The sequence below is a fragment of the Triticum dicoccoides genome, chromosome 2A (genome assembly GCF_002162155.2).
Source record: "Triticum dicoccoides isolate Atlit2015 ecotype Zavitan chromosome 2A, WEW_v2.0, whole genome shotgun sequence".
NCBI lineage: Eukaryota > Viridiplantae > Streptophyta > Magnoliopsida > Poales > Poaceae > Triticum > Triticum dicoccoides.
The window spans coordinates 688,308,206-688,380,294 of NC_041382.1; the positions used below are offsets into that span (position 1 = coordinate 688,308,206).

Here is a 72,089-nt window from a genome sequence, read left to right on the forward strand (position 1 = left end):
TGATGATGATCATGAAACTTCAGAACAAGATACTACTGAACCTTGTAGATCAACCAGAGTAAGATCCGCACCAGAGTGGTACGGTAATCCCGTTCTGGAAGTCATGCTACTAGATCATGATGAACCTACGAACTATGAAGAAGCGATGGTGAGCCCAGATTTCGCAAAGTGCCTTGAAGCCATGAAATCTGAGATGGGATCCATGTATGAGAACAAGGTATGGACTTTGGTTGACTTGCCCGATGATCGGCAAGCAATTGAGAATAAATGGATCTTCAAGAAGAAGACTGACGCTGACGGTAATATTACTGTCTACAAAGCTCGACTTGTCGCAAAAGGTTTTCGGCAAGTTCAAGGGATTGACTACGATGAGACCTTCTCACCCGTAGCGATGCTTAAGTCTGTCCGAATCATGTTAGCAATTGCCGCATTTTATGATTATGAAATTTGGCAGATGGATGTCAAAACTGCATTCCTGAATGGATTTCTGGAAGAAGAGTTGTATATGATGCAACCAGAAGGTTTTGTCGATCCAAAGGGAGCTAACAAAGTGTGCACCAGCGATCCATTTATGGACTGGTGCAAGCCTCTCGGAGTTGGAATAAACGCTTTGATAGTGTGATCAAAGCATTTGGTTTTATACAGACTTTTGGAGAATCCTGTATTTACAAGAAAGTGAGTGGGAGCTATGTAGCATTTCTAATATTATATGTAGATGACATATTACTAATTGGAAATGATATAGAATTTCTGGATAGCATAAAGGGATACTTGAATAAGAGTTTTTCAATGAAAGACCTCGGTGAAGCGGCTTACATATTAGGCATTAGATCTATAGAGATAGATCAAAACGCTTAATTGGACTTTCACAAACCACATACCTTGACAAAGTTTTGAAGAAGTTCAAAATGGATTAAGCAAAGAAAGGGTTCTTGCCTGTGTTACAAGGTGTGAAGTTGAGTAAGACTCAATGCCCGACCACTGCCGAAGATAGAGAGAATATGAAAGATGTTCCCTATGCATCAGCCATAGGATCTATCATGTATGCAATGCTGTGTACCAGACCTGATGTGTGCCTTGCTATAAGTCTAGCAGGGAGGTACAAAAGTAATCCAGGAGTGGATCACTGGACAGCGGTCAAGAACATCCTGAAATACCTGAAAAGGACTAAGGATATGTTTCTCATATATGGAGGTGACAAAGAGCTCATCGTAAAAGGTTACGTTGATGCAAGCTTTGACACTGATCCGGACGATTCTAAATCGCAAACCGGATATGTGTTTACATTAAACGGTGGAGCTGTCAGTTGGTGCAGTTCTAAACAAAGCGTTGTAGCGGGATCTACATGTGAAGCGGAGTACATAGCTGCTTCGGAAGCAACAAATGAAGGAGTCTGGATGAAGGAGTTCATATCCGATCTAGGTGTCATACCTAGTGCATCGGGTCCAATGAAAATCTTTTGTGACAATACTGGTGCAATTGCCTTGCCAAAGGAATCCAGATTTCACAAGAGAACCAAGCACATCAAGAGACGCTTCAATTCCATCCAGGATCTAGTCCAGCTGGGAGACATAGAGATTTGCAAGATACATACGGATCTGAATGTTGCAGACCCGTTGACTAAGCCTCTTCCACGAGCAAAACATGATCAGCACCAAGGCTCCATGGGTGTTAGAATCATTACTGTGTAATCTAGATTATTGACTCTAGTGCAAGTGGGAGACTGAAGGAAATATGCCCTAGAGGCAATAATAAAGTTATTATTTATTTCCTTATATCATGATAAATGTTTATTATTCATGCTAGAATTGTATTAACCGGAAACATAATACATGTGTGAATACATAGACAAACAAAGTGTCACTAGTATGCCTCTACTTGACTAGCTCATTAATCAAAGATGGTTATGTTTCCTAACCATGAACAAAGAGTTGTTATTTGATTAATGGGATCACATCATTAGGTGAATGATCTGATTGACATGACCCATTTCCATTAGCTTAGCACCCGATCGTTTAGTATGTTGCTATTGCGTTCTTCATGACTTATACATGTTCCTATGACTATAAGATTATGCAACTCCCGTTTGCCGGAGGAACACTTTGTGTGCAACCAAACGTCACAATGTAAATGGGTGATTATAAAGGTGCTCTACAGGTGTCTCCAAAGGTAGATGTTGGGTTGGCGTATTTCGAGATTAGGATTTGTCACTCCGATTGTCGGAGAGGTATCTTTGGGCCCTCTCGGTAATGCACATCACATAAGCCTTGCAAGCATTACAACTAATAAGTTAGTTGTGAGATGATGCATTACGGAACGAGTAAAGAGACTTGCCGGTAACGAGATTGAACTAGGTATTGGATACCGACGATCGAATCTCGGGCAAGTAACATACCGATGACAAAGGGAACAACGTATGTTGTTATGCGGTCTGACCGATAAAGATCTTCGTCGAATATGTAGGAGCCAATATGGGCATCCAAGTCCCGCTATTGGTTATTGACCGGAGATTTGTCTCAGTCATGTCTACATTGTTCTCGAACCGTAGGGTCCGCACGCTTAACGTTACGATGACAGTTATTATGAGTTTATGCATTTTGATGTACCGAAGTTAGTTTGGAGTCCCGGATGTGATCACGGACATGACGAGGAGTCTCTAAATGGTCGAGACATAAAGATTGATATATTGGACGACTATATTCAGACACCGGAAGGGTTCCGAGGAAGTTTCGGATAAAACCGGAGCACCGGGGGGTTACCGGAACCCCCCGGGGGATTAATGGGCCTTATGGGCCTAATGTGGAGAAGAGGAAGGGGCTGCCAGGGCAGGCCGTGCGCCCCCTCTCCCCCTAGTCCGAATTGGACAAGGAGGGAGGGGCGGCGCCCCCCCTTTCCTTCTCTCCCTCCACCTCTCCTAGTTGGACAAGGAACCGGAGGGGAGTCCTACTCTCGGTAGGAGTAGGACTCCTCCTGCGCGCCTCCTCTAGGCCGGCCGCACCCCCCCTTGGATCCTTTATATACGGAGGCAGGGGGCACCCTAGGACACACAAGTTGATCTTCGTGATCGTTCCTTAGCCGTGTGCGGTGCCCGCTTCCACCATATTCCACCTCGGTCATATCGTAGTAGTGCTTAGACGAAGCCCTGCGTCGGTAGAACATCATCATCGTCACCACGCCGTTGTGCTGACGAAACTCATCCCCGAAGCTTTGCTGGATCAGAGCCCGGGGAGCATCATCGAGCTGTATGTGTGCCAAGAACTCGGAGGTGCTGGAGTGACGGTGCTTGGATCGGTCGGATCGGAAGACGTACGACTACTTCCTCTACGTTGCGTCAACGCTTCCGTTGCGGTCTACAAGGGTACGTAGACAACACTCTCCCCTCTCGTTGCTATGCATCATCATGATCTTGCGTGTGCGTAGGAATTTTTTTGAAATTACTACGAAACCCAACAAGATAATCATGAAGACAAGTTGAGATTGAAGCCAAACCAAATGTGAAGACATACCAAACGTAACGCCATGAGTGAAACACTTCAAACAGAAAAATTTGGTGGTGGTGTTACCCACCGTATAGGAGGTATTAGACCCAGACACGGCGCACAATTATCGTGGCGCTCCGAAGTCAAATTCCACATTAATGTATTCACACTTAGAATGTAAGTCTTCATTGATTGAAGATATACTTTACTTCGTGTGTTGCACATCTAAGTCATCATTATGCATAAGTGTTAGGATGTGTGCCTGATCATAGGACATTTGAGGATTCCAAGATATTTAGCTCACATCGTAACTTGCAAAACCTTTTCTCATCCAAGGGATTGGTGAAGATATCTGCCAATTGCTCTTCAGTGTTGACGTGTATGATATCAATATCTTCCTTCACAACATGATCTCTAAGAAAGTGATGACGAATTTCAATGTGCTTTGTCTTCGAGTGCTGAACTGGATTGTTGGCAATCTTGATGGCGCTTTCGTTGTCGCAGTAGAGTGGCACTTGCTTCAGATGAATGCCATAGTCTTTGAGTGTTTGCTTCATCCATAGAAGCTGAGCGCAGCAAGATCTAGCAGCAATGTATTCAGATTCAGCAGTGGAGAGAGATACATAGTTCTGCTTCTTTGAAGACCAATATACAAGTGATCGTCCCAGAAAATGACATGTGCCTGATGTAGACTTGCGATCCACCTTGTCACCAGCATAATCAGCATCCGAGAATCCAACCAGATCAAACTCTGAGCCCTTTGGATACCATAATCCTAATGTTGGGGTGTAAGCCAAATATCGAAGAATTCGCTTCACAGCTAAGTGATATGATTCCTTTGGTGCCACTTGGAATCGAGCACACATGCAAACACTAAGCATAATATTGAAGGAAATATGCCCTAGAGGCAATAATGAAGTTATTATTTATTTCCTTATTTCATGATAAATGTTTATTATTCATGCTAGAATTGTATTAACCGGAAACATAATACATGTGTGAATACATAGACAAACAAACCGTCACTAGTATGCCTCTACTTGACTAGCTCGTTAATCAAAGATGGTTATGTTTCCTAACCATAGACATGCGTTGTCATTTGATTAACGAGATCACATTATTAGGAGAATAATGCGATTGACATGACCCATTCCATTAGCTTAGCACCCGATCGTTTAGTATGTTGCTATTGCTTTCTTCATGACTTATACATGTTCCTATGACTATGAGATTATGCAACTCCCGTTTGCCGGAGGAACACTTTGTGTGCTACCAAACGTCACAACGTAACTGGGTGATTATAAAGGAGCTCTACAGGTGTCTCCAAAGGTAAATGTTGGGTTGGCGTATTTCGAGATTAGGATTTGTCACTCTGATTGTCGGAGAGGTATCTCTGGGCCCTCTCGATAATGCACATCACATAAGCCTTGCAAGCATTGCAACTAATGAGTTAGTTGCGAGATGATGTATTACGAAACGAGTAAAGAGACTTGCCAGTAACGAGATTGAACTAGGTATTGAGATACCGACGATCGAATCTCAGGCAAGTAACATACCGATGACAAAGGGAACAACGTATGTTGTTATGCGGTCTGACCGATAAAGATCTTCGTAGAATATGTGGGAGCCAATATGAGCATCCAGGTTCCGCTATTGGTTATTGACCGGAGACATGTCTCGGTCATGTCTACATTGTTCTCGAACCCGTAGGGTCCGCACGCTTAAGGTTTCGATGAAAGTTATATTATGAGTTTATGAGTTTTGATGTACCGAAGTTAGTTCGGAGTCCCGGATGTGATCACGGACATAACGAGGAGTCTCGAAATGGTCGAGACATAAAGATTGATATATTAGACGGCTATATTCGGACACCGGAAGTGTTCCGGGTGATTTTGGAGAAAACCGAAGAGCCGGAGGGTTACCGGAACCCTACCGGGAGAAGTAATGGGCCATATGGGCCTTAGTGGAGAGAGAGAGAGGGGCAACCAGGGTGGGCCGCGCGCCTCCTCCCCCTGGCCCGAATTGGACTAGGAGAGGGGGGGCGGCGCCCCCCTTTCCTTCTCCCTCCCCACTTCCTTCCCCCTCCTAGTAGGAGTCCTACTCCTACTAGGAGGAGGACTCCTCCTTGGTGCGCCATAGGGCCGGCCGGCCTCCTCCCCTTGCTCCTTTATATACGGGGGTAGGGGGCACCCCTAGACACACAAGTTGATCCACGTGATCATATTCTTAGCCGTGTGCGGTGCCCCTTCCACCGTAATCCTCGATAATATTGTAGCGGTGCTTAGGCGAAGCCCTGCGACGGTAGTACATCAAGATCGTCACCACGCCGTCGTGCTGACGGAACTCTACCCCGACACTTTGTTGGATCGGAGTCCGGGGATCGTCATCGAGCTGAACGTGTGCTAAAACTCGGAGGTGCCGTAGTTTCGGTGCTTGATCGGTTGGGGCGTGAAGACGTATGACTACATCAACCGCGTTGTGCTAACGCTTCCGCTGTTGGTCTACAAGGGTACATAGATCACACTCTCCCCTCTCTTTGCTATGCATCACCATGATCTTGCGTGTGCGTAGGAAAATTTTGAAATTACTACGTTCCCCAACAGTGGTATCAGAGCCTAGGTTTTATGTGTTGATGTTATATGCACGAGTAGAACACAAGTGAGTTGTGGGCGATATAAGTCATACTGCTTACCAGCATGTCATACTTTGGTTCGGCGGTATTGTTGGACGAAGCGGCTTGGACCGACATTACATGTATGCTTACGCGAGACAGGTTCTCCCGACGTGCTTTGCACAAAGGTGGCTAGCGGGTGACAGTTTCTCCAACTTTAGTTAAACCGAGTGTGGCTACGCCCGGTCCTTGCGAAGGTTAAAACAGCACCAACTTGACAAACTATCATTGTGGTTTTGATGCGTAGGTAAGATTGGTTCTTGCTTAAGCCCGTAGCAGCCATGTAAAACTTGCAACAACAAAGTAGAGGACGTCTAACTTGTTTTTGCAGGGCATGTTGTGATGTGATATGGTCAAGACATGATGCTAAATTTTATTGTATGAGATGATCATGTTTTGTAACCAAGTTATCGGCAACTGGCAGGAGCCATATGATTGTCGCTTTATTGTATGCAATGCAATTGCGCTGTAATGCTTTACTTTATCACTAAGCGGTAGCGATAGTCGTGGAAGCATAAGATTGGCGAGACGACAACGATGCTACGATGGTGATCAAGGTGTCGCGCCGGTGACGATGGTGATCACGACGGTGCTTCGAAGATGGAGATCACAAGCACAAGATGATGATGGCCATATCATATCACTTATATTGATTGCATGTGATGTTTATCTTTTATGCATCTTATCTTGCTTTGATTGACGGTGGCATTTTAAGATGATCTCTCACTAATTATCAAGAAGTGTTCTCCCTGAGTATGCACCGTTGCGAAAGTTCTTCGTGCTGAGACACCACGTGATGATCGGGTGTGATAGGCTCTATGCTCAAATACAATGGGTGCAAAACAGTTGCACACGCGGAATACTCAGGTTATACTTGACGAGCCAAGCATATACAGATATGGCCTTGGAACACGGAGACCGAAAGGTCGAGCGTGAATCATATAGTAGATATGATCAACATACTGATGTTCACCAATGAAACTACTCCATCTCACGTGATGATCGGACATGGTTTAGTTGATTTGGATCACGTGATCACTTAGAGGATTAGAGGGATGTCTATCTAAGTGGGAGTTCTTAAGTAATATGATCAATTGAACTTTAATTTATCATGAACTTAGTCCTGGTAGTATTAGCATATCTATGTTGTAGATCAATAGCTCGCGTTGTTGCTTCCCTTTATTTTTGATATATTCCTAGAGAAAATTGTGTTGAAAGATGTTAGTAGCAATGATGCGAATTGGATCCGTGATCTGAGGTTTATCCTCATTGCTACACAGAAGAATTATGTCCTTGATGCACCGCTAGGTGACAGACCTATTGCAGGAGCAGATGCAGACATTATGAACGTTTGGCTAGCTCAATATGATGACTACTTGATAGTTTAGTGCACCATGCTTAACGGCTTAGAATCGGGACTTCAAAGACGTTTTTAACGTCATGGAACATATGAGATGTTCCAGGAGTTGAAGTTAATATTTCAAGCAAATACCCGAGTTGAGAGATATGAAGTTTCCAACAAGTTCTATAGCTAAAAGATGGAGGAGAATCGCTCAACTAGTGAGCATGTGCTCAGATTGTCTGGGTACTACAATCGCTTGAATCAAGTGGGAGTTAATCTTCCAGATAAAATAGTGATTAACAGAATTCTCTAGTCACCATCAGCAAGTTAGTAGAACTTCCTGATGAACTATAATATGCAAGGGATAACGAAAACAATTCCCAAGCTCTTCGTGATGCTGAAATCGATGAAGGCAGAAATCAAGAAAGAGCATCAAGTGTTGATGGTTGACAAGACCACTAGTTTCAAGAAAAGGGCAAATGGAAGAAGGGGAACTTCAAGAAGAACGGCAAGCAAGTTGCTACTCAAGTAAAGAAGCCCAAATCTGATCCTAAGCCTGAGACTAAGTGCTTCTACTGCAAAGGGACTGGTCACTGGAAGCATAACTGCCCCAAGTATTTGGCGGATAAGAAGGATGGCAAAATAAACAAAGGTATATTTGATATACAGATTACTGATGTGTACTTTACTAGTGTTCGTAGCAACCCCTCGGTATTTGATATTGGTTCAGTTGCTAAGAGTAGTAACTCGAAACGGGTGTTGCAGAATAAACAGAGACTAGTTAAGGGTGAAGTGACGATGTGTGTTGGAAGTGGTTCCAAGATTGATATGATCATCATCGCACACTCCCTATAATTTCAGGATAAGTGTTGAACCTAAATAAGTGTTATTTGGTGTTTGCGTTGAGCATGAATATGATTTGATCATGTTTATTGTAATACGGTTATTCATTTAAGTAAGAGAATAAATTGTTGTTCTGTTTACATGAATAAAACCTTATATGGTTACACACCCAATGAAAATAGTTTGTTAGATCTCAATCGTAGTGATACACATAATCATAATATTGAAACCAAAAGATGCAAAGTTAATAATGATAGTGCAACTTATTTGTGGCACTGCCGTTTAGGTCATATTGGTGTAAAGCGCATGAAGAAACTCCATGCTGATGGGCTTTTGAAATCACTTGATTACGAATCAGTTGATGCTTGCGAACCATGCCTCATGGGCAAGATGACTAAGACTCCGTTCTTCGGAACAATGGAGCGAGCAACAGATTTGTTGGAAATCATACATACTGATGTATGTGGTCCGATGAATATTGAGGCTCGCGATAGGTATCATTATTTTCTGATCTTCACAGATGATTTGAGCAGATATGGGAATATCTACTTGATGAAACATAAGTCTGAAACATTTGAAAAGTTCAAAGAATTTCAGAGTGAAGTGGAAAATCATCGTCACAAGAAAATAAAGTTTCTACGATCTAATCGCAGAGACGAATATTTGAGTTACGAGTTTGGTCTTCAATTAAAACAATGTGGAATAGTTTCACAAACTCATGCCACCTGGAACACCACAGCATAATGGTGTGTCCGAACGTCATAACCGTACTTTATTGGATATAGTGCAATATATGATGTTTCTTACCGATGTACCACTATCGTTTTGGGGTTATGCATTAGAGACAGCTGCATTCACGTTAAATAGGGCACCATCTAAATCCGTTGAGACGACACTATATGAACTATGGTTTAACAAGAAACCAAAGTTGTCGTTTCTTAAAATTTGGGGTTGTGATGCTTATGTGAAAAAGTTTCATCCTGATAAGCTCAAACCCAAATCGGAGAAAATGTGTCTTCATGGGATAGGAGACAGTTGGGTACACCTTCTATCACAGATCCGAAGACAAGTTATTCGTTTCTTAGAATGGATTCTTTCTAGAGAAGGAGTTTCTCTCGAAAGAAGTGAGTGGGAGGAAAGTAGAACTTGATGAGGTAACTGTACCTGCTCCCTTATTAGAAAGTAGTTCATCACAGAAAACGGTTTCTGTGACACCTACACCAATTAGTGAGGAAGTTAATGATGATGATCATGAAACTTTAGATCAAGTTATTACTGAACCTCGTAGATCAACCAGAGTAAGATCCGCACCAGAGTGGTACGGTAATCCTGTTCTGGAAATCATGCTACTAGATCATGATGAACCTACGAACCATGAAGAAGCGATGGTGAGCCCAGATTCCGCAAAATGGCTTGAAGCCATGAAATCTGAGATGGGATCCATGTATGAAAACAAAGTATGGACTTTGGTTGACTTGCCCGTAGATCGGCAAGCAATTGAAAATAAATGGATCTTCAAGAGGAAGACGAATGCTGATAGTAGTGTTACTATCTACAAAGCTAGAATTGTCGCAAAAAGGTTTTCGACAAGTTCAAGATATTGACTACGATGAGAGTTTCTCACTCGTATCTGTGCTTAAGTCTGTCCAAATCATGTTAGCAATTGCCGCATTTTATGAAATCTGGCAAATGGATAAACAAAGCTGCATTCCTTAATGGATTTCTTAAAGAAGAGTTGTATATGATGCAAGCAGAAGGTTTTGTCAATCCTAAAGTGTTAACAAAATGTGCAAGCTCCAGCGATCCATCTATGGACTGATGCAAGCATCTTGGAGTTGGAATGTGCGCTTTGATGAGATGATCAAAGCATATAGTTTTATACAGACTTGTGGTGAAGCCTGTATTTACAAGAAAGTGAGTGGGAGCACTACAGCATTTCTGATAAGTATATGTGAATCACATATTGTTGATCGGAAATAATGTAGAATTATTCTGCAAAGCATAAAGGAGTGTTTTGAAAGAAGTTTTTCAAAGAAAGACCTCGGTGAAGCTGCTTACATATTGAGCATCAAGATATATAGAGATAGATCAAGACGCTTGATAAGTTTTTTCAATGAGTACATACCTTGACAAGATTTTGAAGTAGTTCAAAATGGAACAATCAAAGAAAGAGTTCTTGCCTGCGTTACAAGGTGTAAAATTGAGTAAGACTCAAATCCTGACCACGGCAGAAGATAGAAAGAGAATGAAAGTCATTCCCTATGCCTTGGCCATAGGTTCTATAAAGTATGCCATGCTGTGTACCAGATCTATTGTATACCCTACACTGTTTTTGGCAAGGGAGTACAATAGTGATCTAAGAATAGATCACTGGACAACGGTCAAAATTATCCTTAGTGGAATAAGGATATGTTTCTTGATTATGGACATGACAAAAGGTTCGTCGTAAAGGGTTACGTCGATGTAAATTTCGACACTGATCTAGATGACTCTAAGTCTCAATCTGGATACATATTGAAAGTGGGAGCAATTAGTTATAGTAGCTCCGTGCAGAGCATTGTAGACATAGAAATTTGCAAAATACATACGGATCTGAATTTTGGCAGACTCATTGACTAAGCTTCTCTCACAAGAAAAACATGATCACACCTTAGTGATCTTTGGGTGTTAATCACATATAGATGTGAACTAGATTACTGACTCTAGCAAACCCTTTGAAGTGTTGGTCACATGACGATGTGAACTATGGGTGTTAATTACATGGTGATGTGAACTATTGATGTTAAATCACATGGCGATGTGATCTAGATTATTGACTCTGGTGCAAGTGGGAGACTGAAGGAAATATGCCCTAGAGGCAATAATAAAGTTATTATTTATTTCCTTATTTCATGATAAATGTTTATTATTCATGCTAGAATTGTATTAACCGGAAACATAATACATGTGTGAATACATAGACAAACAAATCGTCACTAGTATGCCTCTACTTGACTAGCTCATTAATCAAAGATGGTTATGTTTCCTAACCATAGACATGCGTTGTCATTTGATTAACGAGATCACATTATTAGGAGAATAATGCGATTGACATGACCCATTCCATTAGCTTAGCACCCGATCGTTTAGTATGTTGCTATTGCTTTCTTCATGACTTATACATGTTCCTATGACTATGAGATTATGCAACTCCCATTTGCCGGAGGAACACTTTGTGTGCTACCAAACGTCACAACGTAACTAGGTGATTATAAAGGAGCTCTACAGGTGTCTCCAAAGGTAAATGTTGGGTTGGCGTATTTCGAGATTAGGATTTGTCACTCCGATTGTCGGATAGGTATCTCTGGGCCCTCTCGGTAATGCACATCACATAAGCCTTGCAAGCATTGCAACTAATGAGTTAGTTGCGAGATGATGTATTACAAAACGAGTAAAGAGACTTGCTAGTGACGAGATTGAACTAGGTATTGAGATACCGACGATCAAATCTCGGGCAAGTAACATACCGATGACAAAGGGAACAACGTATGTTGTTATGCGGTCTGACCGATAAAGATCTTCGTAGAATATGTGGGAGCCAATATGAGCATCCAGGTTCCGCTATTAGTTATTGACCGGAGACATGTCTGGGTCATGTCTACATTGTTCTCGAACCCGTAGGGTCCGCACGCTTAAGGTTTCGATGATAGTTATATTATGAGTTTATGAGTTTTGATGTACCGAAGTTAGTTCGGAGTCCCAGATGTGATTACGGACATAATGAGGAGTCTCGAAATGGTCGAGACATAAAGATTGATATATTAGACGGCTATATTCGGACATCGGAAGTGTTCTGAGTGATTTCGGAGAAAACAGGACAGCCGGAGGGTTACCGGAACCCTACCGGGAGAAGTAATGGGCCATATGGGCCTTAGTGGAGAGAGAGAGGGGCAGCCAGGGTGGGCCGCGCGCCTCCTCCCCCCTGGTCCGAATTGGACTAGGAGAGGGGGGGCGGCGCCCCCCTTTCCTTCTCCCTCCCCACTTCCTTCCCCCTCCTAGTAGGAGTCCTACTCCTACTAGGAGGAGGACTCCTCCTTGGTGCGCCATAGGGCCGGCCGGCCTCCTCCCCTTGCTCCTTTATATACGGGGGCAGGGGCACCCCAAGACACACAAGTTGATCCACGTGATCATATTCTTAGCCGTGTGCGGTGCCCCCTTCCACCATAATCCTCGATAATATTGTAGCGGTGCTTAGGCGAAGCCCTGCGACGGTAGTACATCAAGATCGTCACCACGCCGTCGTGCTGACGAAACTCTACCCCGACACTTTGCTGGATCGGAGTCCAGGGATCGTCATCGAGCTGAACGTGTGCTAAAACTCGGAGGTGTCGTAGTTTCGGTGCTTGACCGGTCGGGCCGTGAAGACGTACGACTACATCAACCGCGTTGTGCTAACACTTCCGCTATCGGTCTACAAGGGTACGTAGATCACACTCTCCCCTCTCGTTGCTATGCATCACCATGATCTTGCGTGTGCGTAGGAAAATTTTGAAATTACTATGTTCCCCAACAAATATCTGGCCTAGATGCACATAGATAAAGTAAAGAACCAATCATGGAGCGGTATACCTTTTGATCAAACTCTTTACCATTGTCGTCGGGACCCAGATGATGTTTGGCTGGCATTGGCGTCGTGAAGCCTTTGCAATCTAGCATTCCAAATTTCTTCAGGCAATCTCTGAGGTATTTCTCTTGAGATATGAAGATGCCGTTGCGTTGCTGACGTATTTGAAGACCAAGGAAGAACTTCAGCTCACCCATCATGGACATCTGATATTGCTCTTGCATCATATATCCAAACTCGACAGCGTATTTCTGATTGGTGCAGCCGAAGATAATGTCATCCACATATATTTGGCACACAAACAGTTCACCATCATATGTCTTCGTGAAGAGAGTGGGGTCGAGGGAACCAGGTTTGAAGCCTTTGCTCTTCAGGAAGTCTTTGAGTGTGTCATACCAAGCCCTAGGGGCTTGTTTGAGGCCATACAGTGCCTTGTTGAGCTTGTACACCATGTCAGGATGTTTTGGATCTTCAAAGCTAGGAGGTTGTGCAACATACACTTCTTCTTCAATCTTGCCATTGAGAAAAGCGCTCTTCACATCCATTTGATACAGAAGAATGTTATGATGATTTGCATAGGCTAGCAGTATGTGTATGGCTTCAAGTCTAGCCACAGGAGCAAATGTTTCATCGAAGTCAATCCATTCAACTTGAGTGTACCCTTGAGCAACGAGACGAGCTTTGTTTCTGACAACTTGACCATGCTCATCTTGCTTATTGCGATATATCCATTTTGTTCCTATTATATGGTGCTTGCGAGGATCAGGACGCTTAACCAGTTCCCATACATTATTCAGCTCAAACTGTTGAAGCTCTTCTTGCATAGCTTGAATCCATTCAGGTTCCATGAAGGCTTCTTCAACTTTCTTGGGTTCAGATATTGAGACAAATGCAAAGTGCCCACAGAAATTTGCTGGCTGTGTTGCCCTTGAACGAGTGAGTGGACCTGGTGCATTGATGCTATCAATTATTCTCTCAATTTGTACTTCATTTGCGACACGAGGATGTACAGGACAAAGATTTTGCTCTTGCTGATCATTGTCATCGTTAGAAGGATTGTCTTCAGGTTGATCATTGTCTTCAGGTTGATCAGGTGTGGAGATGATAAGTTCCTCTTCAGGCTGAGCTTCAGAAGGTATGATTTCTCCAGTTCCCATAAGTTTGATTGATTCACTAGATGGAACTTCATCTAGCACATTTGGGAGGTGCTCTCTTTGTGAGCCGTTAGTCTCATCGAACCACACATCCACTGTTTCAACCACTTTATAGTGAAAGAGGTTGAAGACTCTGTAGGAGTACGAATCCTTTCCATATCCAAGCATAAAACCTTCATGTGCTTTTGGTGCAAATTTTGAAGTGTGATGTGGATCCTTGATCCAGCACGTGGCACCAAATACTCTGAAGTAACTGACATTTGGCTTCTTGCCAGTAAGGAGCTCATAGGATGTCTTGTTCAGAAGCTTGTGAAGATAAACACGGTTGATGATATGGCATGCAGTATCAATGGCTTCAGGCCAGAATTTTCTTGGAGTCTTGTATTCATCAAGCATCGTCCGAGCCATCTCAATAGGTGTTCTGTTCTTGCGTTCAACGACGCCATTCTGCTGTGGCGTGTACAGAGCTGAGAATTCATGTGTGATGCCCAAAGTATCAAGATATGTATCTAGGCCAGTGTTCTTGAATTCAGTGCCATTGTCACTTCTGATGTGCTTGATCTTGACGCCATAGTTGTTCATTGCTCGATTGGCGAAGCGTCTGAAGACATCCTGCACTTCAGTCTTGTAGAGGATTATATGCACCCAAGTATATCTTGAATAATCATCAACAATGACAAAGCCATAGAGACAAGCAGTAGTAGTAAGAGTTGAGTAATGAGTGGGACCGAAAAGATCCATGTGGAGCAGTTCGAAGGGTTGAGTCGTTGTCATGATTGTCTTCGAGGGATGCTTGGCCCTTGTCATCTTTCCTGCTTCACAGGCACCGCATAAGTGATCCTTCTTGAACTTGACGCCCTCAATGCCTATGACATGCTTCTTCCTTGCAAGGGTGTCGAGGTTCCCCATGCCAGCATGCCCTAGCCTCCGATGCCAGAGCCAGCATTCAGAAGCTTTTGCTAGAAGACATACGGCAAGTTGTGGTCCTGTTGAGAAATCTACCACGTACAAATCATCTTTCCAATACCCTTCAAACACTAGAGACTTGTCAGATTCCATTAGAACAAGGCAACGATATTTTCCAAACATCACAATCATGTTTAAGTCGCAAAGCATTGAGACAGACATTAAGTTGAAACCAAGGGATTCAACAAGCATGACTTTATCCATGTGTTGATCCTTTGAGATTGCAACTCTACCTAGACCCAATACCTTACTTTTACCAGTGTCAGCAAATGTGAAGTGACTTTTGTCAGATGGACGTAAGGTTGAGTCCATGAGAAGGCTTCGCTTGCCAGTCATGTGATTAGTGCACCCACTATCAATAATCCATTCTGAAGCAGCTGGTGTCGTACCCTACAGTGCAGTTAGGGGGATAGGCTTCACGAAGAGAATTGTGAAGCATAAACATTTGACGAGCAAGTGGATTATGAAAACTTAGATCGAGGTTAGGACTAATAGGGCAAGTGGCAAGCGACTCAGGAACAAAATACATAATAAGACCATTTGGGTATTTGATCTTGCGCCCTACAAGATGTTTAAGGTCCCTAGCAATAGCGTCAGACGATTTTGGTTTTCGGCTGGAGACCTTTCCCTGCAAAAGATAGTTAAGCTTTCTTAGACACCCACATCTTCAAGGGTGGCTTCGAAGCAATGAGTCTAAGTGCAGCATCTGAGAACTTTGGCTTTGGAGCCCTAGCAAAAAGTCTTGCAAGTGGACAATAGTACTCATAAGGATAAGCAGAATAGTTTTTGGTCTTATGAACATGGCGGTTTAATGAAACATGCTCATATTCATAGGCCTGAGTAAGGTTTCCCTGCAAAACATTTGTGTTAGTGCGACTCAGGTGAGTCCTCTGTCTGTATGAAGCCTTTGGACCATATGAAGCCTGTGGTCTGGGGTTTGTCTTCTTCACTTGTGGTGTCATGACGACATTCACAGGAAGATTTTCCAAACACCTTTTCGGCACCCAGACCTTCTTCATAGGCGGCCCATTCCTGCAGTTAGTACCAATATACCTTGCAAACACTTCACCATTCTGATTCTTAAACAGTTTATAGTTTGCATCAAAGGATTCATCAATAACAATGGGATTAGCACAAGTGAAGCCAGATAGGGTGGATGGATCCGCTGAAGGTTCCTTTGCAGCAACCCATGTGGTTTTGGGGTACTGCTCAGGTTTCCAGTAAGAGCCATCAGCATTCATTTTCCTTTCGAACCCAACACCCTCTTTCCTAGGGTTTCGGTTCAGGATCTGCCTTTTGATGACATCACATAGTGTCTAATGCCCTTTGAGACTTTTGAACATCCCTGTTTCAAGCAATGTCTTCAACCTAGCATTCTCATCAGCAATAGTAGTGGTATCCTCAGTAGAGGGGTTAGTTACCACATCAACAGTTGAAGATATTGCAATAGTAGCAGCAGTAGAACATTCAGCAACAGAAGTAGCGTTATCACGCTCAAGGCATTTAAGACATGGTGGTTCAAATCCTTCCTGAGCTGAACTGATCTGTTTGGCGCAAAGTGACTCGTTTTCCTTTTGAAGATCTTCATGAGCCGCTCTCAATTTCTCAAGATCTTGCTTCCTTTGAAGATAATCATAGGAAAGCTTTTCATGAGTTATTGAGAGCATTTCATGACGACTTTCAAGTTCCTCATACTCAACGTGAAGATTTTTTATGTCTTCAATTAAGGACTGAGATCGAGTCATTTCAGCATCTAACAGATCATCGCTTTTGTCTAACAGTTTTTGAATATGTTCCATAGCTTTCTGTTGTTCAGTTGTAATTTTAGCAAGTGATTTGTAGCTGGGTTTGGAACCACAATCAGAGTCATCTTCACTAGATGTTTGATAGTGAGTAGTGCGTGTGTTTACCTTGGCACCGCGTGCCATGAAGCAGTAGGTAGGAGCGGAGTAGTCCTTGTCATTTGCATCGGTGTCGGCGATGAAGTCATTGTCTTCAGTGTTGAAGATGGACTTGGCAACGTATGTTGTAGCCAGACTCGCAACACCAGAATCGGACTCCTCCTCAGACTCCACCTCCGCCTCCTCAGAAGCGTACTCCTCCTCTGCATCCATTTCCTTGCCAACAAATGCACGTGCCTTGCCAGATGAGCTCTTCTTGTGTGATGAAGACTTTGAGGAAGACTTGGAAGAAGACTTTGAGTATTTCTTCTTCTTCTTGTCGTCAGAGTCATACTCCTTGCTCTTCTTCTTCTTCTTGTTCTCATTGTCCCACTGCGGACACTCAGAGATGTCGTGGCCAGGTTTCTTGCACTTGTGGCATGTTCTCTTCTTGTAGTCATGAGCAGAAGCTTCATCATTCCTTGAGCTTGATCGTGAAGACTTTCTGAAGCCTTTCTTCTTGGTGAATTTTTGGAACTTCTTCACAATCATAGCAAGCTCCTTTCCAATGTCTTCAGGATCATCAGAACTGCTGTCAGATTCTTCTTCAGATGAGGAGACAACTTTTGCCTTCAAGACACGGTTCGCCCATACTTGGGACCGTAGATGTCTCTTTTCTCAGAAAGCTGAAACTCGTGTGTGTTGAGCCTCTCAAGTATGTCAGATGGATCGAGTGTCTTGAAGTCAGGACGTTCTTGAATCATCAGGGCTAGGGTGTCAAACGAGCTGTCAAGTGATCTCAGGAGTGTCTTGACGACTTCATGCTTGGTGATCTCAGTGGCGCCGAGAGCTTGAAGTTCATTTGTGATGTCAGTGAGTCGATCAAACGTGAGCTGGACATTCTCATTGTCATTTCTCTTGAAGCGGTTGAAGAGGTTGCGAAGGACACTGATTCTCTGATCTCTCTGGGTTGAGACGCCTTCATTGACCTTGGAGAGCCAGTCCCAGACCAGTTTAGATGTTTCCAAAGCACTCACGCGGCCATACTGTCCTTTGGTCAGATGACCACAGATGATGTTCTTGGTAGTGGAGTCCAGTTGAACGAACTTCTTGACATCAGCAGCGGTGACACCTTCACCAGCCTTGGGAACGCCATTCTTGACGACATACCATAGGTCGACATCAATGGCTTCAAGATGCATGCACATCTTATTCTTCTAGTAGGGATATTCAGTTCCATCAAAGACGGGGCATGCAACGGAGACTTTAATTATCCCTGCAGTCGACATAGCTAAAACTCCAGGTGGTTAAACCGAATCACACAGAACAAGGGAGTACCTTGCTCTAATACCAATTGAAAGTGCTAGTGATCGACTAGAGGGGGGTGAATATGCGATTTTTATGAAAGTCTTCAAAACATGGAAGTTTCGAAGACAAACGATAGAAATAAACATATTACCATGCAGCGGAAGGTAGACTACACTAGGCAAACCATAGTCAAGTATTCAATGAAGTAAAAGCACAATGACTAATAGCAGCTAGGCAGTAAAGATCAGGTAGGAAGATATTGTGAAGCCAATCAGAACAAGCAGTCACTCAATGAAGACAAAAGATAATGCAATCATACAATGACTTCACAAGGACCAATAGTAAGTAAAGGGAAGGGAAGGATGAAACCAGTGACTCGTTGAAGACAGTGATTTGTTGGACCAGTTCCAGTTGCTGTGACAACTATACGTCTGGTTAGGGAGGCTGAGATTCAACTCAGAAGACCTCGTCTTCACCTTATTCCCCTTGAGCTAAGGACACCCAGTCCACGCCCAATCACTCTGGTAAGTCTTCAAGGTAGAATTCCAAACCTTCACAGACTTCGTTCACCGGCGATCCACAATGACTCTTGGATGCTCAGAACACGACGCCTAACCGGCTGGAGGATTCACAGTCCTCAAGTGTAATAAGTCTTCAGATCACACAGACAAGAAGACTTAAGTGATTCCTAACACTCTTTGGCTCTGCGAGTTTAGGGCTTTATCCTCGCAAGGAATTCTCTCTCAAAGGCTTCGAGGTGGGTTGCTCTCAAACGACAAAAGCCGTACTCTAACTCTAAGCAGCCAACTGTTTATGGTTGTAGGGGGTGGGCTATTTATAGCCACTAGGCAACCTGACCTGATTTGTCCGAAATGACCCTTGGTCACTAAGGAACTGACACGTGTTCCAACGGTCAGATTTCAAACACACACGACAACTTTACTTGGGCTATAAGCAAAGCTGACCTATCCAACTCTGGACAAGATTTGCTCTCATAATCTTCACTCGAAGACATAGGATTTTGGTTAAGCATCACTTCAGTCATTCTGACTGGTTCTCTTGGACCCCACTTAACAGTACGGTGGTTCCAACAAAGAAAAACACAGAACGACGAAACTGCTAAGTCTTCGCGCTCCATAGTCTTCATGCGATGTCTTCTCTTGTCATAGTCTTCAATGTGAATGTCTTCACATACCACCTTTGACTTCAATGTCTTCTTACATTTTTAGGGGTCATCTCTGGTAGGAAAACCGAATCAATGAGGGACTTCTACCTGTGTTATCCTGCAATTCTCACAAACACATTAGTCCCTCAACTAGGTTTGTCGTCAATACTCCAAACCAACTAGGGGTGGCACTAGATGCACTTACAAACTTGGTGCAGTGTTGTCACGCGCTGAAGTTGGAGGAGGTGAAGTTGCATTATCTTGGTCATCGATGACTCTGGCATTTACGGTCGTAGCTGAGGACGAGTATTCAGAGTCTTCAAGTGAGGGAGTCCGATGCAAGTGAGCATTTCTGGGAGGAGTTGAGTCAAACTTGAAGCGTTCGTTGAAGCCATCGTCGTGCAGATCAGCTTCAGCACTCAGTAGGGTCAAACTCTTCCACGACCTTCGATAGGTTTCATGAGTGACAAAGGCACTCTTGGTGGCAAGATTGCGAATGCGGTTGACATCCACCAAGAGGCTTTGCATCTGACGCTTAAGCCAGTCGTGATGTTTGTCCTATTTCTGATGCAGCGCGATGAGAAGCTCTCGATCATTGAGGACACAAGATCATCTTTGAGGCCTTTGCGCAATGGTGCTACCAGTGGCATCAGTTTGAGCACGAGGGGCACGTGTGTTTCCAGCAAGGGGATAAACATGAGACACTGCTGGAATTCCTTCAATGGGCTGGGTGAAGTTTTGGTGATCAGCATTGTGAAGATAAATAGGATCCTTAGCAGGCTCTGGGTAAATGGCTTCAACTGACAGATCAACCTCGGGCAAGAATATAAGATGATTGCGCGCAGACGGCTGATAGTTGAAGGCTGAGTGACGCTTGATCAGACGCATGACCCATGGAGCATAGAATTTAACCCAAAGATGTTGGAGCCAGACGCAGCCAACTGCCTGATGAAGAAGTCTTGAGCATTGAAGTTGATGCCATTGAAGATATAGAAAACCAAAGTCTTCATTGCTCCTTCAAGCTTCGCTGCAGATGAGTGTCCTTTGACAGACAATAGAGTCTTCCTGATGATGTGGTAAATGGTGCGAGGCAGGTACTCTAGGTCTTCAACAAAGAACTCAGATGGGTATTCAGCATCGTGAGGCAGAGACTTCATCATGCTCAGCATTTGACTCATGTTGGGTTCTGGCTTCTGAAAGATGCTTTCCAAGGCATTTTGATGTTGTTGACAACCTGGTTCATAGTATTCACCAGGAGTGTGCAGGCCTGTGAGCTCAATGATATCAAGAGCTTTAGCTTCATGATGGACATTTCCTGTCATCCACTCAAGGACCCAAGTCTTCGGATCCCTATTGTAGCCTCGAATATGAAGAGTGGCATAGAATTGAAGCAACAATTCTTCATTCCAGTGCTCCTTGTCAGTGATGAACTGCAACAGACCAGCATCTCTAAAACAGTCCAATGCTTCTTCGAGGCAGGCCAGACCAGCTATAGCTTCAGAGTCGAGGCGCATACGTGGAAATATGTGCCCTTGATTGTATAGGACACAGGAATAGTAGTTGCGCTGCTGATAGCTCCAGAACTGATCTGAGGAAATGCGCGGTCTTGTATAAGGGTTCTTGGAGCTGTTGAAGAAGGTATTATGTGCCACGAAGCCATTCGCATTGAAGACCCCAGGTGAAGTGGCAGTGCCTGGGAAACGTGGAAGTCTTGGCTTGGGATTTTGGACTTGAGGCCTGTGCTCGACGTGGTACTCAAATTGTGGACCAGCAGCAGGCGAAGGAGTCAGAATGGGCCATCGAACCATAACTGGCTGACCACAATCAAATGCCAGCTCCATTGTGTGAGGTCTTGGAGGGGGAACAGGGGCATTGGCATTGTCTTCATGGGCTTCAGGGGCCACATGTGCTTCAGGTACTTGGTCCTCATGTGCTGCAGCATTGACTTCAGGTGTTGCAGCATTGACTTCTGGTGCCGCATTGGCTTCTGGCGCCTCATTGGCTTCCGGCGCCATATTGGCGTCAACCATGGCAACGTCATTGGCGTCAGCAGTGATGTTGGTGGTTACTTCAGGGTTGTTAACCTCCATTTCAGAAACTGGAGGGTTGGCCACGTTCTCCTCGAGAACAACATCTTGGTGAGACGAGGGTGTAGCAACTCTTGTGTCTCTTGGGGCTTCTTCTTCATCGGCTGATGAAGCCGGAATGTCTTCATCCATTTTGGCTTCGGGTTCAGACATGTGCATTGTGGGAGTGACTTGGGGCCTTGGTCCTTTGTGAAGCCTGCATAATGCGGGTGACGCTTGTGGAGATGGAGTGTGCTGGGCCACAAAGTCATCATCATTTTGCACTGTTGGGGTAGCTTGCGGTTGGGGAGAGCTTGGAGTGTCTTGTCTCTGTGGGTGATCAGCCCATGATGCATCCTGAGCAGTTGGCGTCAGAGGACGACCAATGCTAATGAGTTCGCTGTGCGTAAGCACAGGCGATGATACCAATTGGTGCTCGATCTAAGGAAGGACTTCATCATCTTCAACATTATCATGGTGACCAATGTCTTCAGCAGCGGTGGGGTCAACTGCTGGAATGTCTTCAACTTCAGGAGCCTCTGTGGAAGCAGGCTCATGAATTACCATCCGTCGTTCTTGATGCGAAGAGGCAGGACAAGCAACCGAGATGGGCTCAACAATAAGGGGCTCTGTGGGAGCAGTCCGATCTTTCTTGGTTTTGCGCTTCTTCTTGGAGGGAGCAACATCAGAAGCTTCAGGATGTTTCCTCTTTCTGGCTTTAGCCTCGGTAGCCCTTGTCTTCTTTAATTCTGAAGCCACTGCGGGGACCTTAGGCTTCGAGCCTGTCATACTGGCTGGGAAGACAATGGGATGTGCTTCCTGCCGTGTTGCTTCGGGTTCGGCCATAGCTGGCTTCTTCTTCTTCGTTGCAGCCATCCTGGGATCGATGCCAGGACGCCCAAGAGCCTTGCGCTTTTCAGCTTCATTGTAGGCTTGCACGCACTTGTCAGTCAGACTCTTCATGCGCTCATGAGAACCTTTAGCTTATTCGCGTTTCTTGAGAAAGGCTTCCTTGAGCTCATGCAGCATAGTCTTGAAGTTCTTGACATCTTGCACTCTGAGCTTTGCCATGTGTTGCTTGAACTGAGCTTTCTCATAGTCGATCTTTTGCTTCAGTTCAATGATGCGCTGAGCTAGAGCTAGCTCAGAAGCAATGGCGCCAGTGAAAGCGACGCTGAGGCCAATTAGAAGTTGCAGATCATCAAAGCTGAGATTGGGGGTTTCAAACCACTCATCAATGAAGTTGTGAAGGATTGCTACGTCAAAGAGAGGCAAATCATTGAAGATTTTTGCTTCTTCTTTGCTCTTGATCAGTTGCTCAAGAGCGTCATCTGCAAGATCTTCATCGCTGGACAGATCAATGGCGTCGTTGCGCAGAATAGCAGAAGCAGTCAGTTCTTGGCTGGTGGGTTGCAAGGGCATCTTTACTCTCGAGGGCTTGGAGATGCGTGACAAATCTTCAGATTGCACACTGTGTTCAGGAGGTGCAGTGGCCAGAGGTTTCGCCTGTAAGACCTTTGGTGCAGGAGCAGGCTTTGAAGCTTTAGGCTTCTTCAGTTTCTTTGGCTTCGGCGGTGCAGGCGCTTCATCAGATTCAGCGTCATCTTCAGGCTCATCCACAGCTGTCCCTTGAACCATGATATAAGTGATGAGACCTTCCAGGTTGTAGAAGGGCCCAACAAGATTGGGTTCAGCTTCGCGTGTGCCATCAGCACGAGGAGCAGAGGGGGCTGGATTGAAGTCTAAGCCTCGTGACTTCTTGTTCTCTTTGGCCGAGTTCCTGGCAAACTGAAGGTTGCGCTTGAACAGATTATCATCGCGGCACCACAGTAATGAAGATGGGTCTGCATCCGCAGGCTGCGGTCCACGGACCATGCAAGGATAGAAGCCTTGTTCAATGGCTTCAGCTCTGGACTTGGGTTGAAGATTTCTGTATAGAATGTCTCCCCATGGTCGTTTGATGGCGTTCTTCTCAGCATATTCCTAGGTCACAAACCTATACTTGAACCATTGCTCTGCCCAATATCTTCGAATCCATTGGATTCGAGTTTTTCGCTGATTGTAGTCCTCCTCTAGATCTGTCTTGTACAACTCATAGAGGTCAGGAGGCAAATCTCTTGAGGTGTTGCCACGACGCTGTTTGCCACCCTTTCTTGTAGGTTTCTACGGTGCCATGAAGCTTAAAGGGCTTCAACACGTTTAAAGGCTTCAAAGGCTTTCGCTTTCTGGTCAAACAGGAACTGGCTTCGGGAGAGTTAATGTGATGCTGTAAGAATTATGCAAACGAATGCAGACTATGAGAACCAAGGGATTCTCCCACGGACATGTACATGTGACAGCATTAAGGTGCGAGGGAAGGGGAAGAGGTCATATGCATTCTCAGAAGATTTTGAAGATAAATCAGTTTAGAAGACATTGACCTCATATTGCGAAGACATTCACTCATAGATAGAGAGTTGGTTCCAGATTTGTACGAATCCAGGAATAAGTACGAGTGAGGAATCTAACTACTTTGTGAAGCATAAGTGAACATACTAGGCATATTATGAGATGCAGTATGAAATAGATCCAACTTGTGTGAACAGAAACTGCTTGTGGTAGAAAGTGATGAATCTATAGGATCAAAGGGGCCGTAAAAAGGAAGTTTTATTTACCACACGAAGAACTGCTAGATGGAGTGGGAGAGGAGGCCGAGCAGTTCGATCGTCCGTGCCCTAACTTGGCGACGGAGGACACCTACGGCGACGGCGGAGAAGACGATGTCCGCGGCCGGCGTGAAGACGGCGTCAGTGAGGTCGCGGCAGCTAAGCGCTTCATCGCCGGCGTCGTCGAGGGCTAGTGGTGGTGCTAGGGTTTGTGCGAGAGTGGAAGAAAGGATAATGACTGTGGTGAGGCGTGTATTTATAGGGACAGGAACGGCACAGTGTTATTACATAGGTGCCCCTGGCGATTCACATCTGAAGGACACGTGGCCATCATGCAACATATCGGAGGTTGTTCCATGTTCCCACGCACGCCTGGATTGTCGGGTGGTCGTTCCCACTTCTCCGGGTTTCATGTGAAGGAATTAGCATTGAAAACGGACTTAATGTTTGTCTTTGTATCTTCTGCTGACTAGGACGTAGAGAAGACATTCGACAGTTTTAATAGAATGCATATGATTTGGACAGATAGAGTTTGAGATAGAACGCACAGAGAGATTAGGGTCCGATCACATTCACTTAGTTCAAAAGATTCAACAAGAAAGACGTAGCTATAAGTGAATGTTGTAGAGGCCAGAACACTAGTATGTATATATCAGAAGACAATCAAGTCAACATAGTGAAGATAATCATGAAGACAAGTTGAAAATGAAGACAAACAAAATGTGAAGACATAGCACATGTAACACCATGGGTAAAACACTTCAAATAGAAGAATTTGGTGGTGGCATTACCCACCGTATAGGAAGTATTAGACCCAGACACGGCGCACAATTATCGTGGCGCTCCGAAGTCAAATTCCACGTTAATGTATTCACACTCAGAATGTAAGTCTTCATTGATTGAAGATATACTTGACTTCGTGTGTTGCACATCTAAGTCATCAACATGCATAAGTGTTAGGATGTGTGCCTGGTCACAGGACATTTGAGGATTCCAAGATATTTAGCTCACACCGTAACTTGCAAAACCTCTTCTCATCCAAGGGCTTGGTGAAGATATCTGCCAATTGCTCTTCAGTGTTGACGTGTATGATATCAATATCTTCCTTCACAACATGATCTCTGAGAAAGTGATGACGAATTTCAATGTGCTTTGTCTTCAAGTGCTGAACTGGGTTGTTGGCAATCTTGATGGCGCTTTCGTTGTCGCAGTAGAGTGGTACTTGCTTTAGGTGAATGCCATTGTCTTGGAGTGTTTGCTTCATCCATAGAAGTTGAGCGCAGCAAGATCCAGCAGCAATGTATTCAGATTCAGCAGTGGAGAGAGATACACAGTTCTGCTTCTTTGAAGACCAACATACAAGTGATCGTCCCAGAAAATGACATGTGCCTGATGTAGACTTGCGATCCACCTTGTCACCAGCATAATCAGCATCCGAGAATCAAACTAGATCAAACTCTGAGCCCTTTGGATACCATAATCCTAGTGTTGGGGTGTGAGCCAAATATCTGAGAATTTGCTTCACAGCTAAGTGATGCTATTCCTTTGGTGCTGCTTGGAACCGGGCACACATGCAAACACTAAGCATGATATCTGGCCTAGATGCACATAAATAAAGTAAGGAACCAATCATGGAGCGATATACCTTTTGATCAAACTCTTTACCATTGTCGTCGGGACCCAGATGATGTTTGGCTGGCATTGGCGTCGTGTAGCCTTTGCAATCTTGCATTCCAAATTTCTTCAGGCAATCTTTGAGGTATTTCTCTTGAGATATAAAGATGTTGTTGCGTTGCTGACGTATTTGAAGACCAAGGAAGAACTTCAGCTCTCCCATCATGGACATCTGATATTGCTCTTGCATCATATATCCAAACTCATCAGTGTATTTCTGATTGGTGCAACCGAAGATAATGTCATCCACATATATTTGGCACACAAACAGTTCACTATCATATGTCTTCGTGAAGAGAGTGGGGTCAAGGGAACCAGGTTTGAAGCCTTTGCTCTTCAGGAAGTCTTTGAGTGTGTCATACCAAGCCCTAGGGGCTTGTTTGAGGCCATACAGTGCCTTGTTGAGCTTGTACACCATGTCAGGATGTTTTGGATCTTCAAAGCCAGGCGGTTGTGCAACATACACTTCTTCATCAATCTTTCCATTGAGAAAAGCGCTCTTCACATCCATTTGATGCAGAAGAATGTTATGATGATTTGCATAGGCCAGCAGTATGCATATGGCTTCAAGTCTAGCCACATGAGCAAATGTCTCACGAAGTCAATCCCTTCAACTTGAGTATATCCTTGAGCAACGAGACGAGCTTTGTTTCTAACAACTTGACCATGCTCATCTTGCTTGTTGCAATATATCCATTTGGTGCCTATTATATTGTGCTTGCGAGGATCGGGACGCTTAACCAGTTCCCATACATTATTCAGCTCAAACTGTTGAAGCTCTTCTTGCATAGCTTGAATCCATTCAGGTTCCATGAAGGCTTCATCAACTTTCTTGGGTTCAGATATTGAGACAAATGTGAAGTGCCCGTAGAAATTTGCTAGCTGTGTTGCCCTTGAACGAGTAAGTGGACCTGGTGCATTGATGCTATCAATTATTCTCTCAATTTGTACTTCATTTGCAACACGAGGATGTACAGGACGAAGATTTTGCTCTTGCTGATCATTGTCATCATTAGAAGGATTGTCTTTAGGTTGATCATTGTCTTCAGGTTGATCAGGTGCGGAGATGATAAGTTCCTCTTTAGGCTGAGCTTCAGAAGGTATGATTTCTCCAGCTCCCATAAGTTTGATTGACTCACTAGATGGAACTTCATCTAGCACATTTGGCAGGTGCTCTCTTTGCGAGCCGTTAGTCTCATCGAACCGCACATCCACAGTTTCAACCACTTTATAGTGAAAGAGGTTGAAGACTTTGTAGGAGTGTGAATCCTTTCCATATCCAAGCATAAAACCTTCATGTGCTTTTGGTGCAAATTTTGAAGTGTGATGTGGATCCTTGATCCAGCACCTGGCACCAAATACTCTGAAGTAACTGACATTTGGCTTCTTGCCAGTAAGGAGCTCATAAGATGTCTTGTTCAGAAGCTTGTGAAGATAAACACGGTTGATGATATGGCATGCAGTATCAATGGCTTCAGGCTAGAATTTTTTTGGAGTCTTGTATTCATCAAGCATCGTCCGAGCCATCTTAATAGGTGTTCTGTTCTTGCATTCGACGACGCCATTCTGTTGTGGCGTGTACGGAGCTGAGAATTCATGTGTGATGCCCAAAGTATCAAGATATGTATCTAGGCCAGTGTTCTTGAAGTCAGTGCCATTGTCACTTCTGATGTGCTTTATCTTGACGCCATAGTTGTTCATTGCTCGATTGGCGAAGCGTCTGAAGACATCCTGCACTTCAATCTTGTAGAGGATTATATGCACCCAAGTATATCTTGAATAATCATCAACAATGACAATGCCATAGAGACAAGCAGTAGTAGTAAGAGTTGAGTAATGAGTGGGACCGAAAAGATTCATGTGGAGCAGTTCGACGAGTTGAGTCGTTGTCATGATTGTCTTCGAGAGATGCTTGGCCCTCGTCATCTTTCCTGCTTCACAGGCACCGCATAAGTGATCCTTCTTGAACTTGATGCCCTCGATGCCTATGACATGCTTCTTTCTTGCAAGAGTGTGCAAGTTCCTCATGCCAGCATGCCCTAGCCTCCGATGCCAGAGCCAGCATTCTGAAGCTTTTGCTAGAAGACATACGGCAAGCTGTGGTCCTGCTGAGAAATCTACCACGTACAAATCATCTTTCCGATACCCTTCAAACACTAGAGACTTGTCAGATTCCATTAGAACAAGGCAACGATATTTTCCAAACATCACAATCATGTTTAAATCACAAAGCATTGATGCAGACATTAAGTTGAAACCAAGGGATTCAACAAGCATGACTTTATCCATGTGTTGATCCTTTGAGATTGCAACTCTACCTAGACCCAATACCTTACTTTTACCAGTGTCAGCAAATGTGATGTGACTTTTGTCAGATGGACATAAGGTTGAGTCCATAAGAAGGCTTCGCTTGCCAGTCATGTGATTGATACACCCACTATCAATAATCCATTCTGAAGTAGCTGGTGTCGTACCCTACAGTGTAGTTAGGGGGATAGGCTTCACGAAGAGAATTGTGAAGCAAAAACATTTGACGAGCCAGTGAATTATGAAAGCTTAGATCGAGATTAGGACTGATAGGGCAAGTATCAAGCGACTCAGGAACAAAGTACATAATAAGACCATTTGGGCATTTGATGTTGTGCCCTACAAGATGTTTAAGGTCCCCAGCAATAGCTTCAGACGATTTTGGTTTTTGGATGGAGACCTTTCCCTGCAAAAGAGAGTTAAGCTTTCTTAGCCACCCACATCTTCAAGGGTGGCTTCGAAGCAATGAGTCTAAGTGCAGCATCTGAGAACTTTGGCTTTGGAGCCCTAGCAAAAAGTCTTGCAGGTGGACAATAGTACTCATAAGGATAAGCAGAATAGTTCTTGGTCTTATGAACATGGCGGTTTGATGAACCGTGCTCATATTCATAGGCCTGAGTATGGCTTCCCTGCAAAACATTTGCATTAGTGCGACTCAGGTGAGTCCTCTGTCTATATGAAGCCTTTGGGCCGTATGAAGCCTGTGGTATGGGGCTTGTCTTCTTCACTTGTGGTGTCATGACGACATTCACAGGAAGATTTTCCAAACACCTTTTCGGCACCCAGACCTTCTTCATAGGCGGCCCATTCCTGTAGTTAGTACCAATATACCTGGCAAACACTTCACCGTTCTGATTCTTAAATAGTTTATAGTTTGCATCAAAGGATTCATCAATAAAAATGGGATTAGCACAAGTGAAGCCAGATAGGGTGGATGGATCCACTAAAGGTCCCTTTGCAGCAACCCATGTGGTTTTGGGGTACTGCTCAGGTTTCCAGTAAGAGCCATCAGCATTCATTTTCCTTTCGAACCCAACACCCTCTTTCCTAGGGTTTCGGTTCAGGATCTGCCTTTTGAGGACATCACATAGTGTCTGATGCCCTTTGAGACTTTTGAACATCCCTGTTTCAAGCAATGTCTTCAACCTAGCATTCTCATCAGCAATAGCAGTGGCATCCTCAGCAGAGGGGTTAGTTATCGCATCAACAGTTGAAGATATTGCAACAGTAGCAGCAGTAGAACATTCAGCAACAGAAGTAGCGTTATCACGCTCAATGCATTTAAGACATGGTGGTTCAAAACCTTCCTGAGCGGAATTGATCTGTTTGGCGCGAAGTGACTCGTTTTCCTTTTGAAGATCTTCATGAGCCGCTCTCAATTTCTCAAGATCTTACTTCCTTTGAAGATAATCATAGGAAAGCTTTTCATGAGTTGTTGAGAGCGTTTCATGACGACTTTCAAGTTCCTCATACTTAACGTGAAGATTTTTTATGTCTTCAATTAAGGACTGAGATCGAGTCATTTCAGCGTCTAACAGGTCATCGCTTTTGTCTAACAGGTTTTGTATATGTTCCATAGCTTTCTGTTGTTCAGTTGCAATTTTAGCTAGTGTTTCGTAGCTGGGTTTGGAACCACAATCAAAGTATCTTCACTGGAAGTTTGATAGTGAGTAGTGCGTGTGTTTACCTTGGCACCGCGTGCCATGAAGCAGTAGGTAGGAGCGGAGTAGTCCTTGTCATTTGCATCGGTGTCGGTGACGGAGTCATTGTCTTCAGTGTTGAAGATGGACTTGGCAACGTATGCTGTAGCCAGACTCGCAACGCCAGAATCGGACTCCTCCTCAGACTCCACCTCCACCTCCTCAGAAGTGGACTCCTCCTTTGAATCCATTTCCTTGCCAACAAACGCACGTGCCTTGCCAGATGAGATCTTCTTGTGTGATGAAGACTTTGAGGAGGACTTAGAAGAAGACTTTGAGTATTTCTTCTTCTTCTTGTCATCAGAATCATACTCCTTGTTCTTCTTTTTTCTTCTTGTTCTCATTGTCCCACTGCGGACACTCAGAGATGTAGTGGCCAGGTTTCTTGCACTTGTGGCATGTTCTCTTCTTGTAGTCATGAGCAGAAACTTCATCATTCCTTGAGCTTGACCGTGAGGAATTTCTGAAGCCTTTCTTCTTGGTGAATTTTTGGAACTTCTTCACAAGAGGTTGCGAAGGACACTGATTCTCTGATCTCTCTGGGTTGAAACGCCTTCGTTGACCTTGGAGAGCCAGTCCCAGACTAGCTTAGATGTTTCCAAAGCACTCACGCGGCCATACTGTCCTTTGGTCAGATGACCACAGATGATGTTCTTGGCAGTGAAGTCCAGTTGAACAAACTTCTTGACATCAGCAGCGGTGACACCTTCACCAGCCTTGGGAACTCCATTCTCGACGACATACCATAGGTCGACATCAATGGCTTCAAGATGCATGCGCATCTTATTCTTCCAGTAGTGATATTCAGTTCCATCGAAGACTGGGCACGCAACGGAGACTTTGATTATCCCTGCAGTCGACATAGCTAAAACTCCAGGTGGTTAAATCGAATCACACAGAACAAGGGAGTACCTTACTCTAATACCAATTGAAAGTGCTAGTGATCGACTAAAGGGGGGGGGGTGAATAGGCGATTTTTATGAAAGTCCTCAAAACATGGAAGTTTCGAAGACAAACGATAGAAATAAACCTATTACCATGTAGTGGAAGGTAGACTACACTAGGCAAACCATAGTCAAGTATTCAATGGAGTGAAAGCACAATGACTAATAGCAGCTAGGCAGTAAAGATCAGGTAGGAAGATATTGTGAAGCCAATCAGAACAAGCAGTCACTCAGTGAAGACAAAAGATAAAGCAATCATACAATGACTTCACAAGGACCAACAGTAAGTAAAGGGAAGGGAAGGATGAAACCAGTGACTCGTTGAAGACAATGATTTGTTGGACCAGTTCTAGTTGCTGTGACAACTGTACGTCTGGTTAGGGAGGCTGAGATTCAACTCAGAAGACCTCGTCTTCACCTTATTCCCCTTGAGCTAAGGACACCCAGTCCTCGCCCAATCACTCTGGTAAGTCTTTAAGGTAGACTTCCAAACCTTCACAGACTTCGTTCACCGGCGATCCACAATGACTCTTGGATGCTCAGAACGCGGCGCCTAACCGGCTGGAGGATTCACAGTCCTCAAGTGTAATAAGTCTCCGGATCACACAGACAGGAAGGCTTAAGTGATGCCTAACACTCTTTGGCTCTGCGAGTTTAGGGCTTTATCCTCGCAAGGAATTCTCTCTCAAAGGCTTCGAGGTGGGTTGCTCTCAAACGACAAAAGCCGTGCACTAACTCTGAGCAGCCAACCGTTTATGGTTGTAGGGGGTGAGCTATTTATAGCCACTAGGCAACCCGACCTGATTTGTCCGAAATGACACTTGGTCACTAAGGAACTAACACGTGTTCCAATGGTTAGATTTCAAACACACACGGCAACTTTACTTGAGCTACAAGCAAAGCTGACTTATCCAACTCTGGACAAGATTTGCTCTCATAGTCTTCACTCGAAGACATAGGATTTTGGTTAAGCATCACTTCAGTCATTCTAACTGGTTCACTTGAACCCCACTTAACAGTATGGTGGTTCCTATGACTCAACAAAGAAGAAAAAGAACAACGAAAGAACTAAGTCTTCGCGCTCCATAGTCTTCATGCGATGTCTTCTCTTGTCATAGTCTTCAATGTGAATGTCTTCACATACCACCTTTGACTTCAATGTCTTCTTACATTTTTAGGGGTCATCTCTGGTAGGAAAACCGAATCAATGAGGGACTTCTACCTGTGTTATCCTGCAATTCTCACAAACACATTAGTCCCTCAACTAGGTTTGTCGTCAATACTCCAAAACCAATTAGGGGTGGCACTAGATGCACTTACACCCCCCATGAACTAATGTAGCTGTCAGTTTAGTTTTCTGTCCAAATCCAATTCAATATGCATTCAGTGTATGAGATGAACAATTCCATTTCATTCCATCTCTCAAACCAAACACCAAAATGTAACCATTCCATTTCTCGGAATTGCTCTTACCGAACTCGAGAACGAAACCAACCCATTCCAGTGGAATGGAACCATGGCGTTGCGTTCCACTTCATTCTCAAATCAAATACATCCTTAGTTGTTCGACCTTTCATGCCTCGCCAAGGTTGTATCTCGGCTACTACAATACAGTAGGCAATCGCTATATGGTCCAACCCTATTTGGGTTCCTGGGAAGCGGGTTTTAGAAGCATGAAAATCAGGTTCTTTTTTTTCATGTGTGTGTTTCTGTGTAAGTTTTCAATGGCTTTTGTATCTAGGCTTCAGTTTTATGTGTTTCTTTACCAGTTTTTAATTTTATGGCCTTCATAATTTTTCAATACATGTCTATGTTACTCATACACATTATCAATTTTCTTTATACATCTGGAACTTTTTTTGATACATCCAGAACATTTTTCCAAATACTGTTTGGCTCACGCTCGCTACACGTGAGCTATAGACGCGCCCTTCGGTCCTTCTACCCAAAATTGAACGACGGCATTCCTCGGAACCCTCTCGAGCTCGTGCGGGAGAGAAAAAATGGTCACGCTAAACTTATAAAAGACAAACATGACTTCGTGGGAAAAGGTCTTGTTGTGGTATGGTAGTAAAATTCCTGGATATACGAGGTGCGGACCTATATGTGTTCCGGACAAAATAAGATTTAGAGCCATATATCGGACAATGATGTCCAGATGGGAAAACATGAATAATGTTCATCCATTTGAACATGCAAAGGAAAAGATAAAGTGGGACCATTTTAACTCTAATCACAATGGTATGACCTATGAGCAAGTGTCTACATCCAAGTTGTCAAATGCTATGTTTAGCTGCCTGGCATTTAGAGACCAATCCAGTGTTGGAACTATGCTCAGTCGTCAAATATCCCAAAGTCGTTAGATGCTATGCATAACTACGTACTTGCTAAATAATCCATGTATTTTAATACAATTATCAATAGAAAAATTGTATTATTCTAAGCAAATAACAGACTGCACAAAACGGGGATGCTTTGGACTAGAATCAACAATGTGAAATAAACTAGACACTGAAACACAAAAATCTCTTACTCCTTTTTTTTTGACAATAAAAAATATCTCTCACTCCTTTGTTTCGGGCCTTGTACGGTGACGGACGAAAGCAAAGGTGGGCCAACGAACGAGTGTAGTTTGTCTGTTGGGCCTTGTTGTACACAAAAGTAAACCACGTCATTTCCTCCGAACCCTCTGGAGCTCGTGCGGGAGAAGGAACCAAGGAAAAAAAAACAATATAGCGGCGGCGCAGTTTTGCAGAGAGGCCCCTGGTTCGACCCTCTGCCGTCCCCACCCCGCACCCACGACGCCGGCGATGGCGGCGACGGTGCGGTTCGGGCTCCTGGTGGCGATGTTCCAGGCCATGACGCGGGACCGCACGTCCGCGAAGAAGCGGGGCCGCCTCCGCACGTTCCTCGACCGCGCCTACGGGGCCAGCGGCAGGGACGACTACTTCAGCGCGCTCCGCCTCATCCTCCCGTCCCTCGACCGCGAGCGCGGCTCCTACGGCCTCAAGGAGGCCGCCCTCGCCGCCGCGCTCGTCGAAGCGCTCGGAATCGCCAAGGACTCCCCCGACGCCGTCCGCCTCACCAACTGGCGCCGCGGGGGCGGCGGCCGCAACGCGGGCAACTTCTCCCTCGTCGCCGCCGAGGTACAGTCGGGACCATTTTTTTCCCCACCATTCAGCATTGTCGTTCTCCGTAATCACAGCGTCGCCTCGCCGTTGATGGATTGTTGTATGGGGTTCGATGGATTGTGCCAACTGATTGAATTGTGTAGGGTTTAGCCGTTGAGGATTAGAGGTTGACTTAGGGGTTTGACCTTTCAGCTGTGTGCTTGACATGATGTTCTTCATATGCTTAGCAATGTACCACTGGCTATCGTCAGTGTGTTCTCTGTGATTCGGGTGCACAACTTGTAACGAAAAATGGTCTAATGGCTCGAAAGTAGAAGGCTGGAAGCCTTATTGGTAGTTGTATATGGTGTCATTGGTTTGATACTATAAATGTATAAAGAAACGCCGATTCAATTCAAAATGCATGTGGCTGTATTGATTTATCAAGATGCTGCTTGTTGTAGCAGCTTATCTTGCCTTTTTTTTTTCAGGCCGCTTTTGACATAATTTCCTTTTTCTACTCAGGTGCTGCAGCGGAGGCAAGGAATGACTTCTGGTGGGTTGACAATAAAGGAGGTTAATGACGCACTTGATCGTCTATCTGCAAGTGATACTAGGTAGCTTATGCATCTATTTCCTTCGCATTCGTGTATGACTGAAAGTCAGAAATCAGAAGTTCCTCCTCATTTTATATAGGTCTGAGAAGGCTTCGGTTCTTTCAAGTATGATCAAGAAAACCAATGCCCTTGAAATGAAGTGGCTTCTCATGATCATTATTAAAGGTGAACTTGTTCTACAGACTATTGTTTCTTTATGCTTAATAATTGATGCACATTCCAACAGTACTTCTGAATTTCTTTTGATGTTCCTGTACCATCATAGACTTGAAATTGGGGATCAGTGAGAAGAGCATATTCCATGAATTTCATCCTGACGCTGAGGACTTATTCAATGTCACTTGTGACTTAAAATGGGTCTGTGAAAAGCTTAATGATCGAAGTCAAAGGCATAAACGTCAGGTGATTATGCTGTTGCTTGTACTTTTTTTCTGACACATACTATTCGTGGTTCAACGGTCAAAGTCTTCAAAATGTAGTATTATTTCGTAGCTCTTACCTTTTGCTCTTTTGTCTATGCATGGAGCCATCTTTTGGATGGATAGGTCATTGAATATCTTTCAGGCACACACAATTTTCTCATTACTTCTGTTACTCCTATGTTGTATGATCAGGATATAGAAGTCGGAAAGGCTGTGAGGCCTCAGCTAGCTATGAGAGTCGGTAACGCTTCATCTGCATGGAAGAAGGTATTTCCTTGTTTTTTCTAGCTCCTAGTGTGACACTGCATGTTGTAACTATTGCCAAGGAAATACCCTCTCTGTATTTCTCTTTGGCATCACCTGAATCTGCTTCGTCAAACTGCCACCTCCCTGTCTCCAGCTTCATGGCAAACCAGTGGTTGCTGAGTGCAAATTTGATGGCGATCGTATCCAAATTCACAAGAATGGGGAAGAGATTCATTTCTTCTCACGGTAAATTAAATTGTTCCATATTTACTTGCACATTCTTCTGAAACGTATATGTTTTTGAGTTTACAGAGAGCCTCATCTTGGCCCACTAATGTTTTCTGTATGTCAGGACCTTTCTTGATCATTCTGAATATACATCTGGGATGTCCAAATTTATTAAGGAAAATATCCTGGTTGACAGGTATTGTTTATTATTACTAAGCAGTAGTATCCTCTTTTTTTGGGGGTACTGTAGCATTAATAAGAATGATGCTAGACTTTGCATGAAAGAAGTCCATCTCAGGGCTTAGTCCTATCATAATAAACAAATGGACAAAATCTTTCCAGTGATTATTGGAACATGTAGTCAGTTTGTTGGTCTTATTTGGCTAGTTAGCTAGATAGACAAACCCGAATGTGCTGAGTTATTATGGGATCATCTTGCCCCTTATATTATTTCCTTGACAATATAAGCTCTCTGTGGGAATGATATCAATGTTTTGTGTAGATTATTTCACAATACAACTTGGTCACTCATTCTTAACTCTGATATGAATTCAACTGAATCCTCAGGTGTATTTTGGATGGGGAGATGCTTGTTTGGGATACTGCGCTTAATCGGTTTGCTGAATTTGGCTCAAACCAGGAAATAGGTTTTTAAACTTTCATTGGAATTAGTAATATTTTGCGTGTTCTGTTGAATATTTTACAGTGAACTCAAACTATTTTATTCACAGCAAAGGCTGCTAGTGAGGGGCTGGAGACAAATCGACAGGTTTTATCATTAACTTGTTCACTATAGGTTCATTTTAGATTCACCCTGGTATGGCAGTCCCTATCTAACTGAAATTACCTTTTTCCCCTTGCAGTTGTGCTGTATCCTTCACTTTTAACTGCTTCTTGCATCTTGCTTTCTGTATTGATACCTACTCCCTCTGTTCGGAATTACTTGTCTCGGAAACGGATGTACCTAGAACTAAAATACGTCTAGATACATCCATTTCTGCGACAAGTAATTCCGAACGGAGGGAGTAACTGGCAAATTGGTAATGAAACACCTTTTGGGTTTCAGTGTCCTGAAAACACTAGGACATTTGTTTCTCGCTTGGGTAGATCTATATGCATTTAACACATGACCTGAAATTTATTTTCCTTTGGTTCGCAAATACTTAATTATGAGGAACATTATTTCACCCTTCAGTTTTTCATATCACTTTTTCTTTTCATGCTGGCCATGTTTTGCTTGACGCTAGGAATGTACAGATATTGCTTTTGACATTCTTTATTCTGGAGACACTAGTGTTATCCACCAAAGTTTGTCGGAGCGGCACGAAATTCTGCGGAAGGTTGTCAAACCTTTAAAGGGTCGTCTTGAGATTTTGGTCCCAACAGGTGGTCTAAACACCCATCGCCCCCCAGGTAGCTCCTGAAAGTTATATGCTGTCTCAACTTGACATCTGATTCAAATAAATAAATCTAGATGGCATCTTCAAAAAATTTGCCACAGGGGTGTTAACAGAACTGTCCTTTTGCTTTGACATGTTTTTTTTTATGTTTACAAATTTATTTTCTGCAGTGCATAACGAGCTTGATTTTTTTGCTATATCTTTTTTTTCCTTTCAGTAATATGTAACAGTAGTTATGCTTGCAAATTGTAGATGAACCATGCTGGTCCATTTTTGCTCCCAATATTGAAGACGTTGAGAAATTCTTCAAGGAGACTGTCGAAAACAGGTTTGTTTCCACTTCCTAAACACAAAACAACGTAGCAATCTGTTTGTAACACTAATAACTAAATGTGGTCTCTTGATTTTTCAATCCATTGTTTGTGATTAGAGATGAGGGAATTGTACTAAAGGACCTTGATTCCAAATGGGAACCTGGTGATCGAACTGGAAAGTGGCTTAAACTAAAGCCTGATTATATACATGCTGGTGCTGATCTGGATGTTATTATTATAGGTCAGCATCATCATGCTTACTTGAAGTATTAACAGTAAACTTTTCCACCTGTTGATTGAGTGCAGTGATTGAGTGTATGTCCATTCCTTTATTTTTTAGGTGGATATTATGGATCAGGGCGTCGAGGAGGAGAGGTGTGTACATGTGCTTGTTTTGAATTTCACATACTTCTTTCACTGTTCTGGTTTCAACATTAACACTAGCTGAGGTGCAAAGTTTTGAATGTGTACTCTTGATTCTTACATAACAACTCATGACTTACCAACTGCAATTTTCTTGTAATGCTAAGACTATACTTAAATTATCTTTGTTCTTCCAAGTGGATGCTATGAAGGAATTCTGATCATTCGAAACCGATTTATAGGTTGCACAGTTTTTAGTTGGTCTTGCAGTGTCTTCAGATGATAATAGTCACCCCAAAAGGTAAGCAAACCTTTTCTCCTACAGTAGTTTGTGTACCTTTATATCTACCAATGTGGGGGAAAGTAGGTGGATATATGGTTAAGAGAGGGAATTCGGTTCTCCTAATACTATATTGACGTTCTTAATAGCTAAGTTCTGGTCTCAAAAGGAAAAAAAGCAAGTAAAAAAATTATAGCATTTTGATCATTCAGTTTTTCATGTTCTAATAGTTCTCAGAGTGTTTCTTATGAGCTTTTGATATGGTCAGATTGTCAAAGTTTTTGTTTCCTACCTTTATGTATTTTGCTATCCTTGCAAGATTTCTTTCATTTTGTCGAGTCGGTACTGGTCTCTCCGATGAAGAACTTGCCACTCTAGTCGCGAAACTGAAGCCCCACTTTAGGTATATTGTCTTTGTTTCTGCTTTTGCATTATTATTAGTTTAGTATGCTACATGTTTGAATTTATTTGTTAAGGCACCCCATTTCCGTCTCATGAATGGCTATTTTTTTAATCATCAAAAGTGGAACCCCCAAAAAAACACCCAGATTTTATGAAGTAACAAACAATTCGAAGGAGCGGCCAGATGTTTGGATAGAAAGCCCTGATAAGTAAGCTTTCTTTAATCATTTGGGTTCTTGGCTTCTTACTAGCCAGCCTCAGCTGTAGCAAGCATCTGATCTGCTAAATCACGAATTGCAGGTCAGTCATACTATCTATAACAAGTGATATTCGAACAATTAAATCCGAGGTAATTCATTTTAAAGAATCGAATACTTGTTGTATTGCAGTCTTCAAAAAAGTTATGCTCAAGAAATATTTCTTCTTGTCCAATTTAGCCAATCACTGATTTGCTCTCCAGTTGGTTTTTGACAATTGCTTCCAATATATTGAAGGTTTTTGCTGCCCCATACTGCTTGAGGTTCCCCCGCATTCAACGAGTGAGATATGATAAGCCATGGCACGAGTGCCTTGATGTGCAATGTAATTCTTTTTTGCGCTTTTAATAGTTTTTTTGTATCAATATCCTCATTTCAATTTGAATATCTCACAGTAAGGCACATTGCTTCTGATGCCATGCATATTGATTATATATCTGAAAGATGAACTCTGGAATATTGATCATTGCAGCATTTGTGGAGATCGTGCACTCAAGTAATGGGTCAATGCACAAGGCAGAAGATGATAAGAGTCTGAAAAATGACAACTTACAGAACCCAAAAATAAACAAAAGGGGGGAGAAGAAGAATGTATCAATCATCCCTTCACATCTTATGAAGACTGACATATCAGGCTTAAAGGGCGAAACCCTGATATTTGCAAACACGATGTTCTGTATCCTTTTTTTTGGCATATATGCCACTACCTACACATTTGTGTAGAAGGTCAAGCAACTATATCTGCATCTTTTTAAAGCACACCATATATTCGGACTGGTACATTCCTTATCATACTTAGATTTTGTCAACACCCCTCCGTCATATAACCTCGACTATTTCCATAAACTGGTTGTGGAGAATGGAGGATCTTTCTCGATGAATCTTAATGACTCTGTTACTCACTGCATAGCAGCGGAGAAGAAAGGTATTCCACTTTTGTTGTGCAGGGCTACTTTTCCTTATCCTGGGTGCTGAGTACATACAGTTTGAGGCTATTTGCTGCACTCTCAGGTATCAAATATCAGGCGGCCATACGCCACGGAAGGATCATTCATTATTCCTGGATCTTGGACTGTTGCAAGCAAAAAATACTTCTTCGTTTGCAACCCAAGTTCGTCCTTTGCTTATATCACATATTCCTCTAATCTTTTTACCCAACATATTCTAATGCATTTTGCTGTGCAGGTATATCCTCTTTCTTGCAGATTTTGCCAGGCACAAATTTCCTGAAGAGATCGACTCGTATGCAGATTTTTACTACTGGGACATCGATGTTTCTGACCTGAAGCAGGTACAAAGCTTATTTTTGTATGCGGCAAATGCTTTATCTCCTTAAACACATGTGACAATTTTTCAAAAATCAAGATGTGTTACGGGGGTCTGAATTAATCATGCTACCAGCTATAGTATGGCTGATAGCATTGTTTATAGAAGAATGACGTAGACAGCAGGCTATAGAAGCTGATGGCATTGTTTATAGAAGAACGACCTAGACACCAGGCACCAATACCATGACAGTTGAACCCCAATGGGTGGGTTCAGGGGCGGAGCCACGTTGGGCTACCAGGGTGCACATGCACCAGGGTCCAACATCTTTTTTCCTTGCAATCAGCCCATAAAAGTTGGTGTGTGCACCCTGGTATTTCATGGGCTCTGCACAATTTGGTGTATGCTCCTTAGCCCATGAGCTGTGCACCTTGGCCTTGTTTGGCCTAGATCTGCCCCTGGGTGGGTTGATGTTCACGCGGCCCCACAAACTGAGTGGTGCTCAGTTCTCTCAGTCAGCTATATAGTAGAAGGTGCACATAGCCACATACTACAGTACACCCTGTAGCTAGCTGGAAGCTACATGGGATTGCTACAGTACATATATGAGCAATTTGCAAACCCCTCAACATGAGCCTTGGGACAGATGAATCTGAAATAGGCTATAGCTTTAGGGATATCCGAAGGCCACATTTATGTACATCCCGTGAATAAAGCCTCAGATAGAGAAAGCACTATTTGATAGTATCTCTTTGCTAGAGAAATCATGTTGCGATATCCCTTTCAGACACATAAATCTTCGACAGATTTCACCAATTTAAATCTCCCTAATAATGGCCATCAAACAACTCACCCAGCGAGCACTGTTAGAGTTTGAATGACAGCACAAACATAATTTTGGATTGTTACTTCACCATAGATCCACGTATTGTCGCATCCCCTGGCATTGTAATTTTGTTGTTAAAGTGGTTTTATCACATAAAATTCTTAGCTTGTGCTGAGAAGGTTGCTCTGACTAGCAAGTGGCAGGAAAGGTGTTGCTGGCTGTGACTTGAAATATTGTTGCTTTTTGCCCTTTTTATAAGGGCTAGTTTATGGTTATAGTTTCAGTTCTTTCATTGATTCATTGTTCAGATATTCATCAACATGGACAAAGTTACTGTCGATCCAAGCATGGTACACCGGTACAAAAAGAAGTATTATGCAGATGAAAGATTCTGCTTCTTCCAGGGTTGCTGCGTTTACTTGTATCATGCACCTTTAGTGTAAGTCTCATTTACTGCCAAATATCATCTTCCATGTAATGTCAATACTTATTTGTTTCTCCTTTTTTTGTTTTCTTCCTGAAGGAACGAGGACTACAATGTAATATCTGATCTTGCACTAAAGAGGGTGAAGCAGGACCTTACAATGCATGGTGGTCAGTATTGCAGCAGCCTTGCTCCTGCTACCCATTTGGTTATAGTTTCAGTTCTTGAGGTGTACAATTTTGACATATTGTACAAGAGGTGATGATTTAATGCTTTTTTTTGTATATTATTGTGAGTGACAGGGAATAGGAACAGTAATGAGTCTATTGTTTATGCAGCTTCTCTCCAGCTGAGAGGCGTTACCTACACGACAAAAGATTGCATGTTGTCAGTAACAAGTGGTTAGAAGATTCAGTGGAGAAACAAATGAAATTGCCTGAAACCGCCTACAACCTTAAACCGGATACATTAGAAGAAATACAAATCGAAAGGAGGTATATGTTGAATGTTCACATTTGAAGGTTCAACGTATCCACCATTTCATCATCTCTGAAAACAACTATTTACCTTTTGATTGTTGATGTTTTATTTCAGTGAGGAAAAGGCCCAGCCCTCTAATGACAAGACTGCTGAAAATGAGGAGGTTGAAATATCTCATGTTAAACATGCAAGGAAAAGGGGCAGGGCGACAAGCAGTAGTTCGAGAACTGTACGGGCTGCTCCTAGGCCAGTCCGAACAACAAGGGCTAGAAGAGGAAATAAGCAGGCAAAAATAGATGATGGTGAACCTGAAGAAGACGGTCCTGGTGAAACAGGTCAAGATGATGAAAAGTCGAACACAGATCCCATCTCCAGGATGGAAGAAGATAGCAGTGACAAGCACCAACGACCACCTCGAGCTGCTCCTAGACCAGTTCGAAGAACAAGTGCTAGAAGAGGAACCCGGCAAGCGAAAATAGACTATCGTGAATCTGACGAAAGCGGCCCTGGTGAAACAGGTGAAGAAGATCAAAAGGTTGGCACAGATGCTGTCGTAAAGATGGAAGAAGATAGCCTGGATGAAAACCAAGGACCGCCTGCAGGGGCCCAGTTCATCACATTGGACGATCGAGAGCCCACAGTCGTCAAACTGAGTGCCGCAGAGGAGAAGACAGGCAGTCCAAAGTTCGAAAGCAAAGGAACTTCCCAAAGAACAGACGCTGGTGAAGGAGAGAGCATGGCAGGTGAGAAGATAGAACAGATGGTTGATCCTCTGCACGCGATGCTCCTCGACATGATACCGTCGCTTAGGGAAGAAGCGAGCAGCGATCCCCCAGCCAAAGTCGAGCATGATCCGCCGCGTGTGAGAAGTTCCATGTCGGATAACAGGGCTCCGGTGCCTGAGACAGGTGGTTCTGCATCCAATCCCGTGGCTCCGGCACCGCCGGCAGGAAGTTCGTCATACAGTGCGGGGGTTCCAGCCCCAGATCCAAATCCCGCGGCTCCCAAGAAGAAAAAGGTGAGCTACAAAGATCTGGCCGACGAGTTTCTGAAAGATTGGTGAGAGTGCTTCGGCTCTGTGGGCTCGGGGTAGCACGTACGCCGTACGTCTTTTTCACCGTTTCCACGGTCCTGTAAATATGACAGATGCTTGTAACCATCAACCTTGTCCGTACCATGGCCCTAGTTATCTCGTGGAGTGAGAGCATAGCAGAGACTGTGAGTTGTGCCTGAAAAAATTGATGCTGGACCAAACTGTGATGGCTTCCAGCACTCGGTGGCCTGCAGTGTGTACCGTAGCCGCGTCGGTAGCCTGGTTCGGCCCTATGGATTGGTTGGTTTTCCGTCAGGCGTCGACGCGTCCATTGCCGATGCCGTCGTGCGCTTCAGCCGGCGGCCAACTACAGAACCGCTTACGCACCAGGACGGCCCGCCTGTCCAGGTCTCAGATGAGGCCTCGTGTAGCGGAAGACGCACGACGCGACACCACGGGCTCACGGTGGGCGTGACGGGTGGTCGGCAGCACTGTGAAAGAAATGCACACGATGTGTGACGGGTGGACCACATTGAAACTTGACGTGCCAACGGCCTCCGTGTCGGCAACACCGGACAGGTCTAGTATTTTTTCTAAAAAAAAGGTCCTCTGGTTGCCGTCCTAGTCAACCCACCGTGAGACAACGAGCCACACTATCCGTGTCACTGACAAGCCGGTCTCCTCGCGCCCCAGCCTCCCAGGAAGGTTGGAGCCAAGCGCAGCCCCCCGTGGCACTCACTGACCGTATGGCCCCCACGGCTAATGCGGCCCCAGTTGCCATTCTATACGCCATGAATATTCGCGAGTAACTGGCGCGTCCCCATCCGAGCTTTTCCTCCTCACCTGTCGTCTCCCTCGACTTCTTTCTTTCCATCCGTCACCCCTCTCTCTGTCTCACTGGTTTTCTCCACTCCCCCAACCTTCATGTCAGCCCCCTTCTCCTTGACCAAAAATCCAGCCCCTTTCCACTTCTGGAGGCGTCGGCGATGGCATTCAAGCAGGTCTTCTGCGCCCTGCGAGAGGTCTTCCCGCAGGTATGGATTGGTCCGGCTGGCTGGCTCCACAAGATTTGTTCATGTTTTTGTTTGGAATACCTCAAGGTCAATTTCTTCTATGTAAATATGTAATAGTCCTATTTAGCAAAAATAAAATAAAAAATGGAGTAATTCATCTAGCTTACACGCGAAGATTCTATTTGGAGAATCTTATTTTCGGTCCTCTGCATTTTGGATTTTCCTGGGCGTGCTCTAGCTCCTACAAGGCACCACCGTATGGGTTGCCGACGAACTGTTTGATGAAATCTATTAATAGGACAATTCAAAAGATCTGTTGATAGACTCCCGGGAGCATTTCAGTTTTTCTTGGAGGGAGGTAAATTTCTGCTTTAGGCCAATAAAGGATAATTTATAATACTATTGAGAGAGAATGCTCTGCTCAGTATGTACAATCATATATGGAAGGGACATCAGTAGTAGGTCTGCACGTGCATAATATAAGTCCAGCCAAGTAATTATAGGGAAATACAGTAAAAAATAGTGACAGAAGATGCAAGGAGCCAACAGCCAAGTAAAATGCACAAGTATCAAGTCATTTATGCTGACATTATTCAACCTTTCCAAAAAATAAATATAAAATTCTGACATTCATTGTGCGGCCTTGCTGGATTATGGATTTCCCTGTCAACCAATGCCAAACATGGTTTACTTCATCCTGGAGACTGGATTCATTAACATGAACCACCTCCTACTGTATTTACGCGACCAATTCTAATATATGTGCAACTGTACATCAAGATAAAGAAAACATGGCATATTTAAGGTTATTTTTTCCCCTTTGTATTTGTGTTACAGGTTGATCTTCGAATATTGAAGGCTGTAGCCAGTCAGTATTCCTCTGATGTTGATGCAGCTGTTGGATTTGTTCTTTCCGATGTCATTCCAGCAGTAAGCGAACCTACTGAAACAGTTTTTACACTCCAAGATGTTGATTATGCAGAACACGACCATACTGATTGTAAGTAACTTTGTGCACTGTGTTTTGCACCGTTTTTTTTCATTCCTGTTGTTTGTTTTCATCCATTACATGGAAATACTTGTAGCAATCAAATATGTGCATCTGCTAGTTGTTTATTCAATGGGGCCTTCAGTCTCATGCTTGTTTGTTTCCAAATGTTAGCCAGGAAATCTAACTTGCACTCTGGAGGGATATCATTGGTGGATCTAGGAGCTCGAGAGGATACCAGTGCCCTATTTGGTACGTCAGCTGAGAGCAGTGGCACTGTTGGTGAATGTGATCCGTTTTCAGATTATGATGGACCATTCCAGAGTAAGAACAAAATAGAAAAATGTTCCCAGATCGAGGATAAAGTGGTGATAAATGAAACAAGAATTCCTACAACAGTAATGAACAGCCTTCTTCAGGAGCATTATGCTCTGCTTGGATCGTCATCGACATCTGCAGCGGAGCCACATATGATGGAGTATGAGCAGTCTGATTCAGGAGGATGTAATGATCATTGTGCAGCTGAAAAAGATGAAGTGACTCCAGAGACTGAAATAGGCAACCACAAACACTGTAATGATAATTATGAGCTATCAGATTTGCTTGCCTCTTCTGGGAATATGTTGCCATTATTTAAGGAGAGCCCTTCAGATTGTGCAGTGAAACATGGAGGGCAAGTGCCTCTGAAACTTTCTGATGAGGTAAGTAAACATGATTTCGACAAGTCAGAAGATAACTGTTACTTGGAAACCTTACTTGTGAATTTTCACTCAAAGGAAGACAAACAGACATCAAAGAATTTGCCAAATGCTCCAACTGTCCATACGCTCTCCAACCCAAAGGATAATAATGACTTACAAGTTCTGTTTGAAAACAAAGATAATGCTGGAGAAGAGTTGGGTGCACTCTGTACTGCAGAAAATACCCCTGAGCTCCACAAGTCAGCAAATGATGGCAACTTCTACAATTTATTTGGCGATCTATGCACAGTTGACGAGACAACAAAAGTACCATTGAATTTTACTGAGGAGAAAAATGAGCAGTCTTTTGTTAAGCTAGACAATCAACACAAGCTATTTGACTTATTTGCCTCATCCAAAATCGTAGATAATTCATTACAACCCTTTCAAGAAAAGGGTGGTTCCGAGACAGTTCATAATGAGGAGCTACCTTCAATACATCTCAATTTCAATAATCGCCGAACTTTTACTAGTACGTGCAATTTCGATGGTGATAAGTACTACTCCTTATGCCCGATGGTTGAGCTTGATGCAGATCAGCCTAATGAAGAATGGATGATGCCTGGTGCAGATAAAAGTGAGGGATTTCTTGATAACTCCACTCAGTCATTTCATATCACTGAAATAAACAAGAATATTTCTGATATCACTAAAAGCAAGGTAACTGTTGTACGACTAAGGCTTTCTCCTTAGAAACAATATTTTTAATCCTACTTGTCAATAAACCACTTTAAAAGCTCAGTATGTTTTTTCGTATCTTCTTATTAGTCTCAGGCCAGGTGTTTTTTATATCAGTTTGATTTTAATATATTACCCTTTATCGAAAAAAAACATGCTTATTAGTCTAAAAATACGGTACAAAGCCAAGTCAATGGGATTGCTTTTGATTCAATCCTTACTCTTAATTATGAAATCACAAATTATCAGTTACCTAGTTATGTTTTTGTAAACTGTGAAGTTTAATCTTTTATCAGTCATTGGCATGCATGCAGCCAGTAATTTCTCTTTTTTCTCACTTGAAAGCATTAGGGCAATACACTGAAACAAATTGAGAAACATATGTTCTGATTCTCAAAAAAATTGAGAAACATATGGGTCCTGCTTTATGTCCCGATTTGGATGGCGTGCCACTGATAGACTTCTTAGTTTATAGAGTAGTCTTGCTGTGGGTATAATAGCTCTTGGTTGTTATTGGCCAGGATATTTTGGTCTCTTCTTCTTTAGTCGAGATTATTTTTCTTGTTGATGTAATAAACTCTGTAATAAGTGTGGCTGCATGCATCTATGATGCAGAGGCCGGGGTTAAAAAGCTTCCATTATCTTAATAAAATGGGTCCTGCTTGATTGGCACCAAAAATTTCCAAGCCAATGTTTATTGAATTTTTTGCTTTGTTTAAGGCCTGAATTTTCCAGATTAGTCATTGGTAAGCCAAGATTTTGCATGCCAACACTTGCCAAATTATGGTACCGAATTTTGTAATAAAATTTAAACTATTCTGTAATATACATAAGAAAATTTGGTTAAATATACAGAACACAATAGTTTGATCATGAATTTTGTAGAAAGTTCACATAAAGCTCGTTGCAGGAATCATTGAGCTGTTTGTATGAATCAACAATCATGAAAATGAAAGAGGTTGAGCTTCAGGAGGAAAAGTCTCGACTAGCAAAACAAAATGCTGACAAGGCACATCAAAATTTTCTTGCCATGGCAGAGCACTTTAACCAGCTCATTGAGAATTCGAAAGAGTCAAATGATAAGGTACCATGTTCTTAATGCTCTGGTATCTTCATATGTATTGAAAAATGAGGCTTACTATTCATTCATTCATAAATAGCAAGCTCAAGTATTGTGTGGAGAAAATTGTTCGTTGGTGGCTCTAACTCAGGACCTTCAGTCTAAGCTTACCAAATTGGCTGCTCAAAGAAATGAAGCGCTTACAGCTGTTCAGGAGGTAACAACAGCTAAACTTAATTAAGAGCGAAGTGCCAACAGAATAACATTGAACAAGGATGCTGTTATTTTGTGAGTAAGAAATTGATAGTAATGTTTTATGTTCATGCCCAATTCGAGTGCACAGATTAAATTTCAACTAGATGCACGTCTAGCAACTTCGATGGAGGAAGAGGCTGCAGCAATGGAGCAAATTATTCAAGAAGATAAATTAGCTCTATTGTTACGTAAAGAGAAGGAAGCTACAATGGGGAGCATAATGGAGGAGTCAAGAAAGCTCCAAAAGGAAGCCGAAGAGAACATTTTGGTAATAGGCAAAATTTAGTTTGTAGATTTTACTGTTTCTTTCAATTGTTGCTCTTCTTGCATACCTTGTATTAATGGATTCAAAAATTTCTCGTTGCAGCTGAGAGAACAATTGCTGGACCAGGGTCACATCATTGATATCATGCAGTATGTTACACTCTCCCACTAATATAGGCTTACTGCTCATTCATACATGCATTTATTTGACCGGTGTTAGTGTGTATAATTTTAAAATGAGGCTCTGCCATACTATGTCGTGTACATCCTTTTGTTTTGGAGCCTATCTCGATAGGAGGGTGGGTGCACTCCCCAACCACCCAACTCTTCATCCAAAACTTGGGTGACTTGTGTCTTCTTCGTAGTGAAAAATCTTGTTAACAACCTTGCCTTTCCATCTGGTAGCTGACTACCAACCTTTGTTGGACAAAACTGGTAACAAGTTTGTGGCTGTTGAGCGGGATGATCATCAAAGGAGGGTGGCTCGTCATGGTGAAAACGATTCTGCCCGCGATTCCATCCACACCATGATGGCAACAGAGATGCCCAAGTGACTGCTCGAGGCCATCGATAAGTGGTTGCGCAAGTTCTTCTGAACTGATCACCTCGATGCTAATGGTGGCAACTGCTCAGTAGCATGGTACGATGACTGCAGGCCGGTCGAGCTGGGGGGCCTCGGCATCAAGAACCTGTAGAAATTGAGCTTGGTGCTGCATGCGAGATGACACTTTTTTTTAGCATAACAGTGAGGAATTCCCCACTGCAATTTTTATATTGTTAACATAAATCAATACTATATGATTAACAAGTGTCAAACAAAGTAAAAAAAAACAGAGCTAAAAAGGAGAAAATTCGTAACTAGTGAAGATTACTAAGCCATGCTTTCAATTGAGCTGTATACTGTCTTCTAGCTCTTTGGCCAACCATAGTTAGCTCTTGTATTATCGATACAACCTCTGAATATGAATGCCCTTGTTTTACTTTCGTAGGGGAGAAATAGCAAGCATCCAGGCCCGTGTAAGCAAGCTTAAATCAGCCTTGGTGACGACTAGCAGCTCAGCTAATTCTTCCCACAAGAATGACTGCAAGAGTGCGTCAGTTGACACAGACCGGCCCTTGGGGAGCAATGAAAACAGAGATGATCTGCCTCAGAGGAACCATGCTAAGGACCATACGACGTCTTCGGATGATGACGATGACGAATGGGAGGTGCTGGAAGCAAATTAAGCCTAGAGTGATTCAGTTCACTGTTCAAATATGTCTTGGTCAATAAGAGGACATCATTTTGGCTCATCCAAAATTTATGTGCCAAGCAGCAGAATGTACAGCCCCACTAGTGCACACGGCAGATTCATGCACCAAACTGCTACTGTCGGAAGACTGAACCTCCAAACAATTCAGGTGTTTGGCTCTCGTGCTTTGTAAATATGCAGATGTGCCGATGGACATATATCAGTGTTTACTGTTGTAATTAAACTTGGTTGTAATCTATCTATCATGTAAATAAACATGAAGTTATGTGCCTATGTTTGTTCGTAGTCAAGTTTATACATATATATTGGCAAAGAATGTGATTCAAATGTATGCATGTTACCTTTTCCCCGATACAGGGCGCTTTTTATTAACTCACAATGTCGGATCAAGAGAATAAAAACATCATGAGCACACACCCGACATATGATTATGACTAGTAGGCGAAGGCGCAGCGCAACGCCGCGCCCGTGCTTGAGCTGGTTATTGGTTTATTTGGTTGATATTTTTGTTTGAAAACTTGAGTAAAGCTAGCATAGAATAAGAAGGGTGAGAGCAGGGGAGGCCTATGGCGGGGCGGTAGACGGCAGTGGCAAATCGACTTTATGAAAAAACCAATGAAACGACAAATGAAGTCGGCGGTTGCTGCTTCCTCTTTGATTACTTAGGAGCACATGCACTGAAATGTGTGCCAAAATCCCTTGCCATTTTAAGTTGTGCCTTCCTTGTGGGCAGAAAATGTGGAAAGTTGTTAATAGAACTTGTTGCTTCCCATTTTCTTCTTAATGTTTATCTCCAGCCTCAAGCTTCTGGGTACAACTTGGGATTAGCGGGAGGATCAGAAGATGAATCGTCTTGTGATGCTATGCTGGCCTGTAACCAGATATCACCTGAAACTATATTGTATGTCTGGAACAATTGGAGGTCAATAAGAGTTAAAGTCCTATCTCATCTTCGTCACTCCGTTGGCCAAGAATCAAATGATTGTGCAGTTAGGTATGATGATCTTTGTGCTAGATACTTTAGGTTGAGAAAAGATGGTGACAATGACCGATATGTGGTTCTTAACATGAATTCAAGGGTGCTTTCTAACCTAGACAGAAGCTCTTTGCAGCAAGATGACAACATACGTTGGCTGGATTCTATTCAATTTCATTCATTTGTTCAGAATTTCTGGATAAAGGAGCTATTTTCAATTAGTTTGGCTGTACTCAAAAAGTTATCTTGCCTTCAGTTCTCTCCACAGCAGGCATCTTCATACGCCCTTGGGAGAAGTATCCTTATCATGTACGAAATTGCAATGTTTCTGAAGGAGCCAGAGTTTGGTTTTCCCATAAGCACCATAAAGTTAAGAAGCTTCTTTGTTTGGTGCGAAAGGCGCTTCTTAGAGTTTGTTTCTCATGTTTGGAGGGATGGGACCGTGAAGCCCCTCTTGTGTATGCCTGAATCACCAACTGCATATGATCTGATAACTGATTCCCTTAGCGCAAATCTCAGGCCAACATATAAGAAACTGACTCATGGGCATCTTGGGAGAGTTACCATGTTTTTGCTACATCTAGGACGATGTACATCAGAGGAGTCAGAAGAAATGCTGTTTTCAAGACTTCTGCAGTACCTGGACAAAGAATCCGAGTGGGCAAAAAAAATTCAGTCCCTGAAGATATTTAATTGTTCGGGTGGGATTTTTGGCAGGCCCATGGCCCCACATAAAACTCATCAAATAGTGCCATAACCTCGGGCTTGATAATTTGCCAGAAGGTTTGAAAGAACTTCACTGGGAGGCCATCCGATCCCGAAGCTGAAGACGGGTTCATACCCTTAATCGTGGCGAGGACTTCCTCCTCACCGAAAGGGGCCATAAGGGCGTTATTATCCGTGTCCGAGACCAGTTGGCAGCCCGACCAAGTGTCCAGGGCCAGCGAGGCGCCACCCCGAGGGGTGGCGGAGAATAAGGCCTTATAGAAGCCGTCTACGTGAGTGCGTATCTCCGAGGGACGAAGGAGGATGGTGTCACCGTCCCAGATGTTGGAAATATGCCCTAGAGGCAATAATAAAGTGGTTATTATTATATTTTCGTGTTCATGATAATTGTCTATTGTTCATGCTATAATTGTATTAACCAGAAACCGTAATACATGTGTGAATACGTAGATCGTAATATGTCCCTAGTAAGCCTCTAGTTGACTAGCTCGTTGATCAATAGATGGTCATTGTTTCCTGACCATGGACATTGGATGTCATTGATAACGGGATCACATCATTAGGAGAATGATGTGATGGACAAGACCCAATCCTAAACGTAGCACAAGATCGTGTAGTTCGTTTGCTAAAGCTTTTCTAATGTAGTATCATTTCCTTAGACCATGAGATTGCGCAACTCCCGGATACTGTAGGAATGCTTTGGGTGTACCAAACTATTGGGGAACGTAGTAATTTCAAAAAAATTCCTACGCACACGCAAGATCATGGTGATGCATAGCAACGAGCGGGGAGAGTGTTGTCTACGTACCCTTGTAGACCGAAAGCGGAAGTGTTAGCACAACGCGATTGATGTAGTCGTACGTCTTCATGATCTGACCGATCCAAGTACCGAACGCACGGCACCTCCGAGTTCAGCACACGTTCAGCTCGATGACGTCCCGCGAACTCCAATCCAGTAGAGCTTCACGGGAGAGTTCCGTCAGCATGATGACGTGGTGACGATGATGATGTTCTACCGTCGCAGGGCTTCGCCTAAGCACCACTACGATATGATCGAGGTGGATTATGGTGGAAGGGGGCACCGCACACGGCTAAGAGATTAAGAGATCAATTGTTGTGTCTATGGGGTGCCCCCTGGCCACGTATATAAGGGAGTGGAGGAGGAGGGGGCCGGCCAAGAGGAGGAGGCGCGCCCAAGGGGGGGCAATCCTACTCCAAGTAGGTTTTGCCCCCCTTTCCTATTCCAACTAGGAGAAGGGGGGAGGAGGAGGTGGAGAGAAGGAAGGAGAAGGGGGGCCGCGCCCCCTTCCCTTTCCCAATTCAGATTGGGGCAAGGGGGGCTGCACGCCACCTCCTGCTGCCTCTCCTCTTCCACTACTTTGGGCCCATGAGGCCCAATAACCCCCGGGGGGGTTCCGGTAACCCCCCGGTACTCCGGTATATATCCGATAACCCCCGGAACCATTCCGTGTCCAAATATAGTCGTCCAATATATCAATCTTCATGTCTCGACCATTTCGAGACTCCTCGTCATGTCCGTGATCACATCCGAGACTCCGAACAACCTTTGGTACATCAAAACTCATAAACTCATAATATAACCGACATCGAAACGTTAAGCGTGCGGACCCTACGGGTTCGAGAACTATGTAGACATGACCGAGACATGTCTCCGGTCAATAACCAATAGCGGAACCTGGATGCTCATATTGGCTCCCACATATTCTACGAAGATCTTTATCGGTCAGACCGCATAACAACATACGTTGTTCCCTTTGTCATCGGTATGTTACTTGCCCGAGATTCGATCGTCGGTATCTCAATACCTAGTTCAATCTCGTTACCGACAAGTCTCTTTACTCATTCCGTAATACATCATTCTGCAACTAACTCATTAGTTGCAATCCTTGCAAGGCTTTAAGTGATGTGCATTACCGAGAGGGCCCAGAGATACCTCTCCGACAATCGGAGTGACAAATCCTAATCTCGAAATACGCCAACCCAACAAGTACCTTTGGAGACACCTGTAGAGCACCTTTATAATCACCCAGTTACGTTGTGACGTTTGGTAGCACACAAAGTGTTCCTCCGGTAAATGGGAGTTGCATAATCTCATAGTCATAGGAACATGTATAAGTTATGAAGAAAGCAATAGCAACAAACTAAACGATCAAGTGCTAAGCTAACAGAATGGGTCAAGTCAATCACATCATTCTCCTAATGATGTGATCTCGTTAATCAAATGACAACTCATGTATATGGTTAGGAAACATAACCATCTTCGATCAACGAGCTAGTCAAGTAGAGGCATACTAGTGACACTCTGTTTGTCTATGTATTCACACATGTATTATGTTTCCGGTTAATACAATTATAGCATGAATAATAAACATTTATCATGATATAAGGAAATAAATAATAACTTTATTATTGCCTCTAGGGCATATTTCCTTCAGTCTCCCACTTGCACTAGAGTCAATAATCTAGATTACACTATGATGATCCTAACACCCATGGAGCCTTGGTGTTGATCATGTTTTGCTCGTGGAAGAGGCTTAGTCAACGGGTCTGCAACATTTAGATCCGTATGTATCTTGCAAATTTCTATGTCTCCCACCTGGACTAAATCCCGGATGGAATTGAAGCATCTCTTGATGTGCTTGGTTCTCTTGTGAAATCTAGATTCCTTCGCTAAGGCAATTGCTCCAGTATTGTCACAAAAGATTTTCATTGGACCCGATGCACTAGGTATGACACCTAGATCGGATATGAACTCCTTCATCCAGACTCCTTCATTTGCTGCTTTCGAAGTAGCTATGTACTCCGCTTCACATGTAGATCCCGCCACGACGCTTTGTTTAGAACTGCACCAACTGACAGCTCCACCGTTCAATGTAAACACGTATCCGGTTTGCGATTTAGAATCGTCCGGATCAGTGTCAAAGCTTGCATCAACGTAACCATTTACGATGAGCTCTTTGTCACCTCCATAAACGAGAAACATATCCTTAGTCCTTTTCAGGTACTTCAGGATGTTCTTGACCGCTGTCCAGTGATCCACTCCTGGATTACTTTGGTACCTCCCTACTAGACTTATAGCAAGGCACACACCAGGTCTGGTACACAACATTGCATACATGATAGAGCCTATGGATGAAGCATAGGGAACATCTTTCATTTTCTCTCTATCTTCTGCAGTGGTCGGACATTGAGTCTTACTCAACTTCACACCTTGTAACACAGGCAAGAACCCTTTCTTTGCTTGATCCATTTTGAACTTTTTCAAAACTTTGTCAAGGTATGTGCTTTGTGAAAGTCCAATTAAGCGTCTTGATCTATCTCTATAGATCTTAATGCCCAATATGTAAGCAGCTTCACCGAGGTCTTTCATTGAAAAACTATTATTCAAGTATCCCTTTATGCTATCCAGAAATTCTATATAATTTCCAATCAGTAATATGTCATCCACATATAATATCAGAAATGCTACAGAGCTCCCACTCACTTTCTTGTAAATACATGCTTCTCCAAAAGTCTGTATAAAACCAAATGCTTTGATCACACTATCAAAGCATTTATTCCAACTCCGAGAGGCTTGCACCAGTCCATAAATGGATCGCTGGAGCTTGCACACTTTGTTAGCTCCCTTTGGATCGACAAAACCTTCCGGTTGCATCATATACAACTCTTCTTCCAGAAATCCATTCAGGAATGCAGTTTTGACATCCATCTACCAAATTTCATAATCATAAAATGCGGCAATCGCTAACATGATTCGGACAGACTTAAGCATCGCTACGGGTGAGAAGGTCTCATCATAGTCAATCCCTTGAACTTGTCGAAACCCTTTCACAACAAGTCGAGCTTTGTAGACAATAACATTACCATCAGCGTCAGTCTTCTTCTTGAAGATCCATTTATTCTCAATTGCTTGCCGATCATTGGGCAAGTCAACCAAAGTCCACACTTTGTTCTCATACATGGATCCCATCTCAGATTTCATGGCTTCAAGCCATTTTGCGGAATCTGGGCTCACTATCGCTTCTTCATAGTTCGTAGGTTCATCATGATCCAGTAGCATGACTTCCAGAATAGGATTACTGTACCATTCTGGCGTGGATCTTATTCTGGTTGATCTACGAGGTTCAGTAATAACTTGATCTGAAGTTTCATGATCATCATCATTAACTTCCTCACTAATTGGTATAGTCGTCACAGGAACCGGTTTATGTGATGAGCTACTTTCCAATAAGGGAGCAGGTACGATTACCTCATCAAGTTCTACTTTCCTCCCACTCACTTATTTCGAGAGAAACTCCTTCTCTAGAAAGGATCCATTCTGAGCAACGAATGTCTTGCATTTGGATCTGTGATAGAAGGTGTACCCAACAGTCTCCTTTGGGTATCCTATGAAGACACATTTCTCCGATTTGGGTTCGAGCTTATCAGGTTGAAGCTTTTTCACATAAGCATCGCAGCCCCAAACTTTAAGAAACGACAACTTTGGTTTCTTGCCAAACCACAGTTCATAAGGCGTCGTCTCAACGGATTTTGATGGTGCCCTATTTAACGTGAATGCGGCCGTCTCTAAAGCATAACCCCAAAACGATAGCGGTAAATCAGTAAGAGACATCATAGATCGCACCATATCTAGTAAAGTAAGATTACGATGTTCGGACACACCATTACGCTGTGGTGTTCCGGGTGGCGTGAGTTGTGAAACTATTCCACTTTGTTTCAAATGTAGACCAAACTCGTAACTCAAATATTCTCCTCCACGATCAGATCGTAGAAACTTTATTTTCTTGTTACGATGATTTTCAATTTCACTCTAAAATTCTTTGAACTTTTCAAATGTTTCAGACTTATGTTTCATCAAGTAGATATACCCATATCTGCTTAAATCATCTGTGAAGGTGAGAAAATAACGATATCCGCCACGAGCCTCAACATTCATTGGACCACATACATCTGTATGTATGATTTCTAACAAATCTGTTGCTCTCTCCATAGTACCGGAGAACGGCGTTTTAGTCATCTTGCCCATGAGGCACGGTTCACAAGTACCAAGTGATTCATAATCAAGTGGTTCCAAAAGTCCATAATTATGGTGTTTCTTCATGCGCTTTACACCGATATGACCTAAACGGCAGTGCCACAAATAAGTTGCACTATCATTATCAACTCTGCATCTTTTGGCTTCAACATTATGAATATGTGTATCACCACTATCGAGATTCATAAAAAATATCCACTCTTCAAGGGTGCATGACCATAAAAGATATTACTCATATAAATAGAACAACCATTATTCTCTGATTTAAATGAATAACCGTCTCACATCAAACAAGATCCAGATATAATGTTCATGCTCAACGCTGGCACCAAATAACAATTATTTAGGTCTAAAACTAATCCCGAAGGTAGATGTAGAGGTAGCGTGCCGACCGCGATCACATCGACTTCGGAACCATTTCCCACGCGCATCGTCACCTCGTCCTTGGCCAGTGTTCGCTTAATCCGTAGTCCCTGTTTCGAGTTGCAAATATTAGCAACAGAACCAGTATCAAATACCTAGGTGCTACTGCGAGCTCTAGTAAGGTACACATCAATAACATGTATATCACATATACCTTTGTTCACCTTGCCATCCTTCTTATCCGCCAAATACTTGGGGCAGTTCCGCTTCCAGTGACCAGTCTGCTTGCAGTAGAAGCACTCAGTTTCAGGCTTAGGTCCAGACTTGGGTTTCTTCTCCTGAGCAGCAACTTTCTTGCTGTTCTTCTTGAAGTTCCCCTTGTTCTTCCCTTTGCCCTTTTTCTTGAAACTGGCAGTCTTATTGACCATCAACACTTGATGCTCCTTCTTGATTTCTACCTCCGCAGCCTTTAGCATTGCGAAGAGCTCGGGAATCGTCTTATCCATCCCTTGCATGTTATAGTTCATCACGAAGCTCTTGTAGCTTGGTGGCAGTGATCGAAGAACTCTGTCAATGACACTATCAACAGGAAGATTAACTCCCAGTTGAGTCAAGTGATTATGATACCCAGACATTTTGAGTATATGTTCACTGACAGAACTATTCTCCTCCATAGCTATAGAACTTATTGGAGACTTCATATCTCTCAATCCGGGCATTTGCTTGAAATATTAACTTCAACTCCTAGAACATGTCATATGCTCCATGACGTTCAAAACGTCGTTGAAGTCCCGATTCTAAGCCGTAAAGCATGGCACACTGAACTATTGAGTAGTCATCAGCTTTGCTCTGCCAGATGTTCATAACATCTGGTGTTGCTCCTGCGGTAGGCCTGGCACCCAGCGGTGCTTCCAGGACGTAATTCTTTGTATGCAGCAATGAGGATAATCCTCAAGTTACGGACCCAGTCCGTGTAATTGCTACCATCATCTTTCAACTTTTCTTTCTCAAGGGGGGCAACTTGGTGCATGTAGCTCCCGCTTGCGCAGGGTCCAGGGAAGGGTCCGACCACTTTGGGTCTATAGTACGCAGCCTTTCCCTACATTTCTGTAAGAGGCTGTTTCCAGGACTTGAACCCATGACCTCATGGTCACAAGGCAGCAGCTTTACCACTGCGCCAAGGCTCCCCTTCAACTTTTCTTTCTCAAGGAACGCATTAAAATTCAACGAAACAACAGCACATGCCATCTATCTACAATCAAACATAGACAAGCAAGATACCATCAGGTACTAAGTTCATGATAAATTTAAGTTCAATTAATCATATTACTTAAGAACTCCCACTTAGAAAGACATCCCTCTAATCTTCTAAGTGATCACGTGATCCAAATCAACTAAACCATAACCGATCATCACGTGAAATGGAGTAGCTTTCAATAGTGAACATAAATATGTTGATCATATCTACTATATGATTCACGCTCGACCTTTCGGTCTCAATGTTCCGAGGTCATATCTGCATATGCTAGGCTCGTCAAGTTTAACCTGAGTATTCTGCATGTGCAAAACTGGCTTGCACCCGTTGTAGATGGACGTAGAGGTTATCACACCCGATCATCACGTGGTGTCTGGGCACGACGAACTTTGGCAAGGGTGCATACTTAGGGAGAACACTTTTATCTTGAAATTTAGTGAGAGATCATCTTATAATGCTACCGTCAATCAAAGCAAGATAAGATGCGTAAAAGATAAACATCACATGCAATCAATATAAGTGATATGATATGGCCATCATCATCTTGTGATTGTGATCTCCATCTCCGAAGCACCATCATGATCACCATCTTCACCGGCGCGACACCTTGATCTCCATCGTAGCATCGTCGTCGTCTCGCCAATCTTATGCTTCTACGACTATCGCTACCGCTTAGTGATAAAGTAAAGCATTACAGGGCGATTGCATTGCATACAATAAAGCGACAACCATATGGCTCCTGCCAGTTGCCGATAACTTGGTTACAAAACATGATCATATCATACAATAAAATATAGCATCACGTCTTGACCATATCACATCACAACATGCCCTGCAAAAACAAGTTAGACGTCCTCTACTTTGTTGTTGCAAGTTTTACGTGGCTGCTACGGGCTTAGCAAGAACCGTTCTTACCTACGCATCAAAACCACAACGATAGTTTGTCAAGTTGGTGCTGTTTTAACCTTCGCAAGGACCGGGCGTAGCCACACTCGGTTCAACTAAAGTTAGAGAAACTGACACCCGCCAGCCACCTATGTGCAAAGCACGTCGGTAGAACCAGTCTCGCGTAAGCGTACACGTAATGTTGGTCCGGGCCGCTTCATCCAACAATACCGCCGAACCAAAGTATGACATGCTGCTAAGCAGTATGACTTATATGGCCCACAACTCACTTGTGTTCTACTCGTGCATATAACATCAACGCATAAAACCTGGCTCGGATGCCACTGTTGGGGAACGTAGTAATTTCAAAAAAATTCCTACGCACACGCAAGATCATGGTGATGCATAGCAACAAGAGGGGAGAGTGTTGTCTACGTACCCTTGTAGACCGAAAGTGGAAGCGTTAGCACAACGCGGTTGATGTAGTCGTACGTCTTCACGATCAGATCGATCTAAGTACCGAACGCACGACACCTCCGAGTTCAGCACACGTTCAGCTCGATGACGTCCCGCAAACTCCAATCCAGTAGAGCTTCACGGGAGAGTTCCGTCAGCACGACGGCGTGGTGACGATGATGATGTTCTACCATCGCAGGGCTTTGCCTAAGCACCACTACGATATGATCGAGGTGGATTATGGTGGAAGGGGGCACCGCACACGGCTAAGAGATCAAGAGATCAATTGTTGTGTCTATGGGGTGCCCCCTGGCCACGTATATAAAGGAGTGGAGGAGGAGGGGGCTGGCCAAGAGGAGGAGGCGCGCCCAAGGGGGGGGGGGCAATCCTACTCCAAGTAGGTTTTGCCCCCCTTTCCTATTCCAACTAGGAGAAGGGGGAAGGAGGAGGTGGAGAGAAGGAAGCAGAAGGGGGGCCGCGCCCCCTTCCCTTTCCCAATTCGGATTGGGGCAAGGGGGGCTGTGCACCACCTCCTGCTGCCTCTCCTCTTCCACTACTTTGGGCCCATGAGGCCCAATAACCCCTGGGGGGTTCCGGTAACCCCCCGGTACTCCGGTATATATCCGATAACCCCCGGAACCATTCCGGTGTCTGAATATAGTCGTCCAATATATCAATCTTCATGTCTCGACCATTTCGAGACTCCTTGTCATGTCCGTGATCACATCCGGGACTCCGAACAATCTTCGGTACATCAAAACTCATAAACTCATAATATAACCGACATCGAAACGTTAAGTGTGTGGACCCTACGGGTTCGAGAACTATGTAGACATGACCGAGACATGTCTCCGGTCAATAACCAATAGCGGAACCTGGATGCTCATATTGGCTCCCACATATTCTACGAAGATCTTTATCGGTCAGACCGCATAACAACATACGTTGTTCCCTTTGTCATCGGTATGTTACTTGCCCGAGATTCGACCGTCGGTATCTCAATACCTAGTTCAATCTCGTTACCGGCAAGTCTCTTTACTCATTCCGTAATACATCATTCCGCAACTAACTCATTAGTTGCAATGCTTGCAAGGCTTTAAGTGATGTGCATTACCGAGAGGGCCCAGAGATACCTCTCCGACAATCGGAGTGACAAATCCTAATCTCGAAATTTGCCAACCCAACAAGTACCTTTGGAGACACCTGTAGAGCACCTTTATAATCACCCAGTTACGTTGTGACGTTAGGTAGCACACAAAGTGTTCCTCCGGTAAACGGGAGTTGCATAATCTCATAGTCATAGGAACATGTATAAGTTATGAAGAAAGCAATAGCAACAAAATAAACGATCAAGTGCTAAGCTAACGAAATGGGTCAAGTCAATCACATCATTCTCCTAATGATGTGATCCCGTTAATAAAATGACAACTCATGTCTATGGTTAGGAAACATAACCATCTTCGATCAACGAGCTAGTCAAGTAGAGGCATACTAGTGACACTCTGTTTGTCTATGTATTCACACATGTATTATGTTTTCGGTTAATACAATTCTAGCATGAATAACAAACATTTATCATGATATAAGGAAATAAATAATAACTTTATTATTGCCTCTAGGGCATATTTCCTTCACAAACATCACAACATAACTGGGTAGCTATAAAGGTGCACTACAGGTATCTTCGAAAGTATCTGTTGGGTTGGCACAAATCGAGACTGGGATTTGTCACTCCGTATGACAGAGAGGTATCTCTGGGCCCACTCGATAATGCATCATCATAATGAGCTCAATGTGACTAAGGAGTTAGCCACGGAATCATGTGTTACGGAACGAGTAAAGAGACTTGCCGGTAACGAGATTGAACGAGGTATAGAGATACCGACGATCGAATCTTGGGCAAGTAACATGCCGATAGACAAAGGGAATTGTATACGGGATTGATTGAATCCTCAACATCATGGTTCATCCGATGAGATCATCGTGGAACATGTGGGAGCCAACATGGGTATCCAGATTCCACCGTTGGTTATTGGCCGGAGAGATATCTCGGTCATGTCTGCATGGTTCCCGAACCCGTTGGGTCTACACACTTTAGGTTCGGTGACGCTAGAGTTGTTATGGGAAATATTATGTGGTTACTAAAGGTTGTTCGGAGTCCCAGATGAGATCCCGGATGTCACGAGGAGTGCCTGAATGGTCTGAAGGTGAAGATTTATATATGGGAAGTCCAGTTTCAGTCGCCGGAATGGTTTCGGGGGTTATCTGTATTGTAGTGGGACCACCGGAAGGTGTCCGGGGGTCCACCGGGTGGGGCCACCTGCCCCGGTGGGCCAAGTGGGCTGAACAAGGGAGGGAACCAGCCCCTGGTGGGCTGGTGCGCCCCCCAAGGGGCCCTAGGCGCCTAGGGTTAGAAACCCTAGGGGTGGGGGCGCCTCCCACCTGACTTGGGGGGCAAGTTCACCCCTTGGCCGCCGCCCCCCTTGTAGATGGGATCTGGGGGGGCTCTCCCCTTCCCCTATAAATAGTGGGGGTGGGAGGGCTGCCACACCCTTCCCCTGGCGCAGCCCCTCTCCCTCTCCAACACTTCCTTCTCCTCCTCCGTAGTGCTTGGCGAAGCCCTGCCGGAGAACTGCAAGCTCCACCACCACGTCGTCGTGCTGCCGGAGCTCTCCCTCAACTTCTCCTCTCCCCTTGCTGGATCAAGAAGGAGGAGACATCCCCGGGCTGTATGTGTGTTGAACACGGAGGCGCCGTCCGTTCGGCGCTGGATCGGATCTTCCGTGATTTGAATCGCCGTGAGTACGACTCCATCATCCGCGTTCCTTGTAACGCTTCCGCTTAGCGATATTCAAGGGTATGAAGATGTACTCTCTCTCTCTCTCTATCTCTCATTGCTAGCATATCCTAGATTGATCTTGGTGACACGTAGGAAAATTTTGAATTATTACTACGTTCCCCAACAGTGGCATCATGAGCTAGGTCTATGCGTAGATTCTATGCACGAGTAGAACACAAAGTAGTTGTGGGCGATGATTTGTTCAATTTGCTTACCGTTACTAGTCTTATCTTGATTCGGCGGCATTGTGGGATGAAGCAGCCAGGACCGACCTTACACGTACGCATACGTAAGACTGGTTCCATCGACTGACGTGCACTTGATGCATAAGGTGGCTACCGGGTGTCTATCTCTCCCACTTTAGTCGGATCGGATTCGATGAAAAGGGTCCTTATGAAGGGTAAATAGCAATTGGCATATCACTGTTGTGGTTTTTGCGTAGGTAAGAAACGTTCTTGCTAGAAACCCATAGCAGCCACGTAAAACATGCAACAACAATTAGAGGACGTCTAACTTGTTTTTGCAGGGTATGCGATGTGATGTGATATGGCCAAAAGGATGTGATGAATGATATATGTGATGTATGAGATTGATCATGTTCTTGTAATAGGAATCACGACTTGCATGTCGATGAGTATGACAACCAACAAGAGCCATAGGAGTTGTCTTAATTTATTGTATGACATGCGTGTCAATGAAAACGCCATGTAATTACTTTACTTTATTGCTAATCGTTAGCCATAGTAGTAGAAGTAATAGTTGGCGAGACAACTTCATGAAGACATGATGATGGAGATCATGGTGTCATGCCGGTGACGATGGTGATCATGTCGTGCCTCGAAGATGGAGATCAAAGGCGCAAGATGACATTGGCCATATCATGTCACTTTATGATTTGCATGTGATGTTTGTCATGTTTACATCTTATTTGCTTAGAATGACGGTAGCATAAATAAGATGATCCCTCACTAAAATTTCAAGAAAAGTGTTCCCCCTAACTGTGCACCGTTGCGAAGGTTCGTTGTTTCGAAGCACCACATGATGATCGGGTGTGATAGATTCTAATGTTCGCATACATGCAAAACACTTAGGTTGACTTGACGAGCCTAGCATGTACAGACATGGCCTCGGAACACGAGAGACCGAAAGGTCGAACATGAATCATATAGTAGATATGATCAACATGGAGATGTTCACCATTGATGACTAGTCTGTCTCACATGATGATCGGACACGGCCTAGTTGATTCGGATCATGTATCACTTAGATGACTAGAAGGATGTCTATCTGAGTGGGAGTTCATTAAATAATTTAATTAGATGAACTTAATTATCATGAACTTAATCTAAAATGTCTTTACAATATGTCTTGTAGATCAAATGGCCCACGCTAATGTTGCCCTCATCTTCAACGCGTTCCTAGAGAAAACCAAGCCGAAAGACGATGGTAGAAACTATACGGATTGGGTCCATAACTTGAGGATCATCCTCATAGCTGCCAAGAAAGCATATGTCCTTGAAGCACCGCTAGGTGACACACCCATTTTCCCAGCAACTCAAGACGTTATGAACGCCAGACAGTCGCGTAGTGATGATTACTCCCTGGTTCAGTGCGGCATGCTTTACAGCTTAGAACCGGGGCTCCAAAAGCGTTTTGAGCAGCACGGAGCATATGAGATGTTCCAAGAGCTGAAAATGGTTTTCCAAGCTCATGCCCGGGTCAACAGATATGAAGTCTCCGACAAGTTCTACAGTTGTAAGATGGAGGAAAACAGTTCTGTCAGCAAGCATATACTCAAAATGTCTGGGTTGCACAACCGCTTGTCTCAGCTGGGAGTTAATCTTCCAGATGACTTGGTCATTGACAGGATCCTCCTATTGCTTCCACCTAGCTACAAGAGCTTTGTGATGAACTACAATATGCAAGGGATGGAGAAGTCCATTCCTGAGTTATATTCAATGCTGAAATCAGCGGAGGTGGAAATCAAAAAGGAACATCAAGTGTTGATGGTGAATAAAACCACTAGTTTCAAGAAAGGCAAGGGTAAGAAGAACTTCAAGAAGGACGACAAGGGAGTTGCCGTGCCCGGTAAAACAGTTGTTGGGAAGAAGCCAAAGAATGGACCCAAGCCCGAGACTCGGTGCTTTTATTATAAGGGAAATGGTCACTGGAAGCGGAACTGCCCCAAGTACTTAGCGGATAAGAAGGCCGGCAACGCCAAAGGTATATGTGATATACATGTTATTGATGTGTACCTTACCAGCACTTGTAGTAGCTCCTGGGTATTTGATACCGGTGCGGTTGCTCATATTTGTAACTCAAAACAGGAGCTGTGGAATAAGCGGAGACTGGCGAAGGACGAGGTGACGATGCGCGTCGGGAATGGTTCCAAGGTCGATGTGATCGCCGTCGGCACGCTCCCTCTACATCTACCTACGGGATTAGTTTTAAACCTCAATAATTGTTATTTAGTACCATCTTTGAGCATGAACATTGTATCTGGATCTCGTTTAATGCGAGATGGCTACTCATTTAAATCCGAGAATAATGGTTGTTCCATTTATATGAGAGATATGTTTTATGGTCATGCCCCGCTGGTCAATGGTTTATTTTTGTTTAATCTCGAACGTGATGTTACACATATTCATAGTGTGAATGCCAAAAGATGTAAGGTTGATAATGATAGTCCCACATACTTGTGGCACTGCCGCCTTGGTCACATTGGTGTCAAACGCATGAGGAAACTCCATGCAGATGGACTTTTGGAGTCTCTTGATTATGAATCATTTGACACGTGCGAACCATGCCTCATGGGCAAGATGACCAAGACTCCGTTCTCCGGAACAATGGAGCGAGCAACCAACTTATTGGAAATCATACATACTGATGTGTGCGGTCCAATGAGCATTGAGGCTCGCGGTGGCTATCGTTATGTTTTCACCCTCACTGATGACTTAAGTAGATATGGGTATGTCTACTTAATGAAACACAAGTCCGAGACCTTTGAAAAGTTCAAGGAATTTCAGAGTGAGGTAGAGAATCAACGTGACAGAAAAATAAAGTTCTTACATTCAGATCGTGAAGGGGAATATTTGAGTCACGAGTTTGGCACACACTTAAGAAAATGTGGAATTGTTTCACAACTCACGCCGCCTGGAACACCTCAGCGAAATGGTGTGTCCGAACGTTGTAATCGCACTTTGTTGGATATGGTGTGATCTATGATGTCTCTTATCGATCTACCACTATCATTTTGGCGTTATGCTTTAGAGACTGTCACATTCACTTTAAATAGGGCTCCGTCGAAATCCGTTGAGACGACACCGTATGAATTATGGTTTGGAAAGAAACCTAAGCTATCGTTTTTGAAAGTTTGGGGATGCAATGCTTATGTCAAGGAACTTCAACCTGAAAAGCTCGAACCCAAGTCGGAAAAATGCGTCTTCATAGGATATCCTAAGGAAACTATCAGGTATACCTTCTACCTCAGATCTGAAGGCAAGATCTTTGTTGCGAAGAATGGATCCTTTCTAGAGAAAGAGTTTCTCTCGAAAGAAGTAAGTGGGAGGAAAGTAGAACTTGATGATGTACTACCTCTTGAACCAGAAAGTAGCGCAACTCAGGAAGATGTTTCTATGGTGTCTACACCAACTAGAGAGGAAGATAATGATGCTGATCATGAGTCTTTGGATCAAGCTACTGAACTTCGTAGGTCCACGAGGACACGTTCTGCACCAGAGTGGTACAACAACCCTGTCCTGGAAATCATGTTGTTAGACAACGGTGAACCTTCGAACTATGAAGAAGCGATGGCGGGCCTGGACTCCAACAAATGGCTTGAAGCCATGAAATCCGAGATAGGATCCATGTATGAAAACGAAGTATGGACTTTGACAGACTTGCCCGATGATCGGCAAGCCATAGAGAATAAATGAATCTTTAATAAGAAGACTGGCGCGGATGGTAATGTGACCATCTATAAGGCTCGGCTTGTCGCTAAGGGTTATCGACAAGTTCAAGGGGTTGACTACGATGAGACCTTCTCACCCATAGCGAAGCTGAAGTCCGTTCGAATCATGTTAGCAATTGCCGCATTCTATGATTATGAGATATGGCAAATGGACGTCAAAACGGTATTCCTTAATGGTTTCCTTAAGGAAGAATTGTATATGATGCATCCGGAAGGTTTTGTTGATCCTAAGAATGCTGACAAGGTATGCAAGCTCCAGCGCTCAATCTATGGGCTGGTGCAAGCATCTCAGAGTTGGAACATTCACTTTGATGAGATGATCAAAGCGTTTGGGTTTACGCAGACTTATGGAGAAGCCTGTGTTTATGAGAAAGTGAGTGGGAGCTCTGTAGCATTTCTCATATTATATGTGGATGACATACTATTGATGGGAAATGATATAAAACTTTTGGAAAGCGTAAAGGCCTACTTGAATAAGTGTTTTTCAATGAAGGACCTTGGGGAAGCTTCTTACATATCAGGCATCAAGATCTATAGAGAAACTTTTGGAAAGCATAAAGGCCTACTTGAATAAGTGTTTTTCAATGATGGACCTTGGAGAAGCTGCTTACATATTAGGCATCAAGATCTATAGAGATAGATCGAGACGCCTCATTGGTCTTTCACAAAGCACATACATTGACAAGATATTGAAGAAGTTCAATATGGATCAGTCCAAGAAGGGGTTCTTGCCTGTATTGCAACGTGTGAAATTGAGCACGGCTCAATGCCTAACCTCGGCAGAAGATAGAGAAAAGATGAGTTTCATCCCCTATGCCTCAGCCATAGGGTCTATTATGTATGCCATGCTGTGTACCAGACCTGATGTGAACTTTGCCGTGAGTTTGGTAGGGAGGTACCAAAGTAATCCCAGTATGGAACACTGGACAATGGTCAAGAATATCCTAAAGTACCTGAAAAGTACTAAGGATATGTTTCTCGTTTATGGAGGTGACGAAGAGCTCGTCGTAAAGGGTTACGTCGATGCTAGCTTCGACACAGATCTGGATGACCCCAAGTCACAAACCGGATATATGTACATTTTGAATGGTGGGGCAGTCAGCTGGTGCAGTTGTAAGCAAAGCGTCGCGGCGGGATCTACATGTGAAGCGGAGTACATAGCAGCCTCGGAGGCAGCACAGGAAGCAGTCTGGATGAAGGAGTTCATCACCGACCTAGGAGTTATTCCCAATGTGTCGGTCCCGATGACTCTCTTCTGTGACAACACTGGAGCTATTGCCCTTGCCAAGGAGCCCAGGTTTCACAAGAAGACCAGGCATATCAAGCGTCGCTTCAACTCCATTCGTTAATATATTCAGGATGGAGACATAGATATTTGTAAAGTGCATACGGATCTGAATGTCGCAGATCCGTTGACTAAACCTCTTCCGCGAGCAAAACATGATCAACACCAGAACTCTATGGGTGTTCGATTCATCACAATGTAACTAGATTATTGACTCTAGTGCAAGTGGGAGACTGTTGGAAATATGCCCTAGAGGCAATAATAAAGTGGTTATTATTATATTTCCGTGTTCATGATAATTGTATATTGTTCATGCTATAATTGTATTAACCAGAAACCATAATACATGTGTGAATACATATATCGTAATATGTCCCTAGTAAGCCTCTAGTTGACTAGCTCATTGATCAATAGATGGTCATGGTTTCCTGACCATGGTTTCCTGACCATGGACATTGGATGTCATTGATAATGAGATCACATCATTAGGAGAATGATGTGATGGACAAGACCCAATCCTAAGCGTAGCACAAGATCATGTAGTTCGTTTGCTAAAGCTTTTCTAATGTCAAGTATCATTTCCTTAGACCATGAGATTGTGCAACTCCCGGATACCGTAGGAATGCTTTGGGTGTACCAAACGTCACAACGTAACTGGGTGGCTATAAAGGTGCACTACAGGTTGATACGTCCATTTTGCATCATGCTTTTATATCAATATTTATTGCATTATGGGTTGTTATTACACGTAATGTCACAATACTTATGCCTATTCTCTCTTATTTTATAAGCTTTACATGAGGAGGGAGAATGCCGGCAACTGGAATTCTGGGCTAGAAAAGGAGCAAATATTAGAGACCTATTCTGCACAACTCCAAAAGTCCTGAAACTTCAGGGGAGCACGTTTTGGAATATATAAAAAATACTGCCAAAAGAATTAACCAGAGGGGGCCCACACCCTGGCCACGAGGGTGGGGGGCGTGCCCCCTGTCTTGTGGGTCCCCTGGCAGGCCTCCGGTGCCCATCTTCTGCTATATGAAGTCTTTCGTCTGAGAAAAAATCGTAAGCAAGCTTACGGGACAAAACTCCGGCGCCACAAGGCGGAACCTTGGCGGAACCAATCTAGGGCTCCGACGGAGCTGTTCTGCCGGGGAAACATCTCTCCGGGAGGGGGAAATCATCACCATCGTCATCACCATCGATCCTCTCATCGGGAGGGGGTGAATCTACATCAACATCTTCACCAACACCATCTCATCTCAAACCCTAGTTCATCTCTTGTATCCAATCTTTGTCTCAAAACCTGAGATTGATACCTGTGGGTTACTAGTAGTGTTGATTACTCCTTGTAGTTGATGCTAGTTGGTTTATTTGGTGGAAGATCATATGTTCAGATCCTTTATGCATATTAATACCCCTCTGATTATGAACATGAATATGATTTGTGTGTAGTTACGTTTGTTCCTGAGGACATGGGAGAAGTCTTGCTATAAGTAGTCATGTGAATTTGTGTCACAGCCCTAGAATTTGATTGCAATTAGTTTCATAAGCATCCTGCATCATGTCTAAATTTCTGAAACTTGAATTGAGGATTGTTGAAACCTCAGAAATCTGATTAAAAGAAGGGCAAGCACCCTTTAAATTGCATTCTGTGAATCCAAAATGCCCTAAAAATAGTTTTGTGAATTTTGGCAAGAGTTATATATCAAACCAAAATTCTGGAACATTTTTAAGGAATTATTTGGTCTCTGAATTTAAATCAATAATCTATTTGAATTTGGGGATATATTCATAATATATAATGAATATATTTTCAAATGCTTTGAAATGTTTTATGTACTTTTGGAATAGTCCAGAGAGGTAACATAAAATATCTCAGAATGTTTTGACACTGTTTGAAATTATTTTGAATTTGAAAATAGTGGAAAAATAAAATGAAAAGGGAAACATAATAGAAAAATTAAAAAGAACAGAACTCACCTGGTCCACTGACCTGGTGGCCCAACAGGACCGGCCCAACTAGGCCCAGCCCACTTACCTCCTCGCTCGTCGTCTTCCTCTGCCAGTAGGCAGAGGCGAAGACGCACGCGCGCGCTGGGAGGCCTCCACCTTCTGCTTCGCGCTGACAGCGTCCCCGCGAGTCCAGCTGCTCGCCTGGAGACGCCCGGCACCCCCCTACACTTCTTCTCTCTCCCCCTGGACCTCTTCCCCTCCTCTGCTTTCTCCGCGCAGCACCACCGAACACACCCGCCGCCGCCGACGAGCACCACCGCGGCCACCAGGCGCCCCTCACCCTTCCGCCGAGTCCAGAAGAACCGCCAGAACCTCCTAGTCCTCCCAATCATGCTACTAGACGCCAGGAGGCCCTGCTTCATCGTCATCGCGGTCATCTTCAACCTCGGGCACCCGAGCCCCTCGCTGTCGATTCGCTGCACTCCGGCAGCCCTCGAGCCCACTGACACTCCAAACGGACTCACGGTGAGCCCCTGAGTCGTCTCCCCGTTCTCCCCTGGTCGCTTTCGACCTCTAGGCCATAGCCCCGTCTTGGCCGAGAATTCCACGCCACCGGCGATGCCGCCGCCGTCACTGCAGCCACTGAGGCTCGAAACCGAGCACGGCACCGTGCTCCTAGCATCTTCAGGAGCTCAGTGAGCCCCTTAGCCAGCCCTCCCGTCCTCTGTGGCCTCGCCCTGCTTGAACCCGTAGCTCCGGCCGCCGCAGTTGCCATCGCCGTTGTCGTTGTAGTGCACCACAGCTGCTGCCGCTGGCCACAATGGATGCGCGCGAGCCTGGGCGTCTCGTTGAGCCCCTCCGCCGCTCTTTTGGTCGCCAGAGGGCGAAACCCGGCGCCCTCCAGTGTCTCTGGCTCCGCCGGCGATGAGCCATGGGTCAACTCCAGCGAGTTGACCCGGGTTTGACCCTTGTTTGACCCCCCAGGGTCACTGATGCATGGGCCCGCCCCTGTTAATTCTTAGTTAGGTTTACTTAGAGCTAATTAACCTAGATTAGAGCTTGATCTAACACTAACTAACGCTGTTAGTTAGATGTGTCACTGACCAGTGGTCCCCACTGGTCAGGTTTGGCCTGGACGACACCTGTTGACCTGCTGACTCAATGTTATCTTCAGAAGTGCCAGGCAAGCAAAACCCCCTTGTTCATTCTGATACAATCCCACTCTTTCGCTCCTGCTCTCTTTTACTGCATTAGGACAACAATGTTTCAACTGTTACACGCTGCGGTAGCTGAACCCCTTTCCTCTGCATGACCTGTCATTGCCACAGTAAATAGATGAAACCCACTAGCATGAGTAGGAGTTGTTTGAGCCCTTATGTGCCTACTCATTCATGTTTGTTTGTCATGCCTGCTACTACTTAGGGTTGAGTCAGGTCTGATTCATCGGGGATGAATTGGAATGTGGTGAACATGTCCTACTGTTGAGAGCTAAGTGTGTGAACACGATTTGGTAAAGGTAGCGGTGAGAGGCCATGTAGGAGTACATGGTGGGTTGTCTCATTGCAGCCGTCCTTAGGAACTGAGTTCTGTGTTTGTGATCCATGAACAGCTACTACCACACATTGGAATGCTTAAGTGCCCCTCTCGACTTATTAATCAACCTGATCTCTGTCCAGGAGTTGCAACTAGTTTCTGGTGTTTGTAGGTAGTGTTAGTAGTCTACCAAGTGGCACCCGGTACAGGTGGGCTTGGGACAGACTAGGCACAATGGCACGGTGTACCAAGTGGCACCCGGATGGTGGGCTTGGGAACCCCGCTCACATCGTTTGGGGCCGTGAGCGACACCCCGGCCGGATCTCCTTGCGGATGGAACCCAAATAGGCGATAAACCTGGACTAGAGACTTGTTGGTTAGTCAGGTCGTGGCCGACTCCCTCGCCCGGCTTCCGCTTGAAGGTTGCCGAGGTACATGACGTGTACATGGCGATAAGTGGCGAGAGCATGTGTGAAGAAGTACACCCCTGCAGGGTTATCATTATCTATTCGAATAGCCGGATTCCTCAGATATGGAAACTTGGACCCCTTGCATAGTTCATAGACAAGTGAAAGTGGATACTCTAAAATGCGCAAGATAAGCGTGAGTGCTATGGATGGCCTTCTCGTAGGGATATGGGAGCGGATCCATAGTGGAGTATTGATATGGTGAATATGTGGACTCGTGTGCGCCACCTCAAAAGAGTTACTTGAAGTCGTAGTTCAGGATAGCCACCGAGTCAAAGATGGCTTGCTGCAGTTAAACTCCACCACCCCTTTATTGATACTGATGCATATGTAGTTAGTTCTGATGTAAGTCTTGCTGGGTACATTTGTACTCACGTTTGCTTAATTTATGTTTTTGCAGAGAGATTTCAGTCTCGCTAGTAGTTCCACGTGGACTTCGACGTTTAGCTTGTTACCTCAGCTACGATCTTGTACCCTTGGGAGGGTCTTGTAGATAGTCAGGCTTCTCAACCATTTTCATTTGTAGTTGTCTGTACTCAGAAAATTAAGCTTCTGCATGTGCTTGTTGCTTGTATGCTTTGTATGTTGGGTCATGAGACCCATGTTTTTAATATCTCGCTCCTCGGAGCCTAATGAATAAATACTTGATTCGTAGAGTTATGTTGTGATGCCATGTTGTATTTACACATATCGAGTATATTGTGTGTATGATTGAAATGCTTGGTATGTGTGGGATCCGACAATCTAGTTGTTTATCCTTGGCAGCCTCTCTTATGCGGAAATGTAGTCTAGTGCTTCCATGAGCCATAGTAGTCCGCTACAGCCCGGTTCACCGGAGTCCTGCTAGCCCAGCACTACTGCTCAAGACACTTGACTGGCCGGCATGTGATTCACTTCGTTCCTATGTCTGTCCTTTCGGGAAATGTCACGCGGTGACATCTGGAGTCCTGCCTAGCCTGCTACAGCCCGGTTCACGGAAGTCCTGTTAGCCCAGTGCTACAGCCCGGATTCGCATGCTGCTGACCGACATGCTCGATGTTGATTCATGTATGCATGTCCCCGTAAGTTAGTGCCACTTTGGGTTCACGACTAGTCATGTCGTCCCGGGTTCTCTGTCATATGGATGCTAGCGCCACTATCATATACGTGAGCCAAAAGGCGCAAACGGTCCTGGGCCATGGTAAGGCGACACCCGTGGGAATACTGTGCGTGAGGCCACAAAGTGATATGAGGTGTTACCGGCTAGATCGATGTGACTTGGAATCAGGGTCCTGACAATTTGGTATTCGTTCGATATTTTGATGAGATGTATGTTGTCTCTCCTCTAGTGGTGTCATGTGAACGTCGACTACATGACACTTCACCATTGTTTGGGCCTAGGTGAAGGCATTGGGAAGTAATAAGTAGATGATGGGTTCCTAGAGTGAGAGAAGCTTAAACCCTAGTTTATGAGTTGCTTCGTGAGGGGCTAATTTGGATCCATATGCTTCATGCTATGGTTAAGTTTACCTTAATACTTCTTTTGTAGTTGTGGATGCTTGCAAGAGGGGTTAATCATAAATGGTATGCTTGTCCAAGGAAGGGTAGTACCCAAGCACCGGTCCACCCACATATCAAATTATCAAAGTACCGAATGCGAATCATATGAACATGATGAAA

The 72,089-nt window shown here is 43.9% G+C and overlaps 2 protein-coding genes across 3 annotated transcripts; both read left to right on the forward strand.

Annotated features, from left to right (window-relative positions):
- The first annotated feature begins 33,492 nt into the window (after positions 1 to 33,492).
- Positions 33,493 to 42,620, forward strand: LOC119356276 (putative DNA ligase 4). The gene is made up of 27 exons (XM_037623216.1): positions 33,493 to 33,893; positions 34,383 to 34,474; positions 34,554 to 34,639; positions 34,740 to 34,876; positions 35,089 to 35,163; positions 35,297 to 35,388; positions 35,495 to 35,566; positions 35,938 to 36,017; positions 36,102 to 36,139; positions 36,234 to 36,240; positions 36,628 to 36,783; positions 37,023 to 37,098; positions 37,201 to 37,325; positions 37,425 to 37,459; positions 37,690 to 37,748; positions 38,047 to 38,130; positions 38,252 to 38,338; positions 38,430 to 38,478; positions 38,624 to 38,711; positions 38,859 to 39,062; positions 39,186 to 39,311; positions 39,398 to 39,497; positions 39,572 to 39,677; positions 40,787 to 40,917; positions 41,002 to 41,160; positions 41,241 to 41,396; positions 41,497 to 42,620. The coding sequence occupies exons 1-27, from the start codon at positions 33,558 to 33,560 to the stop codon at positions 42,443 to 42,445; spliced, it is 3,705 nt and encodes a 1,234-aa protein (XP_037479113.1). The 5' UTR covers positions 33,493 to 33,557; the 3' UTR covers positions 42,446 to 42,620.
- Positions 42,621 to 43,254: 634 nt separating this feature from the next.
- On the forward strand, positions 43,255 to 48,979 carry LOC119356277. 2 transcript variants are annotated; one of them, XM_037623218.1, is made up of 9 exons: positions 43,255 to 43,449; positions 44,266 to 44,428; positions 44,591 to 45,628; positions 45,728 to 45,816; positions 46,745 to 46,918; positions 46,995 to 47,111; positions 47,238 to 47,417; positions 47,517 to 47,563; positions 48,403 to 48,979. In XM_037623218.1, exons 1-9 carry the CDS (start codon positions 43,402 to 43,404, stop codon positions 48,638 to 48,640), a joined length of 2,094 nt encoding a protein of 697 aa, XP_037479115.1. In that variant the 5' UTR covers positions 43,255 to 43,401; the 3' UTR covers positions 48,641 to 48,979. The 2 variants fall into 2 exon arrangements, with proteins under 2 accessions (XP_037479115.1, XP_037479114.1); XM_037623217.1 differs by having other exon boundaries at positions 43,256 to 43,449; positions 44,591 to 45,816.
- Positions 48,980 to 72,089: the final 23,110 nt, after the last annotated feature.

Excerpts from the sequence above, each read along its gene's own strand:
- LOC119356276 (XM_037623216.1), top strand. The coding sequence starts at position 33,558 with ATGGCGGCGACGGTGCGGTTCGGGCTCCTGGTGGCGATGTTCCAGGCC. Across the intron at positions 33,894-34,382 it reads TCTCCCTCGTCGCCGCCGAG|GTGCTGCAGCGGAGGCAAGG; the intron begins GTACAGTCGGGA and ends TTTTCTACTCAG. Across the intron at positions 35,567-35,937 it reads GAAAATATCCTGGTTGACAG|GTGTATTTTGGATGGGGAGA; the intron begins GTATTGTTTATT and ends CTGAATCCTCAG.
- LOC119356277 (XM_037623217.1), top strand. The coding sequence starts at position 43,402 with ATGGCATTCAAGCAGGTCTTCTGCGCCCTGCGAGAGGTCTTCCCGCAG. Across the intron at positions 44,429-44,590 it reads AGAACACGACCATACTGATT|CCAGGAAATCTAACTTGCAC; the intron begins GTAAGTAACTTT and ends TCCAAATGTTAG. Across the intron at positions 47,418-47,516 it reads AAGCCGAAGAGAACATTTTG|CTGAGAGAACAATTGCTGGA; the intron begins GTAATAGGCAAA and ends TTCTCGTTGCAG.